This window comes from Saccostrea echinata, unplaced genomic scaffold (genome assembly GCF_033153115.1).
Source record: "Saccostrea echinata isolate AGI-Se365-2 ecotype Australia unplaced genomic scaffold, CSIRO_AGI_Sech_v1 ptg000023l, whole genome shotgun sequence".
In the NCBI taxonomy this organism is placed as follows: Eukaryota; Metazoa; Mollusca; class Bivalvia; order Ostreida; family Ostreidae; genus Saccostrea; species Saccostrea echinata.
The window spans coordinates 4,118,678-4,190,766 of record NW_026889772.1 but is presented as its reverse complement, the minus strand read 5'-3'; the positions used below and the strand labels follow the sequence as shown (position 1 = coordinate 4,190,766).

Below are 72,089 nucleotides of genomic sequence, written 5' to 3'. Positions count from 1 at the left end.
TCAGCAAATACAATTTATCATTTAGTCGAATGCTGACTGACGTTTTTCATACTAACTGTTATGCCATTATTTACACACTGAATTGCCTAGAGATTTTTTTTGGTTTGCATCATGACAATGAGCACACGGCGGGAGATGATTACTCCTCCATAGCACCTGATTCCACCCCTGATGTATTTTAGAGGTCCCTGTTTGCTTTGCTCCCGATTTGTATTGTTTCAATGGAACTTTAGATTGATTACGGTTCGTTATCTCCATATTTCATTCATTCATTTTTATTAAGTCAGACACTTAAAAATTAAAGCAATTATATGTTAAATCTTAATAAAATATTGAGATAACGAACAAATCAAATAATAGAGAAAGACCCTTGAAACACATACCAAAGACGTAATGTGTTATTTCTTATTGTTTGGCAATGGTTGCCGTGGTTTTAATATCGCAAAGGGATTTCAGATTTATTCTTTGTATGTTTTAATCTGATCCTATCTTTCTAAACACACACACACACACACACACACACACCCACACACACATATTTATATAACTTGTGATCAATGTTTAAAGGCATCGGCATGGTCCTATTTTTTCACATTTCAAAATAATGAAATTAAGTTCTTTAAAACACAGCGTTACTATGGATATTAGCAAAAAATATGTATAAAAACGTATTTTATTTGTTTCCTTCGATACGTACCCTTCTACGTAGATTACCAAATTTTTATGATTAAAAATTATAAACAACTATATAATCTGACTTTCAATTTTGACTACCACACAATCTCCAACTAGATGCATGAAATGTTTTTAATGGAATTATTTTAAGGAGAATACATTAGACATGCAGGAAAACTAATGACCCAGATATTCTGAATGCAACGTTCGACGGTTTCTCGATGCACCTGTCAAAGCGAGGTTACTCTATCTCAGAAATTGATCCTACTATAACCGTGTAGAGAATTCTTCTGGAACTGCATCAAGTGTTTTTCAGAACAAATAGGAAGAGGGGGAAAGGGTATACCGGGTAGGTACTACCTATACCGTAGAGGCACTGTAAGGCCATAAGGTAAAATCGAAGTATAGGTGTGCTGTATTCCAGAAGGTCCACCAACATGAAATTCCATGGATAAAAGAAATGATGAGGCCATCTTTGAAATAATGTTTGCCCTCGCCAGACTCAGGGTAAAAAATATGGGTCGGTAGGTAGGCGGGAAAATTTTTTTCTAGAAAATCCAACACAACATATTGAAGGGATGAGAAAATTCAATAATATAAAGGAAAAAATTATCGTTTAACAGAGGTTAAAAAAATTGACCCGGGTCGGTCGGTAGAGGGCAAACAAACATTTCTTTTTTTAAATGGCCCTATCAAACAGCTACATGTAGGCCAATAGTAAAAGTCGACATTCCGACGTACTCTTATAAATTTCTTTGTGGGTGGGAGAGTTTCTTTTTGTAAAACAATTACTTGTTTTTATTTATCGTCTTTCTTATAGTCGCTTGCATCTCGATCTGGTAATTAATGCTTTTAATGGTTAGACAACAACCTCAACTAAAACTGTTACATAAAAAATATTTTATTCAATATGTTACAAATGAAATTAAAACAGCAATTAGATTACAAACAAGACCAAATAAATTTAAAATAAAAACAAGAAAATAATGGATTTTTAAAGCATTTTCAAATGTTTTTACTAGGGATGTCAACGAATAGTCGACTATTCGACTATCAGTCGAATGGACCGACGATCGAATAATGAAACGACATTCGAATATTATTTTAACTAAATAAATGCAATAAATGAGTGATAGATGAGATGGAATTCTCATTACAAAAATGAGAAAGAGTTTTTTTTTTCTCATAGACAGTCGATAATTTTCCTCAACAAAAAACGGTAGATTTTCCATGTTCGTATAGAAAGTACAGCAATTATAAATGCTTCACTATGCGAGAATTAATTGTCAGTAACTGCCTGTGTTGTTTTTGTAATAAATTACCAACCAATATAATGGGCTTTGTTTGTAAAATTATTAATTGGACTTGATCTTATACTATGTACCAATTATCTTTTGTTATTTTAAAATTGCTCAAATGCAAGGAATAAACCTGTTTTGATATATCGATAATTATTAAAACAATGCGCTTACATTTTAAACCGTTTCAGGACATGAAAGCCCCCCCCCCCCCCCCGGCCCCTGCATTTTATTTCATAATAAGCTTTAAAAGATATCGGCTGGCAATTTTTTAATGCTTACTAAATAAAAAATGACGGCATGTACAGGCCGATTTATGAATTCTATTTACGGGGAAATAATAAATTTTGGAGAATTAGGTTTCTAAATTAATTCCATATAATCATGCTATCCACGCGTTACGTTGCATTAATTTTGATGTTACTTTTTAAATAGATTTAAGTAAAAAGGTTTCTGAGTATGTACCAATAAAGTTTGAAATAAAATTTATTTTCAGAAAATGTTCCGAATATTCGACTATCGTTCGAATAATGCAATCGAATAATCGACTAAGGAAAATAAATATTTTGACACTCCTAGTTTTTACGTACATTACTGTTATATTAGTAAATATACGTAACATATAACACACTCTGTACCTCTGCTGTAATCGGCCATGTTGTCATAACGATTTTCATTGGACGACAGTTTCAAAATTTATAAACGATAAATTTACTAATATACATATTGCTGACAAAATGGCTGTCATATAGCAGATGTTTAAAGTGTTAAGATTAAACAAGCGATTATCGGATTGCAACAAATTGAAAAAGTTGTAGTATCAGCTTCATATAATGATTTCTTTAATCCAAATGTAGATTCACTGAGATGTCAAATCCCTTAATCGTTTAAAAGTGTAGTTATATTATCACTTCACAAGGTGGATGACTACGTATGGAATAGCTACTTACATTAGCATAATAAAGCAATGCATAACAGTAAGAAAGCTTAAGCAGTATAGGTATAATGTAAATGGCATTCGTCAGAACGTCTAAAAAGTCCCTGTAAAAACTGACAAATCGTGTTGAAATCATCGCACAACCTTGGTAAATAATAAAATACTAAATTTCAACCCAATACAATCCTTCTAGGTAGGCGTCGTCGTGTTAGTACAGGACTAAACCGGAGGGGTCTCCGTCTGCTGACTACAATACGCCTTCTATGTTTCCTCCTTGTGGGAATAACAACCTTTCTGGCAATGTTTTTAATGTGGAGTCTGTTTCTAAAGAGATGTTGCAGTGTCGGGTTATATGGATAGATCCGCCTCAATCTGCGCACAGATCTCTGCATATTTCTCATTGGCGGTTTCCTATGACCGGGAAAGTTGGTTCCAAACACGTCAATATGATACCCCAACTCGTGACCCCCTCCTAACACTTGATTACAGGTCATCCGGGAATTTCTTTTTAAAGAAAGATTTTGAAAATTATGATTTTTTTATGTAATGTAGTATAATATATAATGTAGTATAATTTATTTAGTTATCTAAAGAGAAAATCTTATTGTGTAGACAATGATTTACATGTATATGAGCCCTGGTCATCTACTAAACAATGTATATAATTATAAAGAAACAAGGTAAACAGGTATTTGACAGGTATGTCCGAATCATAAAACTTACTTCTTGCTGCTGCGGATCATAATATTTGGTTGGATGTCCATAATATGATCTTCCTCCGCTGTGGAACATATAACCTTAGCAAGAGTTACTTTTTTCAACTCTTTCAATTGTTCTGTAAAAAATTACTTTAACTTAGTAAATTAATTAGTGAAAATTAGTAAAACAAAAATATTGTTATCAAGGAATAAATATTAATTTTTATAAATAATAGAAAATAACTGTTTAATAACAATCATGTAATAAATATCAAAATCGTTTGCTGAATGGAAAAAAAGTAACGCCACAATACTCCATTAATACTGCTGAGTTCAATTGTACATGTATAATCGATGAAATGCTTCTATTAACCAAGATATTTCAAACGCCTTTCATCATATTTCGATTTTAAACAACTTAAAAGACTAGAAGATATCTATTTAAACTTTTCTATCAAAATATACTTTTTGTAGAAAAAAAGAACAATGACTGTAAATTTCCCAATAATTCAAAATACTAGTACCTCTGAATCGATATTAAAAGAGAATAGTTCTTTACAAAATTCTCTCAGACACAGCTTCTGCTTTTCTCTAATAAAATAGAGAATGTGTACCTGTTGAAAATCCATAGATTGGGTGGGGATTCTCATACCAGTATCTGTCTCCGACCTTGAGTTGTTGGAACTGGTAAGCCAGGATACATGCAAAGGTAGGACCGATTAACGCACCGCGGAGGCGTCTCTCAGACAAACCGCCAGCAAAAAGATCAATGTCGTCTGGGTGCCTAGAATTACAAAACGGATTCAGTGCATTGTAAGTACTTTTATAAAACGTTTGCAAAAAAGGAAAGGAAAAAGGAAAAACAATGGTACCTGTAAACAGAACGGAGCTTTGCTGCTTCTCTTCCATCATGATCTACAAGTCCTAATTTCCAAGTTCCAAAATGGCGAGCTCGAGGAAGTCCACACCACTCCCTGTACACATTGTATCCAGGCAGTCCGTGATCTCTTCCTCTTTGAATATTCATAGCAGGAAGGTCAAAGCTTAGTGTAGCTCCACCTAGTGAGGACGATTCTGCTTCAAAAAGTTTATTACGAATGGCGTCTACGACATAACCATCTGGCTGTGATGCCCCTGTTCTTGCTTTCCAGTTTGTCAGATACTCATGTCCATAGCCTCTTCCAGTCAAGGTCATTCGAGGTCGGTCAAAGTGTTTATTCAGTTGATCCAGATAAACAAATTCTCCATTGTCTGATCCAACTACCTGCCTAACCAAAGAATGACCGAATCTGAATACAGCAGTGGCAAACGCATTAATGATGCGCGGGTCTGAAGAAGAGTTATACACATGGTCGTGCGCTGTCTTAGATTTCAGATTGTACATTTTCATCAGCCTCTTATTCAACACAATCGGAAGGAACTCGTTGTATGTTATGTGCTGTAACTCAGCAATTACCATACGTTTGGCCTCTTGGAACAAGAGCTCGTCATCTGTAACACCGAAATTCTCCCAGAGTAAGGTCGCTATGAGGTTATGACGGCGGACGAAGGCGGTGTGTATAACAGTGAGTAGAGGATTCTCTGCCTGTCTATGGTCCCCTAAAAAAGCATGAAATCAAAACGGTTTCAGATTTCGAGCCTGGCTTCTTCATTGGATAATTTAAAGAGAGACGTGTCATTGTAAATACCTGAGTCGAAGCAATGCTGTATTTCCGGTGATTGTCTGTCCTCTTCCCGTATGTTACAGCTGTCTTCTTCACTCTTTGGCAGCACTCCATTAGTGTTTGGGAAATCCTCACTCACCTTCAGAAAACCTGATAAGTATGCATTATAACATCGTATGAAATAAAAATAAAAGTTGGGCTCTGTCAAAGTTAATCTTAATATCTTACATAATTATCAATCTATCAATTTTTACCCATTTCACCAATCCGTAACGAATCTTCTTTTGCCCTATTGAATCCGTATATCATGGTACCATCTATAAAGGCCGATCTCTGGTTTTGTTGTTGGCGAATTCCTGTAATCATACTCAAGCATAAAGCTAATGTAAAATATGACTAGAACTTTTTTTTTGTTTTATTTGTTTTCCTTTAGAATTAGTTTAAAGGTCATAATAAGTATCAATGGAGTCTCGTCCTAACTTCAAAAGCTCTGACCCAGGGGACATGTATTTTAGAAAAAAAAAACTCTTTATCATAACATACACTAAGTATTCTGCTATATACCAAGGAGCACCGAAGAAGATTTTCAAAGAATAAATTCATTTTCATTATATGACCAAAGGTGCCCCGCCCTAAATCCAGACCGAGGGGCCATGCATTTCACAATTTTGGAAGAAGCACTCTTGCCCATTATATCTATGCACTTAATTTGACTGCTTAATATACAAGGGGGAGATAAGAAGAACTTATGCTTTCCCCTATATGATCTAAAGAGCCCCATCCTAAAACTAGAACTCTGACTCTGGGACCATTGATTTCAGTTTTACTGTCTATAGATGATAAGGGCCAACTAACAACTAAATTGTATAACAAACGAGATGACTTAAGCTTTTCCATTGTCAACTTTCTTTATTTATATTGTAATATCCCGATATCACCTGCATATGGTGTTTACGTCTCCCAACTTATTCGATACTCAAGAGCATGCTCCGAATGTGATCAATTTTTAAACAAGGCAAGCTACCGACAGATAAGATGATGTTAGAGGGCTTTCAAGAACCTCATTTTTTTTAAGTCGGCATTTCGTAAATTCTATGGTTGTTATAATGACCTTGTTAGCAAATATAAGCTATCAGTGGGTCGAAGTTTGGCTGAAGTGCTTCATACAATTGTTAGGCCTTTGTTTTTTATACTGAATTTGACTAGGGACTACGGACTATTCCGTCTACCAAATCAATACATAGGGCTCACGCCAGGTGTGACCGGTCAACAGGTCCCTCTCGAGAATTTTTCACTCACTATATAATCAATAGAGCCCCACCCTAACATCAGAATCTCAGACCCAGGGGTCATGAATTTTACAATTTCGGTAGAGAGATCACTGCATATTATATTATTATATTCAAGCCAACAGTTTAAGTGCTTGATGCCCAGTAAAGAAGAAGATTCTTGAAGATTATATTAATTTTGGTGGTTCTGTCCCCACTTCTCATTCCCAAGGGGGTGTTGGGTGGGGGTGAGGACATGGAATTCAAAATTTGTCTCCCTTTACCTATAGATGCTATATACCAAAATTGGTTGAGATTGGTTCTGTGGTTCCAGAGAATAAGAAGATAAATTTTAACGGACTACAACGACAGACAAAAACAGGTAGCAATAGATCACCCAAGTGACTTAGGAGATCTACAAAAAAGCACACCTGATGAACAGTCCAGTGGGGGTGCTATGTCAGCTCGCACAACATGAATACACTTTCTGGTAGGGTCGGTAAAGTAGGGGTCATTGGATGACACGGGGATGCTGAAACACTCAAACCTGGAATAAAAATTATAGCATTACCTTTCAACTCAGTTTTCATAAGAAAGACACTTTGTAAATAGAGAACTATCTTTACCTTTCAGGGTTTGAGCAGCAGTCCTCAATCAAATTTCCATTTTCATCTGAAGAAAAGAAATAATGAGAAGATAGAATGATGAAAATGTACTGAGTAAAATTCTCTGTTTACAAAAAGACAATAAACAATTTGTGAAATGTGAATCTTTTTTGCGACGCATTTTATCAAAAGCTATAAAACTACCTTCCATTAAAGGCGTGCTAGTGAAATCATGGTCAAGAAATTGCCCAAAGGAGTAGACAAACGGCGTAATGACGGCGTTAACACTTGTTGCACGCTCCTGGTGGATAGCGTTACTGACGTCACGAGCACTTGGTAAGCTACCTCCTAGTACACTTCCGGTTCTTGGTGCCTCAATACCTGTTTAAAAAATTGCTTAAGTACAATAAAGATTGACAAGAAATTAATTTAACATTTTGTCGTGATTTCTAACAAGCACCAATTTTTCCATTAGGTTTTGAAAGTGACACAGTCAAGGTCATTAATAAACCAATCATTGGTGACCTACCATCTTCATACTTGGACGATACAATTCGACGAAACGGTGTAAAGGATTTTCCATACAGAGGTGCCCTAAGGTTGTTACAGGCACCGCAGGCTGAGCGGTACTTTTGGTTTGGGTCACAACGTGGCAGCTGATAGCAGTATGGAGAAAACTCTTCCCGCATCATCTCTTGATAGGAGGGATCATCTATAATTTCTCGGACATCTTCGGCGCTCCGTGCGTTCATCCTGTGGTGTTTAAGTTACTTAATATTAGTAGCTAAAACAAACAAGAGGCCCATGGGCCACATCGCTCACCTGAGCACATTGGCTAGGCAAAAGCACAAAAGCACAAATCAGTTCAGTATTGAAAAGGTTACGGGGGGGGGGGGGGGGGAGGGGGGGATACCTGATGATGCTTCCATGTCAATATAACAAATGGCTTTGTTGTACTTGAGTAAATTTTGAAAAATTTTTCCCATATAATCCTTTGTAAAAATTTGATCCCCCATTGTGGCTCCTCCCTATCCCAGAGGTCAATATTTGAAAATTTGAATCTACACTACCTGAGGATGCTTCCATTTCAATATGACTAAACATAGCTTTTCTGTTCTTGAGAAGAAATATTTTTTCTGCATGTTCTTATGTAAAACTTTCAATCCCCCATTGGGCCCCACCCTACCCCAGGGGTCATCATTTGAACGAATTTGAATTTACACTATCTGAGGATGCTTCCATATCAAAATGACTAAACATGATTTTCAGTTCTTGAGAAGAGGATATTTTCCTATATGTTCCTATGTAAAATTTTCGACCCCCCATTGTGGCCCATCCCTATCCCCGGGGGGTCATCATTTTAACAAACTTGAATTTACACTACCTGAGGATGCTTCCATATCAAAATGACTAATCATGGCTTTACAGTTCTTCATCAGAAGATATTTACCTATATATTTCTATTTAAGACTTTGATCCTCCATTGTGGCCCCGCCCTACCCCAGGGGGTCATGATTTGAACAATCTTGAATTTACACAACCTGAGGATACTTCCAAATAAATATGATCAATCAGGGCTTTGCTGTTCCTGAGAAGAAGATTTTTAAAATTTTTCCTATATATTTCTATGTAAAACTTTGATCCTCCATTGTGGCCCCGCCCTACACCAAGGGGTCATGATTTGAACAAATTTGAATTTTTACAACCTGAGGATGCTTCCACATAAATATGACCAATCAAGGCTTTGCTGTTCCTGAGAAGAAGATTTTTTAAAGATTTTTCCTATATATTTCTATGTAAAACTTTGATCCTCCATTGTGGCCCCGCCCTACCCTCGGGGGTCATGATTTGAACAAATTTGAATTTTTACTACCTGAGGATGCTTCCATATAAATATGACTAATCATGGCTTTGCTGTTCTTGAGAAGAAGATTTTTTAAAGATTTTTCCTATACATTTCTATGTAAAACTTTGATCCTCCATTGTGGCCCTGCCCTACCCTCGGGGGTCATGATTTGAACAAACTTGAATCTTCACTACTTGAGGATGCTTCCATATAAATATGACTCATCATGGCTTTGCTGTTCTTGAGAAGAAGATTTTTAAAGGTTTTTCCTATTTATTTCTATGTAAAACTTTGATCCTCAATTGTGGCCCCGCCCTACCCCCGGGTGTCATGATTTGAACAAACTTGAATCTACACTACCTGAGGATGCTTTCATATAAATATGACCAATTAGGGCTTTGCTGTTCTTGAGAAGAAGATTTTTAAAGATTTTTCCTATATATTTCTATGTAAAACTTTGATCCTCCATTGTGGCCCCGCCCTACCCCCGGGGGTCATGATTTGAACAAATTTGAATTTTTACTACCTGAGCATGCTTCTATATAAATATGACTCATCATGGCTTTGCTGTTCTTGAGAAGAAGATTTTTAAAGGTTTTTCCTATATATTTCTATGTAAAACTTTGATCCTCCATTGTGGCCCCACCCTACCCCCGGGGGTCATGATTTGAACAAACTTGAATCTACACTACCTGAGAATGCTTCCACATGAGTTTCATCTTCCCTGGCTCTGTTGTTCTTGACAAGAAGATTTTTAAAAGATGCTATTAATTTTTCACTAATTCTTTATTATCTCCCCTTGAAAGAGGGCATGGCCCTTCATTTGAACAAACCTGAATCCCCTTCACCCAAGGATACTTTGTGGCAAGTTTGGTTGAAATCGGCTCAGTGGTTCTTGAGAAGAAGATGAAAATGTGAAAAGTTTACGACAACAACGACGCCGACGACGCCGACGCCGACAGACAACGGACAAATTTTGATCAGAAAAGCTCACTTGAGCCTTTGGCTCAGGTGAGCTAATTAAGTATGAACATGATAGAATTATTGTATACTCTTTCGTGTGACGTGTGGAGTTCAAAAACTCATTGCATACGAACATACCTTACCATGTAATTCTTACTTACATTTCTGCTGATCTTTTACTCATTGATGCCAACACATGAGCGCGGTCACTTAGCAAGTTCACCATTTCGCCATCATTTTGGCGAGAAAAACTATAATGAAATTTCATAGGAGTATCTCTCTCCATAATATACTGGTCATTTCCAGTATTTCGCGTTTCTAAAATAGAAAGAAAATGAGGTTATTGAACAGTACAATAAATACGAAAGAGGCAAAGTAGATAAGGACGAGAGTCTTCTTTTTGATAAATAAGGAAATCATTTCCTTTCAAACAGAAAGCTTGTTAGCAAATACAACCTATTATTGTGCCGTATTTTAACTTATTATTTCATACCAAATGTTAGGCCTTTGTTTTTATACTAAATTTGACTAAGGATTAATCCGTCCACCTGATCAATGTGAAGGGTCGACAGGGGATGCTCACTCCGCCTAGGCACCTGATCTCACATCTGGAATTTCCAGCGGTTTGTGCTTTAGATATGCCCTATTCATAGATTTTTTTAGATCAATCACTGCTCGTTATCTTCACCTATTTTACATATAATTTCTTCTATATTACTTCTGTAATATAAATAGCAACAGAATTATTCTTTAAATCGTATGTAGAGTGAGTATTTCAAAATATGGCTTCAAGCATAGTAGAACTGCATTTTGTCTACCTATAGGAACTTTATCAGGTGTGCCAAGGCCTGACATTTCTTCTTGCATCATGTTCGACATCATTCCTCGCATTGTACGCGAACCCATCTCTCTCATCATTCCAGAGTCCATTGTTCTTGTGCTTGAGCTCATTGTATTGGATTCAGGTATCATACTTCTTCGGTCCATCATAGACATCATTTCGGGTCTTGATTGCATATCAGATGTCATTTCCGTTCTCATGTCATTACCAGACATACCAGCTCTCATTGTATTTTCAATCATTCTGGATTCAGACATCATACTTCTTCTGTCTATTCCAGACACCATCTCCGGTCTTGATTGCATGTCAGATGTCATTTCCGTTCTCATGTCCATGCCAGACATACCAGGTCTCATTGTATTTTCCATCATCCTGGATTCGGACATCATACTTCTTCTGTCCATTCCAGACACCATTTCCGGTCTTGATTGCATATCAGATGTCATTTCCGTTCTCATGTCATTACCAGACATACCAGGTCTCATTGTATTTTCCATCATTCTGGATTCGGACATCATACTTCTTCTGTCCATTCCAGACACCATTTCCGGTCTTGATTGCATATCAGATGTCATTTCCGTTCTCATGTTCATACCAGACATACCAGGTCTCATTGTATTTTCCATCATTCTGGATTCGGACATCATACTTCTTCTGTCCATTCCAGACACCATTTCCGGTCTTGATTGCATATCAGATGTCATTTCCGCCCTCATGTCCATACCAGACATACCAGGTCTCATTGTATTTTCCATCATTCTAGATTCGGACATCATACTTCTTCTGTCCATTCCAGACACCATTTCCGGTCTTGATTGCATATCAGATGTCATTTCCGCCCTCATGTCCATACCAGACATACCAGGTCTCATTGTATTTTCCATCATTCTGGATTCGGACATCATACTTCTTCTGTCCATTCCAGACACCATTTCCGGTCTTGATTGCATATCAGATGTCATTTCCGTTCTCATGTTCGTACCAGACATACCAGGTCTCATTGTATTTTCCATCATTCTGGATTCGGACATCATACTTCTTCTGTCCATTCCAGACACCATTTCCGGTCTTGATTGCATATCAGATGTCATTTCCGTTCTCATGTTCGTACCAGACATACCAGGTCTCATTGTATTTTCCATCATTCTGGATTCGGACATCATACTTCTTCTGTCCATTCCAGACACCATTTCCGGTCTTGATTGCATATCAGATGTCATTTCCGTTCTCATGTCCATACCAGACATACCAGGTCTCATTGTATTTTCCATCATTCTAGATTCGGACATCATACTTCTTCTGCCCATTCCAGGCATCATTTCCCGTATCGACCGGACATCAGATGTCATTTCCGGTCTCATTATCATCCTCGACATCCCTTCATGTCTCAAGTCCGTTCCCATTCTATACAGCACATCAGAAGTCACGACCTGTAAGTCACCACGCCTTGTTCCCACATTACTCTGGCTATCTGAAGAGCTAATTGCTAGGAGAAGGCAGTAGATTATAAAAGGTGCACTCATTCTACAATAAAAATACCTTTTTTATACATATTTTGCCAAGGAATATATTTATATTAATATTTTTTTCTTGTGTAATGCAGAAAATTTCATGAAAATGGTAAATGATGTTTTATTTCATGTTTTAATGTAAGTTAATTTCCAGTACAATGTATTATACAGAATATATGGCAAAGAGCAAGTTTAGAACCAATAATGTCAGAAATGGGTATCGAAGATTATGCAATTGTATGGCACCTTTTATCTTCAGTCTCTTTTAAGCAGGAACTGACAAGTAGTAAATTAATATTTCGTAGTTGTTCGAATTAATCTGGAAAGTAATTATTCGAACATTCATTTTTTAATTTAAAAAGTTGTAAATTAGGGAGGGGTGGTGGTGCAGGATTTGATAGTTGCTTTATTGTAGTTTCACAGAGACAAACAGTAGCTAATAGAAGTAGAGAATTCTTATGTATGGTGTGAAGATGTTTGATAGCAACTTATTTAAAACTTGATCACATGCAATAGCAATAGTATTTTTGATTTGCTGCTTTGAACTCTATTTCGTGCTATTTGGCATTTCATACGAACACAAAATTAAATCCTGCTGAATTGCAATATTTCTTAATTTTCTCTTATAAGCTCTAAAAATCCCTTACCTGTGTGTGTCCAGATGTCAAATCTATGGGGGTTACGTTTGATTGAGAATTTAAACTTGGAAATTCTCCCCGCCCTCTGCAAAAACTGTCCATCAATCTTGCCTCGAAGACTGTGATCAAACCAGATGCCATATAGTCACGTGAACGGTAAATAATGATGTTGTAATCAAAATGTCGATTATATTAACTTTATTTCATATTGAGTAGGATTGAAATCAATTTTCTTTGATAAAAAAAATATTATTTATTTGCATTGGTGAATTTTTCTTTCTTTTCTTACGAACCGACTTTTTAATATTTTTTTTTACATGTAATTATTATTTATATATTTTTGATTGAGGAATTTAATAAAAGTTAAGTTCTTTTTTATCAGACGAACAATTTTATCAGTACTATAGAAAGTATAGAATGATAATTCTTAAGTAAGAGCTTCTAAACAGTTAAGAATAAAAATGAATAAAAAAAGGTTCTTAACATTCATTTTCATGTCAGTGAAATTATTATAAAATATTACAATTTTAAAACAATTTTTTTTACTAGAATTGTAAATAATAAATGTACTTTAAGTCTCAACAAATATTACTTTGATGAACTTTACAACTTTGTGCCACTTCAACATACAATGATAAATATTTTTTTTCTTATCTCTGATTAAGCTGTACATTCCCCTAAATATACAACATTAATTAATTATGCTTCAGCATATAGGGATTCTTAGATATATTTAAAAGAATACCATTCCATCAGTAAAGATTGGACTAAATCCTCTGTGATTTGAAAAACTTCTTCCAAAATATGAGAAGATATAACATATCTTCACAATACATTAGTAATACCAAGCAGTTCAAACATGTATCTAAATCTATAATGACCGCTGTTTCAGAAATGAAGTAAATGACATTTCATTAGAATATTCGACCTCTAACCTACAAAGGTCGTTTGTGATATATGTGCTCTATATATACAAAATAAGTACATGTACATATATAGCGACTATACCAGAAAATAAAGCATGACAGCGGCTCATTTGACTTTGTTTCTCTAACATCTTTTTAATCTGGTTGTAGAGAGTTCTATTTTTAATGAATAGTTTTTTGCCTCGTTGCACCACAGGTGCTTGTGGACAGGAACACCCCCCCCCTTTTTATATACACCCGTATTATACTGCGGGTATGCTTTTTTAATAAAAAGTTAATTCTGCGTTATTTTTTTTTTTTTTGGGGGGGGGGGGTTCATATGAAATACATTGTAAATATGTAATAGAAGATTAATTTGTGAAAGAAGACGAATAAAAATATCCTTGGACCCTGGGTGTATATGGGGGGGGGGGGGGGGTTCTGTCCACAAGCACCTGTGAGTTGCACAGGTGCTTTCGGTTCTATCCTTAATGAATTATTTTTTGCCTAGTTGCACAGGTGCTTTCGGTTAGGACTACCCCACCCCAATATATGTACTCGCACATCCCGGCTCAGAGATATTTTTTTATTTCTTTCATTTGTTTTCTGTCAGTGATTATTTTGTTATCAACTACAGACGATATTGGCCAACTACAGACGATATTGGCCAAATAACAACTAAACTGTTCAACAAGCAAATCCCACAAAATAATGTTAAACCAAAGTTAAATAAGTACAGAGAGAGAGAGAGAGAGAGAGATATTTGCATGTTTCCATTGGTATGAATAAGTTTTCAAAACGTCCATCTAAGAAACGCTTATATTTTATCAAATTAAATTCCGTTAAATAGTGAATTAAATATATTTTCCTAACGTTTGAAATGCACAGAAATGACTGTGTTCCCATGAATGTTCGGATCTAGATATCTTTTTCAGGAAAAAAAAACCCTGGTTCCAGGATCATGAAACAATCAAAGACTTAAGTCAAAATTTCAGTCCATCATTAATATATATATGTATTTTCATAAATGCTTGAAAATTTGAGTTAACAACATGTCAGAGCAATAATTCTGAATAATTTCAAATTTTGTGTGTTTTTTAATAAACGTTTGGACAACTTACAAATTCTGACTTGTCTATCCTGGGGTCTGATTTCTAAAATGTTGGAAAAATTGACCTACCAACTCTGACCATAATCTTATAACGTGAAGATTTGTATTTACAGCATTCCCGTAACAAGCGTTAACACTAATGTGGTTCTGAAAACCCTCGGACATATAGTGTATATACTTATAGGACTAGAAAGTCCCATTCAGAATTCTTTCAATGGACATCCTTTAAGTTTTTTTTCTCCCTACATAAAAAAGATTTGTTAGCCTGTTTTGCCATATTTTATTGCACATGCATGGCACTCATTTGATTATACCTAAAAATCATGATTAATATGTGCGGTGAGAAATTAAATTGTTTTGATATCAAAAGTAATAATCTTCTTTAGGGATAATTATGTGATTACGACAGCTCACACCCAATACAGATTTACATAGTTTGACCTTTCTGTATAAACAAGACGACATGGTATCATTAATGATGAATTACTGGTGTGCAATCACCTTAACTGACATTTACATTTCACATTTAGACATATCATTGCTGAGAATGCTTATAACTGACATCTGAAGGTTCGATAAAATTTTTTAGCTTTTAATTAAATTCCATAAAAGGTTAAAAGTCTTTTTAAATATGCAACCTTCCATAGTAAATGGATTACATGTCTGAAGAGACGATTTTATTTTGTTAAATTATTATTAAAGAGAACAAATCGGTCACCTATATTATATATAAATGCCTGTTGACTCTGAGAGGGAAAATTAGTCTGAATATGCATGGAAATGTAAGATAGCTGCACTACTTTGATAGATAACTGTAAAAGAAGGTTGTAAACATCCATAATCATCATTAAAAAAGGACTATTTTTATACTGTTCTGTACGAAAGCCGGATAGGCTCATTTTTGACAAGACAAAAAAAATATTTAACTCGTTATAACGAGATAATTATCTCGTAATAACGAGTTAGTATCTCGTTATAACGAGTTAGTATCTCGTTATAACAAGTTAATATCTCGTTATAACGAGTTAGTTATCTAGTTATAACGAGTTAGTATCTCGTAATAACGAGTTAGTTATCTCGTTATAACGAGTTAGTTATCTCGTTATAACGAGTAAGTTATCTCGTTATAACGAGAAAATTATCTCGTTATAACGAGTTAGTTATCTCGTTATAACGAGTTAGTATCTCATTATAACAAATTAGTTATCTCGTTATAACGAGTTAGTTATCTCGTTATAACGAGTTAGTTATCTCGTTATAACTAGTAAGTATCTCGTTATAACGAGTTAGTATCTCGTTATAACGAGTTAGTTATCTCGGTATAACGAGATAATTATCTCGTTATAACGAGTTAGTTATCTCGTTATAACGAGATTAAAATTGATCTAGAATTGATATATCTAAATAAAGAATAGACCATTATTTATAGGAAATATACAGAAGCAAGTTGATCAAATTTGTTTGAAGTGTGCGTGATAAAGATTTTATGGAACAGCATACTAGTTTTTTGTGTTATGCCTTTGATTAGTATTGTTTATTGGAAAGACCGAAGACAAATATACGGAAACTTGTGACCGCCTCATGTTGTGTTATACCTTAAAAGTGCAAAATAGAATTAGTGTCATCTTCAAATATAATAATATTTGTTGCAATAAAAAATGCATAGAAATAATCCCATTATTTTAAATATTCCGAATAAATCATGTGGATATGAAACCATTTGTTAGGCTTTAACGATCATATTTTGATAATTTCTTGCCTGCTAACAAGGAATACCAGTTCAATTTTATCGTCTTAAAGGGGCAAGATCAAAATTCAATGTCTGACAAAAAACTAAATTCACATTGTTTTTATCATCAATCCCTCCTTCCCCTCAATAATAAATATGATGAATACCAAGAACTAATACTGTACTTACCACTTAATAATTTATATATTTCTTCTGTTTATTAAAAGAAAGAAACATTTTAATTTACCAATTTGGCATGGAATCTTAAATTACAATATGTAATTTTTGCGTTATTATCAATGTGGTAGAATTTAAAAAAACTTTTGGAGCTCCTTGTTCTACGGAAGCACGATAAAAGGTGAAGGTCGGCATTAGTAAAAACAGTTGACATGTGATCCTTTTTGGGTATAGAATGAAAGTTTAATATCTAAAGTTTACAATATGATAAGCATTACTTAAGGTGTATTTCAAGCATAAATTTTGCCAAGAAATGTGTATTGTATGTTGAGACAGGATTTTTGATATTTTCACTCGTGCTTCGCACTCATGAAAATATAAAAAAAATTCCTGTCCCACTCGTGAAATAAATTCCATATCAACTATAAAACATTGAATATCCTCTATTTATTACCCCCCCCCCCAAAAAAAAAAAATCATCAATCTCTTTTTGAAATAAAAATTATATGCTTGTAAAGTATACATAATAAATATTGTGATGAGGAAAATAATTAACGACATTGCTTCAATGTTGTATTAATAATATAAATGTACATATGTACATGTAGTATTAGGCCTATTCGTTGATCAATCCTAAGTAAAAAGATTATAAAAGTGAACTGGCTTTGTAAACTCTGTAAACTTTTTTTTTTGTTTTGTAAACTCTGGTTTGACGTTCCGACACTATGTGGTAAACATATAGGATCCGCCAAATAGACGTGAATCTCAAATAGGTCTCCGTGAATCTCCACAACTTGGACCCCCCCCCCCCCCGCGCAAAAAATATAAACAGTGAATCATGACAGAATATTAAATAAAATGTCAATATCAGCAGATCAGATTAAACGTCTTATTACTTAAAAGGATGTAATATCATTTTTGCTTCACCATTCCTCATTATCGTGGACAATATGCATAAGCTAAGTCACAAATTTCAAGGGGGGGGGGGGGTTAAACCAAGTAAAATATTTGACAAGTAAAAAGAAAAAAAATAGATTTGATATTCCAACTACGAGTATTTGCCATTATTTTCGGGAGATATTTACTCAGGTAAAAAAAATATGGAGGAAGGGGCACAAAGATACTCTTGACCGCCCCCTTTTCAAAAGTGGTGGTGTGGACATTAGCCCCTCTATTACTACGCCTATGATCTAACTGCTGATGTCTCACCATCACCCGTCTTCAAAACATTTCTGAATCTCAGAAGTAACATATGTATAACACTGTAATCTATATATTATATGTTGCATAAACGATATGTTGCACTTATATTGTCTCTGATATTTTATTTTAGCGGTATAGAAATTGATATATGAAAGTGTATAAGTCGTCCAAAACATATCGAAATAGTGTCATTCATCAGAAATAGTTGTCATAAATAAATTGCCAAAGTTTGAAGCAAGTACGTTTGGCAATATTATTTTAAGAAAAATATCGCGTCCTAATGCAACAATTTGAGGAGGAGTTCAAGAAAAAATGTGTAAATGTGTTCGCCTTAGAGTTGCTATGATTATTGACAGCGAAATAGTTCAAGATTTAATCATAAGTCAACCCCAGAGCAAATTAAATTTTCAACCATTTATCAATTGTTAAATTTGACTGATAATTACTTGCTAAAAATTCAATGGCATTTAAAACTGCAGCCATTTTTATTCCTAATATTGCTATTAAGTCTCAAAATAACAAGAAAACTGTCTCGTTATAACGACATAACTAACTCGTTATAACGAGATAACTATCTCGTTATAACGAGATAACTAACTCGTTATAACGAGATAACTAACTCGTTATAACGAGATACTAACTCGTTATAACGCGATAATTATCTCGTTATAACGAGATACTAACTCGTTATAACGAGATAACTAACTCGTTATAACGAGATAACTAACTCGTTATAACGAGATAACTAACTCGTTATAACGAGATAACTAACTCGTTATAACGGGATACTAACTCGTTATAACGAGATAACTATCTCGTTATAACGAGTTTATTATTTTTTTATCTTGTCAAAAATGAGCCTATCCGGCTTTCGTAGTTCTGTATGATGATGATTTTGTAGAAAAATATAAAGGAATATTACACTTCATATCAAAGGTCATGGTTTAGGTAAATTTTTATCCTTAGCCATTATCAAGGGTCACGGTTTAGGTAAATTTCATCCTTAGCCATAATTTGAAGTCGTAACATTGGATCCTTTACAAATACTTTGTTCTCAGCGAAATGTTATACTATTTAATTTTGTTTTTCTTAAATGCCACAGATCTGTGGATTTCTTTTGCAACATAGGATTAAGACAAATTAAAAAAAATCCAATTGCTACATAATTAAGTAAAGTTAACGGTATAATTTATAACGATTGTCCAGAGATTTTTTTTTGATTAAGTGCTGTTTCTGACATTTTATAGCACAACATACAGGTATCAAAAGAAAACTCAAAAATTCTCCGTAAAGCTTTAAATAGTGCTTTTATTATATTTTTAAGCTTCCCTATTTTCATTTTTTTTTTTAATTTTTCTTAAAGAGAGAGAGAGAGAGATAATGTAAGGAATTTAAAACATGAAGCATGGAAGTCTGCATGGAGGACATGTTTTCTGATGATTTTTTATAACAAACAAAAACAATACATCAATAATCCAGTTTTCCTAATCTAAGTTTCTCATAGAGCGTCAAAATAACAATTTCAAGTGTGCACATGTCAACTGCTTCAGTGATCCGCAACGAACATGCGATCGCAAAGCTAAGAAAATTTATATTTATAATTTTTTTCAGAAGCCAGTAACATTAAAACATGTGACTTTTTCACACATTTTGTAAATGTAATATGGAGATAACGAAGTTTTCAAGCTCAAAGTCCATTAAAACAATACAAAGCGGGAGCAGAGCAAACACGGACCTCCAAAAACATGGGTGGGATCAGGTGCCATGGACGAGTGAGCATCTCCTGCCGACCGGTCACACCCGCCGTGTGTTCCTTGTCATGATCAGGAAATAGCCGTCGACAATGCAGTGTGTAAATAATGACCTAACAATTAGTATGTAAAACGTCAGTCAGCATATGACTTAATGATAGATTGAATTTGCTGACAAGGTCATTGTATCGACCATAGAACTTACAAAATTATTACTTTAAAAGAGACTGTTGATATTTTGCTGCATCAACTTGTTTGTCAATAACTTACCTCGTTTTAGAAATTGTTCATACGTAGAGCATGCTCTTGCATATCGAATCAACTGAGAGATATACACCCCATATGCAGGTGATAAGGGTATATTGCTGCATAAGTAAGGGAAGTTGACAATTGAAAAGTTAAAGTCATCACGTTTATCATAAAGATTTGTTGTTAGATTACCATTAACGTCTTTTCTAGTAAAATTTCCAAATATGAAACAGATGTGTCAGACTCGGTGGTATCTTTATTTCAAGCTTACTGGGATATATCGTGTTGACAAATAAATGGAAATAACTATTGTTAATTGATAATACGTCGTTGATATATCGAAATGTCGACTGAAGGCCGCAGCAAGAGATTTCTTTTTCTCATGTATAAGATTTTGAATTGATTCTGCTTCATATGAATACAAAAATAGGTCTGCTAACAACGAGGCGCAATTGGTACCCATTGAAATTCTAACAGATTGTTGGAAGACCTGGTCACCAAAAACCACATAGATATTGTCAATCAGAAACTCAGGCATCTTTTTAATGTCCATTTCAGAGTACTTGTGTAAATCAGAATGATTTTTAACAAAATAATTTTGCAAATGACCGATGACAAGGTAAGTAAATTTACGAGTTCCACTTTTATTGAAAAAGCAGCTGTCAGTGATGTCAAAAAGCCTGGACTTTAATTTATCGTGGGGAATGGTTGTATACAGAGTTAAAAGTCTAAGTATTTATTAAGTTATTGATTTTGGTGAAATTTTGTGATTTCAAATTTTCCAAAAGTTCCTTGGAATTTTTAAGTATCCACATCTGATTTACACCACTTCTCGAATATATTGTTGCACAGTACTACTGAAGTTTCTCCTTCATTGCTGTTAATATTTTAGTGAGGAGTAAAGAAAGAGGTTTGGTAGGACATTTACTGTAAAATCATCATTCACGACAAATTAAAGACTAGAGTTTTGTTATAATATCAAAGACAACTGCTTCTTCAATAAAAAAAAAATGGAACTCGGAAATTGTCTTACCTTGTGATTGGTTATCTAAAAACATTTTGTTCAAAATCATTCACACTCTATGATTCTATACACAAGCTCTCAGAGATTGATATTAAAAGGATGTTGAAGTCCCTCAGTGACATCATCTATGTAGGCTTTATAGATCAGTTATGTCTTCCAACAATCCATCGGAAAAATTGGTGGTCACCGGGATGCTTAACTCCTCCTAGGCCAGCTGATCCTGCCTTTGGATTTCTGGGAGAATTGATTAAAGTAGAGATAAAGGTAAAAGTTTACAATCAGAGATATATCTTTAGTTTCTTCAAACTAATATACATGAACAAAGCCATTTATTTAAGGCATGTTTTTGGTGTGTAAATCACAAAGATTTGTCACGTATGCATATTTGATGAAGCGCTCTAGTGTTTCATGAAAAATTTGCCTACGTGCAAGGTTGAAAAAAAAAACCCTTGTTACTTGTTGTTAAATGTTGTTTTCTCAAAATATTGTATTAAATTGTTATATTATTTTGCATTTAAAAAAAAGAATACAGAAATAGTTCATTGTTTCTCCGATTTTATATGAACAATTTACATTATAATATAATTATAATGTATAAACTTGTTATATATATAATTAACAAGTTAAAGTATATAACTATAGTTAAGAGAATTGAGGAAAATATCGAGGTGTTTTTCGCTTGAAGATTGACAATCAAATCAATACTTTTTATCAATAAAGAGTGCGACTGCAACGCTTAATGACACATTAGTTTGTATCATTAGCGGTTGATCATGCCGATATTCTTCTTTCAGTAAGCGTTAGGGATGCGCTGCTGCATTTGCAGCGCTTAAAGATATACATCTTCGCTAGCGTGGGGTTTCCAATCCGAAATCTACTCTACAACTTGTAGAGTAGATTTCGGATCGGAAACCCTTGGCTAGCGAAGATGAAAGATAAAATGCTATCAATGAAAGGCGATTTAGCATTAGCGGATGAGCGGTTCTTAATACTCGAAGACTTTATCAATTACTATTCTGTACATACCTACAATTTAATTTGCAAGTAATAGACCGAATATATTATTACAACTTTAAAACGGATTGAGGGAATCGAAGAGGTTTTTCACTTAGATTCTAAAGATTGCCTAGCCTATTGATTGGAAATCAATTCTAGCCTATACTTTTTATTATAAAAGAGTGCGGCTAAAACACTTAATGATACATGTACATTAGCAGTTGATCATTTCGATATTTTCTTGGTGCATTAAACGTTAGGGCTGCTTTGCATTTGCGATGCTTAATGATATTTTACATCTTGAACATTTATGCAATAATTTTTTGCATTAAGCGTTGCATTGCTAAGCGGCGTTCTATCATAAGCGGTTGCTAAACGTGTCTTTTTCTGTGTAGTTTTAAACAAAGGAAAACATAGTAATTTTTTTTTTTTAATTTAAAAAAGATCATGACCTTTTAAAATAAACTCAATTCTCCAAAAAGGTAAAAACAATTGGCAGACTGAAGTTTTATGGAGATGTAAAGGCAACTGATATATTTTAAATGTATGATCTTATTGAAATTATATCTTTTAAAGTTCATTTGATATTTTTCTCTCGATTAAAAAAGTTTTTAAAACACTTGCTATGATTATCTAATTTGCACTTTTCCACACAGGCGGAATTCAAAGATCAAATATGTTATTTTTTGCTTTTGTCAAAAAGATGTCTTTACCAACTCAATAAAACTTGTCTTGCAAGGAGTAAAAAAGGCAGCAAATATCTACTTTCATTAAGGACAGATACATTTTTTTCCAAACATCATGGGAAAAAAGAACAACCCAAATCTCTGCTTATCTAAGTCAAATAAATAAGTATAGCCGCAATATGTTTCATTTTTCATTCAGTTTCTCAATACTGTACTTTAAAGTGATAAAAAAAATGTATACATTTATAAGGTTGATGACAAAAAGGAAATACATTTGAATATCATAGTCAGTCTACGATTTCTTAACTGATAACTTAGAAATTTGATATATGCATTATTTACAACCAAAATAAGTATTATAAAAAAAACCCACAGGAGAGTAGGTAATTAAAAATTGAAAAAAGACTATGAAAATGAGAAACAGGCATAAATCCTATTACTGAACTTCACAATTGTTGCAAGCGAAGCGACAGGTCAGAGAAATGCCTTTTAATTCACCGCTATATGTAACACGGAAGCAGAATATATTTCTGAAATAAAATATCACTCGTCGGAGGATCTCTCAATCCCTCCCTCTCCGCTCTCCGTCATTCATTGTGATTAAAATCAACTGATACATTTCCGATTATGAACAGCTGACTTTAATCAGATTGTGTTGAAATATTGAGAAGAACAAGAGGTCCATGGGCCACATCGCTCAATTGAGCATTGGCTAGGAAAACAAAAAGCAAAAATCTGTTAAAAAGTTTACAGGGGGGGGGGGGGGGAGGGACTTGAATTTTCAACTAACTGATGATGCTTTCATATCAATATAACAAATGGCTTTGCTGTTCTTGAGCAGAAGATTTTTTCCCATATACATGTATTCATTTGTAAAATTTTGATCCCCCATTGTGGCCCCACCCTACCCCGAGGGCCCTCATTTGAACAAATTTGATTCTACAATACCCGATAGTCATATCAATATGACTAATCATGTCTTTTCTCTTCTTGAGAAAAAGGTTTTTTCCTATATATTCCTATGTAAAACTTTGATTTCCCATTGTGGCCACATCCTAATTCCAGGAGACATGATTTGAACAAACATGCATCTACACTACCTGAGGATGCTTCCATTAAAATATGACCAATCATGGCTTTGCTGTTCTTAAGAAGAAGGATTTTAAAGATACTTTCCGATATATTCCTATGAAAAACTTTGATCCACCATTGTGGCCACACCCTACCCCCGGGGGTCATGATTTGAACAAATTTGAATCTACACTACCTGAGGATGCTTCCATATAAATATGTCCAATCATGGCTTTGCTGTTCTTAAGAAGATTTTTAAAGATATTTTCCTATATATTAGTATATAAAACTTTGATCCCCAATTGTGGTCCCATCCTATCCCCGGGGTCATGATTTGAACAAACTTGTACAGTGAAAACTGTCTAATCCGAAACCTGTGCAATCTGTTTCACTGTGAATTCCAACCTTTATTTTCATTCCCATTTTACTTTTTTAAAAATGTTCTTTACACTGTACAATCAGACACCCTGTCTATTCCGACACAAAATTTGTCTCCAAGTGCATGTCGGATTAGACAGGTTTCACTGTATCTACACTACCTGAGGATGCTTCCAAATAAATATGACCAATCAACGCTTTGCTGTTCTGGAGAAGAAGATTTTTAAAGATTTTTCCTTATGTATTCCTATGTAAAACTTTGATCCACCATTTTGGAAACCACCCTTGAGAAGAAGATTTTTAAATGATGCCATTATTTTTTTTACTAATTTCTAATTATCTCCCCTTGAAAGAGGGTGTGGGCCTTCAGTTTAACAAATTTGAATCCCCTTCAATCAAGGATACTTTGTGGCAAGTTTGGTTGAAATTGGCCCAGTGGTTCTTGAGAAGAAGTCGAAAATGTGAAAAGTTTACAAACAGACGGACAGACAGACAGACAAAATGTGATCAGAAAAGCTCACTTGAGCCTTCTGCTCAGGTGAGCTAAAAACACATTTGACTGAAATATGTATCCAATTTAAAACATCATTAATGACTTTTATTTATTAAAGTTTCTGCTGCAAGAAAGTTAAAAACAAATGCAGTTTGCATCCCTAATACATGTAACTATGAATAACACATACGCACAGGCACTTGACATTTTAAACATTTCTTTATAATTAAAAACAAGAGGCCCAAGGGCCTTAATGGTCACCTGAGTAAAATACAACAATTTAGAGGATCCATAGAGTATAAAATGAACTGAAAGCCCAAAAGCAAGAAAAATAGGGTGATCAGGATCAACAAAACAATTCGTCTAGTATTCATAAACAGTTCATAAATTAAGGTCTAATCTGTTCCCCATTCATAACTTTCACCATACAGTATGTTAACAAACTATCAGTGCTTCTGTACTATTTTAATTCCTTGTTCAAATCTCTTACATTGGCCTCTCTTGGTCTTTGATGAACATTTAATAAGACAAGTTATTTTTGTCTCATTTTTATTTAACTATTACTTACAAGTCTACCTGATCATTAAAACTATGAAAGTACTTTTTGTATTAAACAATAAAAATTCTTGTAATATTCTCTTATTCTATAAACCTTTCAAGTACATTATTTACAGTGATTAATTATCAAAAGTAAATGGCAAAGGGGAATAACTCCTCTCAGTATAATACAAATTAATAGAGCCCTGGCCAGGATCAGAACACTTGACCAAATGGTCCAGATGTTCAAAAATCTGGTAAAAATACCCTTCCTTATTAAAACTTTTACTCTTTTTGCCTCTGATATGCCCAGGTGCAGAGAAAATTTTAGAAATAATGCATTTTTATTACAGATTCACTATATTATCAATAGAGCCCCCCCCCCCCCCCCCCCCCCCCCCCCCCGAGAGACACCAGAGCCTCTCACCCTTGGACCATTATAAGTAATCACTTTGTTTATCTGCTTAACACTAAGAGCAGACAGGATTATTTAATAGAATTAATGCATTTTCACTATATTATCAAGAGCCCCACCCTTACACCAGCACATCTGACCCAGGATCATGCAGTTCACTACTCTGGAAGAAGCACTCTTGCTCATCATAACGTACTATACACTTAGCTTCTTTGCTTTTAAACCAGAAGCAGAAAAGAATATTTTCAAAGAAATTTGGCTTTTTCACTATATAATCAATAGAGCCCCCACACTTTCACCATAACCCTTGACCCTGGGGCCATGAAATTTTGGAAGAGGCATCCTTGCCTATCATAACAAAGTACTTGTTTGCTAAAATTGTTTGTTAAATAATACCCTGTTTGTTAAAATAATACCCTGGGGCAGAGAAGAAGATTTTCAAAGAAATAATTCACCTTCACTATAGGATCTATATAGTACACCCTAACACCAGAACCCCTGACCCTGGGGCCATGAATTTCACAATTTTGGAAGAGGCATCCTTGATTATCATAACAATGTACTTAGTTTGTTTAAATAATACCCAGGAGTAGAGAAGAAGATTTTTAAAGCATAAATGCATTTTCACTATATAATAAATAGAGCCCTGCCCTAGCACCAGAACCCCTGACCCTGGGGCTATGAATTTCTCAATTTTGGAAGAGGCATCCTTGCTTATCATAACTATGTGTTTAATTTGTTTAAATAATACCCAGTAATAGAGAAGAAGATTTTCAAAGAAATAATGCACTTTCATTATATGATCTATATAGCCCCATCCTAGCACCAGAACCCTTTACCCTGGGGCTATGAATTTAACAATTTTGGTAGAGTCACTCTTGTTTATCATAACTATGCATTTAATTTGTTTAAATAATACCCAGGAGTAGAGAAGAAGATTTTCAAAGAAATAATGCACTTTCACTATATGATCTATATAGCCCCACCCTAGCACCAGAACTCCTGACCCTGGGGCCATGAATTTCACAATTTGGGTAGAGTCACCCTTGCTTATCATAACTATGTATTCAATTTGTTTCAATAATACCCAGGAGAAGAGAAGATTTTCAAAGAAATAATGCACTTTCACTATATGATCTAAATAGCCCAGCCCTAGCACCAGAACCCCTGACCCTGGGGCCATGAATTTCACAATTTTGGTAGAGGGCTCAATGCTTATTACAATCAAGCCAACAGTTTGACTGCTTGATGTCCAGGAGTAAAGAAGAAGATTTTTAAAGATTGCATTAATTTTGGTGGTTTTAGCCCCACCCCTCAGGCCCCAGGGGGGCAAAGACCCTGAAATTAACAAATTTTGTTCCCCTTCACACATAGATGCCATATGCTAAAATTGGCTGAAAATGGTTCAGCGGTTTCAGAGAAGAAGCTGAAAACATTCAAATGTTAAAACATGAGGCACGATGGACGACAACGGATGAAAACAGATAGCAATAGGTCACCTGAGTGACTCAGGTGACCTAAAAATATTACCATGATAATAACCTAGTAATATTGATTTTTTCTTTAAAATGAAAATGTTTTTTAAACTTTCAGTGCCTATTCACATATACATACAAAATGTAAGGACATAATGACTTCGTCTTAATAAGTTAAGCCCGAATGATTGAAATAAGTATGTCAAAATATATTAGCAATATGCTATACAAATGTTATTCATGTTGACCTTTGACCTTGACCTTTTATACCCAAAATTTAAAGGATTCCTTCATGAGCCATACACCACCTATAGTATAATACAGTAAAACTTGGTTAAAACGAAGTCACTAGGACCTGTGAAATTACTTCGCTATATCCGTAATTCGTTATATCCGTATAAGAAATTCATTAAATTTATATAGCTGGGGATCCAAGAAAAATTTGCTATATCCGTGAATTCGCTATATCCGTGTTCGTACTAAACGAGTTTTACTGTACTATATATGAGATCTGTAGGTAGTAAAGACATATTATAGCAATAATATAAATATGTGCACAATGGTCATTTTGATGGTCTTTATCCTTTGACCTTGACATTTGACTAATTAAATGTCCATAAAATCTGAAGTTGTTCTCTCCTGGCTTTCCTTGACCTGGATCCTAAATGTCATGTCTGTAAGAAACAAATCTGCAATGATCATATTGATAAATCTGATTTCTGACCTTTACCTTTGACCAAATGACCTCAAATTCTTTAAGTTACATGTACCTTCTCTATCCATTGTTCAACTACCTAGTAAATGTAAAGTCTGTGGGTTGAAAAGTACTTTATCATTGCAACATAGAAAGTAGTGACAGATAACAGGAAGACAAAGATAGGTGGATAGACTGTACAGTGCCAGCACTTTATAAAAATATCTTACTGACATCAATAATAAATAGATTACTAATCTGTTCACAAACTAAACCACTCACAAATAGTTCTAATAATTACAAAGCATCTTCATATTACGGCCAACTGACAACACCTAAATATTACCTAGATATCACAACAAGAAGTTATTACAAGACAAATTGTAAACACCACAATTATTTACAAGACACTGCCTTTTACATATTTGCTGCAGAGTTCTTACTATAATCTGAGTATGTATGACTTAAAATAAAACTGGGTGGTCATCTTAAGTAGTTGTGCAGGCAGAAGACCCTGTATAAGGGTGTAACACTTATATAGTAAAATTTCACCAAGCCTATTTGTTAGAGCTAAACTCAAAGAAAAATGGACTGGTGGTCTCATTGCTAGGGTTGATAGTCTCTGAGTCTGGTATACCTATGTGTCTGTGGTATTCTTGGAAACAAACTCGGCCTTGTTTACACAGAGGAACGTCACAAACATCACACTTATAGCTGGCGTAACAGTACCATCCAGACTTGGTTTTCACCCCCTTGATCTGACACCAGGTACAAGGCTTTCTGTTAGGGATATACATCAGTTTGTGCACCGCAGGGGGCTGACTGTCCCCCGATTGTCTACTATCCCCCTTCCTATCCTCTGATAGGTCAATCAGACCCGAGGGAGGTGGTTTTGTGGTGACAAGGTGATGGACAGTTGGAGGCAGTATGAGGGGGGACAATGCAGATATTGGAGGTAGAAACAATGAAGAGGTTACAGGTAATGTGGTGTATGGACTTGTGGAGACTACATGAGACCTGGACTGTTTACCTACAAAATAGGAAGAAATAGGGAAATCATAGTTCTACAGTTATAATACTCTCATTGGGTTTCATATACAATGCAAGAAACAATTCTGAATGTTAACAAGAGGCCCATTGGCCACACTGCTCACCTGAGAAACTTAAGCCCTGCTGTTCTTCAGATTTTTTTAAAAAGATTTTTCTCCTTTATATGTTCCAATGAAGAATTGACCCCATATTATGGCTCAAACATAAGTATAAGGCATCTCTGAATGCACAAAACATGGAGATGCTTCAATATGACTAACATGGCCTTCCAGTTATGGAGAAGAATTCGTTTTCCTGTATTCATGCATTATGCAAGTTTAATCCCAGTTTTAGCCAACCCTATCCCAAGGTGCATAATTTGAAGGAAAATATTTGAATCTCCACAACTTGAAAATGTTCTCAAATGAAGATTTCTAATTTGTTTTCTGAAATAGTCTTGCATAAAACTTTGATCCCCTGTTGCCCCACCCTACCCATATGGGGGGATGCATTGAACAATTTTGAAATCTATATTATATCAAAAAGATTTGAAACATTTTTTACATAAATTTCATCTTTCCTTTACACATTTGTTTTTATATAATCCATTGTAAAATTTTGATCACCCACTCCAATTGTGATATTATGAAATCTATTTCTATATGTATTCATTCATTTTATATTTTTCTCGTCTCATTTTGAAAAATAAAATCTTAAAATTTGATTTATCAAAAGTTTGTTTGCACATCTGGATTGAGTTTGCTGAGTTGACTTATATTCTTATAGTACTAAGCGTTTTAGTAATCTGATAACTGTTACACATTGTACTTTTCATTTTGTATGTAACATGGTTTATGCCATCATGTTTGGTGAATCAATAAATTGAATTATATATTTATTTCATTGGTTCTATGATTTGATTGGTTATTTCTTCTTCTTTTTTCAATAATAGATTTTCATTATAAGTATATATTGACCAATTTTACATATGTAAGTCATGGCAGTAGCGGTTTTCATAAATTAAATCCTGAGTCAATTGTATGCATCCTAAGGTATGTAACTTTTATACTGGATTTTATGTGTTTCATTGCCATTTAAAGATTTGATTAATGTAGTTATCTTAATTGCAAATATTCTACTTCATTGTATTTTGCAGTCAGTTATAACTTAAATAATAATGAGTCTGTAAGATTTCAATTTGAATTGTTTACACATTTTAGAATTTATTTTGCTAAAATGTTTACTGTAAGTAAATTATTTCAATTGTTTTTTTCCCATATCTGTAATATTATTTTTATATTTTTGACTTACTAGATACTTTGTTATTGTACATGTAGGTCAATGCCTTCTTTCTTTGTATAATAAATAAATGGTGAAAACACAATCTGCCTTGCTGCTTGGTTACACAATATACATGTATTCCCTTGAAAAACTTTGATCACGTACTGTGGCCCTACCTTACCCCTAAGAGTAATGACTTAAAAAAATAATCTACATTATATCAGAAAGCTCTCACTTTTCAAATCCAGTTGTTCTTGAGAATTCTTTTTTTAATTTTCCCATTTATTCTCATATATATAAAACTTTGATTCCCTATTGTGGCCCCATCCTATCCTATGGGATCAAAATAGGGTATCAAACAATTTAGAATCTACACTTCTCCAGGAAGTTTTCACCTAAGTTTCACCTTTCCTGGCCCAGTGGTTCTTGCAGACCTGTTTACCAATATTGTTGTCTCTCAGTATTTTTTATTAAATTTGTCTGAGAGATTTGGCATTTGCCCGTAAGATTTCACTTTCAATCGATTTTACATATATTACTAGTGATTAACTACATTTCTGATAACCAAAACATGGTTTAATAACAAAGAAATACATCTACCTGGCTTTCTTTCGATGAGTTTCTGTCAATTTTTTAACCACCGCGTTTTGGCAACCCACATCACTTAAGTGTTTGAAATCTTTCTCTTTTTCTACCGATTAAAAAGCGTCAAACTGAGACAGATCAACACGAAAACTAATCGCTAAAATCCAAACGAACAGATTTCTGATTTCCGTATTTTCATAACAGCCAAACTTGAGACGTATTTTGGACTCAAAATCCGTACAAAATACGGCGAAATCGTAAGAGTAAACAGGTCTGTTCTCGAGAAGATTTTTTAATGATCCCACCCATTTTTGTCTTTTCTTGATTGTCTCCCCTTACAAGGGGGTCTTGTCCTTCACTGGTACAATTATAATCCCTTTTCCCCAAGGATGTTTTGCATTAACTTTAGTTAAAATTGGGTGAAAAATTTACAGATGGACAGACAGATGGATGCCAGACAATGAGCTTAAGCTTTCAGCTCGGGTGAGCTAAAAACCTAAATGCTGTGCATGTAAAATCCTAATTCTCATTTCTCTGAATTGTCATTGCATATCTTTCTTTACTATATGTAGCTGATATAACTAGAAATATGTCCATAGGACATGAATGCCCCACTGAGGGTATATTAGTAATGCAACATGAAAATTTGTATTAATGTATGAAATTTGATGAGAATATCTTGAATAGTTTCTTAAAAATTGAAATCTATAAAGTTGGATATAGATGATAAATTCTCACCAAATTACATATAAGTGCATAAGCTTACATAAATATATCTTAAATGGTTTCTTTAAAATTAAGCAAAATGCAAATTTAAGAAAAGTGAGATCAAGGTCACAGGAAAGTTCAAGGTCAACCATTTTTGATGCAGCTGAATAGTTCTCACAAATACATATCAGCATATTAAGTTTGATAAAAATATTTTGAATGGTTTATTTAAACTGAGCTAAACACTCATTTACAATAATTGAAGTTAAGGTCAAAGGAAAGGTCAAGGTCAAAACATGTTGATGCAGTTGAAAAGGTTACATCAGTACGTATTAGCATATGAAACTTAACACTAATTTAAGAAAAGTGAGGTCAAGGTCAAAGGAAAGGTAAAAAAATATTTATGCAGTTGAATAGATTACACCAGTATGTATCAGCATATGAAGTTTGACACTCATTCAAGAAAAGTGAGGTCATGTCAAAGGAAAGGTCAAGGTCAAAAAATGGTGATGCAGTTGAATAGCTTTCATCAGTATGTATCAGCATATGAAGTTTGATAACACTACATTGAATGGTTTCTTTAAAACTGAGCTAAACAATAATTTAAGAAAAGTCAGGTCAATGTCAAAGGAAGGGTAAAGGTAAAAAAATATTGATGTAGTTGAATAGCTCTCATCAGTATGTATCAGCATATGAAGTTTGATAAAAATATCTTGAATGATTTCATTAAAACTGAGCTAAACACTTATTTAAGAAAAGTGAGGTCAAGGTCAAAGGAAAGATCAAGGTCAAAAATTTTGATGCAGTTGAATAGCTTACATCAGTATGTATCAACATATGAAGTTTGATTACACTATCTTGAATGGTATCTTCAAAACAGAGCTAAACACTAATTTAAGAAAAGTGAGGTCAAGGTCAAAGGAAAGGTCAAGGTAGGTCAAAAATATTGAAGCAGTTGCATAGCTCTCATCAATATCTATCAGCAAATGAAGTTTGATAAAAATATCTTGGATGGTTTCTTTGAAACTGGGCTTTGAACAGAGCTAAATGCAAAGTGTGATGGAAAGACAGACGGAAGGACAGAAGGATGGAAGGACGAAAGACGGACATGACAAACACTATATTCCCCGGCCATATTCATGGTGGGGCATAAAAATGTTTGTATATTTAGTGAAAACTTTATGAATCACGCCAGCTGACCTTGTTGATTTGTTCTTTGTGGATAACTTCTGTGATCCACAGCTAGCTGCTGTTCCTGGAGGTAGTTGTCCTGAGCGACCTGTGTAGAGGGGGGCTGAGTATCTGAATGCCTTTGTATCACACTCCCAGAGTTAAACCTGGAATGATCATTCCGTATAGTCTCACTGTCTAAGTTTCTTTGAGCTGTCCCGTCAGATGACCTTCTAGTATTACGCTGTTGACCTATATCCATGTTTTCTAATGACCTTGACTTCTGTAGCTGACCAGTGTCCCTATACTCTGCAGCGACCTGCTCTTGCTCCAATAGCCGGTGTCTCTCTTGGTCTAGAGTCCCAGATTCTACCTTCACAATGCTCAAATCAGGACTGATTTTATCCTCCAACTCTGTTCTGCAAGATTTAGAATAGGTCTTAAATTCAATGTAAAACATTTAATCTTCATTGTACATATACTTTCTACCTTCTTTATTTGTAAACTCTGTACCTACCTTTGTGACTTAGATCCTGTGTATTTATTTGGATCACAGGAGTCTGACTCCTGATCACTAGCTATCACAAGAGTCCTTTCACTAAGATCCCCAGGAACCTCCTCATTACCATCAAATATTGCTGTGGAGCTAACACTGGGTGACAATCCTCTAGCTTGGCTTTTAGCTGAGGAGGGACCTGGTGTTCTGGACCCTGTGGATGAGGTGGATAGTGAAGGAGGAGTGCACGTATGAGCACTGTCACAACACTCTTCTGTGGGTGTCACGACACTCGTCTCTTTATTATAGTCACTGTGACTGATGACACCCACCCCAACACTAAGACAGGATCCTCCCCTGTCATTTGGCTCAGTCTGTACTAGCTCTAAACTGTCCTGTAGAACATCTCCTTCTTGAGGATTCTTTGACTGATCAGAATTGTTGCCATGCTTAATGGTGGTAGCTGTCATCTGACTGCTGTTATGTCTTCTTTTAGTTTTTTTCAAACAGGTATCATGAGACAGATCGTGTGACCTTTTGACCTGAGTGTCTGGCAGGGTTCTCTGTAATTCTGAGGTGCGGACATGACGGAACTCAATCATATCACAGAAAGTATAGCGGTACTGGTCTCTGCCAGACAATGCACCAACTCTGTCCATCAGACTCTTACAGAAATCAGCACAGCACTTAATAACACTGTCCACTTGTAAGAGACGTCCTATCTTCTCAATATCTCTGTAGTTGTCTTCTGTTACCAACATAAATCCCTCATACAAGTACTGAAGGAATGACAGAATAGACTGCTGCTTAATGTCTGGGGACAGTCGAATCTCTAGCTGGGAGCCTGATGCTGCATGCTCCATGGACTGCAGCATAGGGCATGCTGCCATCATAACAACTCTATGAGCCTGAGAAAAAGGTAAGTTATTTGAAATGATATTTCAGGAATTTGAAAAACATAAAGTTATAAATCTACTTTCCATGCAGATTGCCTAACCTGCTTTTAAACAACATGAAGATGTAAAGCTGGATAAATTTTAAATTATATGAGTTTTTCTTACCTTCGTGTTGACCGTGCCTGCTCGTATGACAGCATCACACATTATATCATTCCTCCACATAGAGGCGAGCTGGCAAAGCAAGGAGCTAGACTGGATAGGATTGGTGTAAAACTTCTGGTAACTCATTTTGTTCTGAACACTCTGATTAAAAAAATATGCATATAACATGTAAAGTACAACTGTCAATTTAAAAAACATTCAAATCATGTAAAAGATTTGATGTAGTTCCTGCATTTTGAGCAATCATTAACATGATTAAAGTGCTCTCTGATTAAATTCAAAAATGATTCTTACTACATAAAAATGCATGTTTGATTTCAAATCAAGTCAATGCATGAATCTCTACACTCAATATGAAGAGTAGCACTGCAGACTAGTAAAGATTTATCAGTAAAAAGTTTGAAAATTCTACTTGTTGTCTCAATCTGTGGCTTTTATAAATTATACTCTCATGAGAAATAAACACAAGATCACAACATACACAAAGAAACATCAGTTTTAAGTGAAAATACATGCATTTAAAATATTTTTAAAGATCAATGTTTTAAAAATTTATTTGATTTATTCATTTATATTTGAACAAGACAACAAGTAGATATTATGCAGACATGCATACACATACACTTATATTTGGAGCTATAGTTTTAAAAAAAAAAATCCATTACCATGATTATTTTCATTTTGTTTAGTATTAAAGAAGAATATTTCAAGCAATCAACCTTATGGACAACACACAAGTCTCTCATTGGTTGGGACCACTCACCTGAATGGAATATTCACCAGGTCATTCACATGTATACAGACGGTGCTTGAACTACAGTGAACAATTGCATAGTATGTGCATAATCTTTCAACATTTCTAAGTTGATTTTTTTAACCACAAGTCATAAGTTTAAGTCTCTAATAATTCTTTCATGTAAAACTATAATAAAGGTCTGCTTGAACAGCTGTACAGACATGTTGTTTACTAATGTAGAGTTAATTACCACTGGATGAAATTTTCCCGGAACGTATTAGATACTTTTTAGAGTTTCAAAAATTGAACAGCAAAAAAATGTTGGTTACTTGGTAAGACCACATCAGATCAAGTTTTGTAGACTAAGTGCTATTATCAAAGAAAATGTTAGAGTCGGTATCAAATAAATTCCAGGAAAAAGTTGTCCCGTCTTTCAATCTTTACAAATAGTGTAAATGATCACAGCCCATGCAAGCTTAAGTTAGAGTAAAGAAAATTAGGTTAATTTTGGAATCAATTTCAGCATATCTTGGGAAGTATATGGAATTTCTAAAGGAACTTTGGTAGTAATGTAGATTGTTTATATCAGATTATTTACATTACCAAATATTTTTCCTTAAGATTCACTGTTCATTTTATCATGAACTACCATGGATGAGCAAGAATATCCCCATTGTGCATGTTGTGAGGTCATTATAAGGTACTTGGTGTCAAAACTATAGTGCAAACTGTTTTGTTCAAAAATGATCGTTGAATGCGAAATTTTTGGCAAGTCATCAGACAAATAATGTAAACATAAGATCTGAATTTATTTTTGAGCATTCATGAGGTACATGAACTACAATGCACTTCATGAAATATACCGGCGTGAAGCATTGTAGTTCAATCATGTCCTCATGAATTCTCAGACAATATCCTACGGACCTGGTTGTGAAAGCTTGTCCCAAGACACAGATTATTCCAACTAGTCAACAAGATAATTGATTAATTAAATAATAATTCAGCAGCACAAATTATGACAATGTTAAGCAATCATGCTTATCCACATCTTAATGCACACAAGGTGGTTTACATTAATATTTTATTCAAACAATGGAAATACATCTTTTGCTGAAAAGTATTCAAAAGCTGTAATGTTAGAACTATCTTTGATTTGGATTGCTTTTTTGATAGTCCATAGTACACAACAGGCCTTAATCCAACTGAGGAACTGGGGTATAAAAAAGAATTAAGGTGTGGAACTTCTCAGATAGGGTACCCAATTTCATCAATGAAATACTTATATCATGTATATCATAAAATAAATGACTTAAAACTAATATATAGTTTCTATTCCTATCTATTTAAGAAATGAATTTAATTTCTGAGACCACACAGTTACTTGAATGAAATTATAAAGGAAGTCAATTCTGGTCAACAAGTAGACAGAACATTCTATCATGAAATTTTCATGATGTGACAGAGATCGGGCTCGGGGTGTCTTTATACATTACGTCAACCAGACTCTATTGTAGTGTGATAAAGTGGCCAAGGGTAATCCGGGTATATATGGGTATATATATGAGTAGGTCGACAAAGGCGCAATTACACTGTGGAGTGTAAAGACCGTTATATTACAGTATATGGTGTCTAGTATACTGGGTTCATAGTATTTGAGGATTAATAAAGTGGTAAATACTTTCCTCAGTATTATTATCATTAAGATCTGTCTGTGTATAGGACAGAAACCTCAGGGACCTGTCCTGGTATATATATATCAAGGACACAGACCTGTCCTGTTGCAGGACACATCCCAGGTTGGGATACGTACCTGCCCTGAAAGATACATCCAGGACAGAGACTTGTCTGGGTGCCAGACCCATATGCATTATATTTGTTAGTTTTATGTTCAGGATAGGAAATCTTAATATTTTCCGTATATATTGACTCGTTCGTTTTTACATGCTTTGTCAACTATCATTTCTAATCATTTGTTTAATTCATTGTCTTAATTAAGGATCTATACCCAAATACACGGACCCAAACACGTTACAATGATATACATTTTCACAGTGAAACGCTTCACATTTCTGCTAGAATTTTAAAATAAAGTAGGAAAATATTTAGATACTTACCACTGAATACTAATCAACGACACACGACTTCATAAAAACAAAAAAGGCGATGCGATCTAACTTTTTAATTTTAGCCTGAATTGTGATTCTGTCATTGTTCTTTCACTTTCTGAAGAATAACGATCCCGACTTTAAATATATAGTTTTTTTTTTTTTTAATTAAAAGGGACTAATACCCATTAACCATCGTCAGACAAATTTATGAAATTATTATTAAGATAATACAGATCTCAAAAATAAGTATATCCATAACAACAAAGGCTTTTTATATAATGCGGATATTGTTGGACTACTGGCAAGAGTTTAAAGTTTTTTTGCACCGGAAGTTTACATTGGTAACCCCGACTGGCCTCAAGTTCTGACAAGACTCGAGCAGAGGTTTGATACATTGCCAGGTACAATTAAACTTCCTTTCATTTTTATCACCAAAAGTTAATTTTTCATTCCAATGTTTCAATCAAGCGATACAAAGAGCAGTCACTGAAATGCAAAGGTCTTAAAATGTGATATATACATCTGGCAGATTTTTGACAGGGTGCCCTGAAGTTTACAAAATGTAAACACAGAGGTACACACTCGTCGCTGTTAAGATGAGATATTTTATGAATTAGGTATACAAGAACAATAGAGAATCCAGCATTCACCTCCTAAATTCTCTAGATATAATCCCTTGCTTCCAATTGTAAGGGAAATGTGATGTTTTGTAACAGTATATTTGATCTGCAAATTAAAATTAAAGACCTAAATACCTCATTTATATAGTAAAATTAGTTGATTACAGTGTCATGTTTCTCTACCATTCATGAAATCAAATCCCCATGAACCAAATTTATTTCTCAAACCACAAAAATTTGACTCCTGGTGATGAATATCAGTGATAATACAATATCTATATATTTCTAGGCTTCTTTTTACAATGAATGATCCTGAGGAGACAGACTCTGAATGGGACAGTACTCTGGATTTTACTTCTCCCAGACAGACTGGGGATAAGCGGTCAGTTCCCCCGGAGATTGAGGATGAAGAAGCCAGTCGACAGGATTCTGTTGTGGAGAGACCCAAACCAAAGGAGAGGACATCACTCCCAGCCAGTTAGTCAATTATTGCATTCTGTTCCTAAGGCTGTTTTAATTTTTAATTGATGCATATTTAATATTTTAAGCAACGCAGCTCTGTTAAGGCTGCATAAAGGGGACTGGGCCTAATTTATACGGGAAATGTTTACTGGGACATCACACAAATATAGCAATTTCTCACAATAACAGAAAATGAAATAATTTGCAATTTTAAACTGCATAAGAGTAATGAACTACATCAAAACTTTTCGCAAGGGCATACACTTAATAGATCTTGACCATTTTTTGAATATACATAATGGAAACATTCTTTAACTTGAAAAGTGCTGCTGCATGCTTTCCTGAAATTGAGGGCATATAACTTAATAGATAGTACATAAAATACTTGGTAAAGGTCAAACATATTTCGACTAGAGCCAAATATCTTGAAATTTAAACTAATAAAATGCAAATTCTATTTAAAGCAGCAGCATTTTCCATAAACTACAAGTAATGCTGAAACAATTTATTACTTAAATTTTTTATTTTAACTAGGGTATGGCCTTGCGATATTGAAATTTGTTTTTGACCTACATACAGTGCACATTACATGCATTTATCACGTGACTGTACAGTACAGAGCGGGGTATACAATGTTATTTCAATTAATATTAAAGTCATGTGATAATATATAACGGAATGGTACATTTTTTCATAACTTGATAAAAGTAACAATTAATGGACATGATGGATCAAAAAGTGCGATATATGTGCATGGAAACACTGAGTTGAATGTGTATTGAATTTTCTGTGGCTGTTTTATTGTTTTAGACCAGACACCCGAGGACTACACCTATGCAGAGGTGGTCAGAAAAGAGTAAGTCATTTCTCAAATGGATGAAAATAAAGTATTTACAAAAGAATGATATGCATTCCTTCTTATTAAGCTCATAACTTTTTGTATTTTTATTTTATTAAAGACAGAAAGTTTAATGTCCTCTACAAAATAATTAAAATTAGGAAGTATTCTTTATATATACTTAGTAAACAACCACAGAAGAAGTCAAAGGAAAGCCCACCTCCGTACAACTTCCGACCAGCTGTTTCTGGTATGTTCAAAGCTATCCCATAGCATTCTACCATTGAGAAAGTTCACAAGATTTATAAAGTTCCCAGTCAAAAAAAATCTATTTTTCTCAGTTTAACTTAAAGATGTAATCACAGGTCTTCCTGGAAGCAAACAAGAATATTGCTCACTAAATGGGAACATGTGATCATTTCATGAACAACAAAATAATTTAAATTTGCAACATATTTCTTTATATACATCAAACAAAACATTTTTTAGAGATTGTAACATTTTGTAATGAAAATTATCAAAACAGTGCAATAAATTTGTGACCACTTATAAAGGATTTCTTTTCCTCATTCTTTTTGTCAGAGCACTATATAACTCAGATGAGTGCTATTGTCCTTGGGACTCCTGTTTACCCTCATTAAGTAGAATTGTTGAATATTTTAGGAAACATTACACCCCAGAAAACAGAGCCTCCTCCTGGGAAAGATAAAAAAGGAACAACTTATGATGTCACAACAAAAGGGAAAACCCCAGCTTCACAACAAGACAGTATAATGAGTAAGACACAAACCAAACTCAGCTCTGTAGCTATATATAATGCTCTGTCACACTTAAACTCTGTCATTCAAATACAGTTCATCAAAATCTGTGAAAGATTTATTTTCTATACTTAACCTGAAGATGTTTTGAGATGTGTTTTTAAGTCACAGCAGTTACTGTAAATGTGGAAATGTTTACTTGGGGGAAATTTATACAAATTTTGAAATGAGTAAAGTTTCACAAAATTTATCACCATCTGAAGGTGAATAAACCAACATATTTTGTAAACTCTTTTCCTTCTGTAAAATTAAACCCCAAGTAAACACTCTGTTAAATGGAAATTGCAAAATTTTACCCCATAAAAATGTCCATGATCATAGTATTGTTTGTCTAGAGGAGGTTTGTTAATGGTATATCATGATTGTATTACAACAAAGAGCTATTTTCCTGCTCATTGGCAGTAGTTCTTGACAAAAGGAAGTTTTGAAATCTTTCTGGAATAGCAGTACAATGTAGATTGGATAGAAATAAGAATATATTTCGGATCCGTAGATTTGTTGATCACTGCATTTATAATATTTGATTATCTCCCCTGATCAGGCACTGGCTCCTGGGATGATACAGATGAAGATGAGAAGACGCTGCGAGAGCTTAGAGAGACATTTAAAACAGAGAAGAAGAAAGAGCAGGAAGCTGAATCACTCAGACTCAGGCTGGAGAGTCAGGCAGAGGGTAGGGGACTAAATTAGGCTATCATTAGGGAACTAGATCAGGCACTTACAGAGCCTATATGATATCATAAGAAGAGAGATGTTTAGAAACAACAGGAAACTGAATCATTCAGACTCAGGCTGGAAAGTCAGACAGAGAGAAGGGATTGATCTATCATTATGGTACTAGATTAGACTCAGGCTGGAGGGTCAGGCAGAGGGTAGGGAAATGAAAAGCTATCATTAGGGAACTAGATTAGGTCCTCATTTAATTGGTGTATATTATGACAATAAGGCACTGGTAGGACATTAGATAAGTGTAACAGGAAAGGAGAAAATGTATGGCAGGACTGGGAATCGAACCCAGGACCCTTGCGTCACCAGTCAGGTGGCATGCTCTAACAACTGAACTACCCAGGCCAATATACACCGCTCAAACCATTACATTCTTACTCCTTAAATTGTCTTCACCCTCAAAGACACAACCCAAGTTCTTTCTTCCCCTGGCAGGACTTTCATCTGCAAGTCCAGGGGTTGACAACGGCACCAAATTATGTATAAACAGGAAAGGAGAAAATGTATGGCTGAACCAATAATCGAATCCAAGACCTCTGCATCGCTAATCAGGTGCTCTACCGACTTAGACCCAGACCGATATACACGGCCCATACCATTACATAAGATTATCAGTGTGATGTAGCACCATTAAGACTATCAGAATATCTTCACAATGAAAATTTCTCAGATATTTTTTTGTTTGAATGAAGCATGTATTTCATCAGTGCTCATATATTATTTCTATAAGTGTTTTTTTCATTGAGCAGATATTAAAGCAGATGAAGGACAAATGACCAACAGGTCTGAGAACACATGGAAAAGCTGGGCCAGTTTTGGGAATAAGCTTGGCAGATCCTCAAATCGTAGCAATAAAGGAAAGAAAACAAAAAAGGTAATAATCAACACATGCAGGAAGAGTTACCTCCCTTAACTCAAAATATCATCTTAACAAGTTATCTGATTTTGCTGATAGTAATGAACAACAAACTATGAAATGATGTGAATTCACAAAATATTTATGATGATTATTATCATTAAATACATTTATGTAAATGATTATCTGTCAAGAGACCAAGAAAGAGACAATATAAGATTAACATTCCCGATATTAATTAATGGCTGTCACAGGGAAAAAAGGATGTCCCACATTCCTACATGTATATATAATAATAATTATTATTAAAATATTATAATTAGTTAATACATGTATAATAATATATAATATTAATACCACTCTGTTTTAACAAAAAATCTAACATGATTACAGGAGGGTAAGTCTGTTCCAACCTATCGGGATGAGGGTCATTATGATGCAGTGGATGTAGCTCAGGTCAGGGCAGCAGTTCAGAGACAGGAACCTCCCTCACATAACATGTTCCAGGCGCATCCCAACAACGAGGTCAAGGAGCAGGGCCATCCACCTGATAAAGACCACGATATAAGCTTCACAGACTTCAAACCAGCCTACATGGCACCCCCCTATATTGTCAAAGAGGAAGCTGGGTAGGTCATGATGTAGTGCAAGTGTTTAATCCACTGCAGTTTAAAATTTCAAGCTTCAATAATCAAAGAATTCAAAATGAGGTAAATATTTTAGGAGGAATTTTTTTTAAAAAACACATATCAGCATGAGATTATTATTTGTGAGTTGTGACATATATGGTCCAGCACATGCAGTGTACACTATATTTGTATTACAAATTGTTACATGTAGCATAGCATCATTATGTATGTTTCGTTGTTGCTAATACATGTATGACTTATTACTTCGGTACATGTTTGTTTTGTTGTTGCCAGTATGACTTAATTATTACATTGGTAGGTTTTGTTGTTGCCAGTATGACTTAATTATTACATTGGTAGGTTTTGTTGTTGCCAGTATGACTTAATTATTACTTTGGTATGTTTTGTTGTTGCCGGTATGACTTATTACTTTGGTATGGTTTGTTGCTAGCAGTATGACTTATTATGCCTCCCTTCGAAGAAGGGAGGGCATATTGCTTTGCTGCTGTCTGTCGGTCGGTCTATCTGTCGGTTCACCAACAGTTTCCATTCATTTTCTTCACAGAGGTTACACATACTGAAATGAAATTTTATATACAGATTTATCATAAGAATATCTAGGTCAAGTTTTGCTTTGGGTAAGATTGAGCACTTTTTGACAGAGTTATACCCCTTGGACTTAGGAAAATTCCAATTATTTGCAGTTTCCGTTCATTTTCTTTGCAGAGGTTGCACATACTGAAATGAATTTGGTATACAGATTTATCATAAGAATGTCTAGGTCAAGTTTTGTTTTGGATATGATCAAGCAATTTTTTTGACAGAGTTATGCTCCTTGGACTTAGAAAAATTCCAATCATTTGCAGTTTCTGTTCATTTTCTTCACAGAGGTTGCACATACTGAAATGAAATTTTATATACAGATTTATCATAAAAATATCTAGATCAAGTTCTGTTTTGGGTACGATCGAGCAATTTTTGACAGAGTTATGCCCCTTTGGTTTAGGAAAATTCCAATTATTTGCAGTTTCTGTTCATTTTCTTCACAGAGTTTGCACATACTGAAACGAAATTTGGTATACAGATTTATCATAAAAATATCTAGATCAAGTTCTGTTTTGGGTACGATCAAGCGATTTTTGACAGAGTTATTTCCCTGTGACTTAGAAAAATTCCAATTATGGGGGGGGGGGGGGGGGGGGATAAGTGTTTCACAAACATCCCTTGTTACTTTGGTATGTTTTGTAGCAGTATGGCTCATTACTTTGGTATGTTTTGTTGTTAGCAGTATGGGTTATTACTTTGGTATGTTTTATTGTTAGCAGCATGACTTATTTGGTATGTTTTATTGTTAGCAGTATGACGTGCTATTTCGGACATGGATCAGTACAATATCTGGAAGTGGACAATGAAGAAGAAGAAGCTATGATGCCCAAACTTGCAGACAGGTAAACTTGAAAACTCGCAGACAGGTGAACTTGAAAACTCGCAGACAGGTGAACTTGAAAACTCGCAGACAGGAAAACTTGAAAATCTAGAACCACAGGAGTACTACTCCAGGGCTGTAAAACATAGATGAGCTCACTTTTAATTTGGTCTCCGTAAATTTGTTTGTTTGTAAAAGTGAGACGAAGATCAAAAGTGTTCCTCTAAGTTGTATGGCCCCGTGTACACAGATCTTAGAATAGCTATATCTTCTTCTATGACCAATGGACCAGTTTGCCTATAATCTTGTGTCCCCATATTTTTGCAAATGTTGAACTATTTTTCTTCAACTATCATAAAGATTTCTTTATTCACTATATTTTTTTTCATAATTCATTTATTTTATAATTTTAATATAATTTATTTTTTAAGCAACGTACATTTCATTGTCTCTCATGCAGAATAACATTTATAAAAGATTTACACCCACTGAATATTTTCTTTTTTATGAAAACTTTGATTATTTTATGCTGTTTCTCTGTAGCATAAAACACAATTTACTTCTACACTAGTATTACGATCTTTTTTTTAAAAGTCATCTGAAACTTACAATATGAAAGAAGTGTTAAAGGTCATTTTTTTCATGGCTCCTCCAGAAATGTAACATACTGATGGATAACACAATATTTTTTTATGAATAATTTAAAGATGGATATAAATTTATTGAATAAACACTTTGTTTTTAGTATGGTTCTTGTTTCTTTGTAGATTGGAGGGAATTTTCCGGAGAATTTGGCAGGAGTTTTTTGGAGCACTACGCATTGTGACAAGTTTCTTTATCCTGTTTGTGGTAGAACTATTCAAGTACATCATTAAATACGTCTTCCAGCCTATATTTATTGGAATTTTCATGACGACTGGTGAATATGTCATGAAACCTGTACTTTCAGTTTTATTCAACGGCTTTATGCAACCAACAGGTGTTTTCTGTTGGAATTGTTGTGTTACATCGAAACTTGTGTGTTCTCCAATCATACAGATATTGCAGAAAATTCTAGAACAGTTTGCCAAGTGCTGTAGACATGTCAGGTGTGTGGAGATTTTCTGGAAAACCGGTAAACCTGGGCCGCGAAATGTGGAGGAGGCAGACATTAGGCATGTATAAAACTGTACAGAGGTTGGACCAAATCAGTTCACATCCCAATCAAACAGGCATATCAAATTCCTCTGTACAACTAAAGTGTACTTAAATTTCATTCTTGTATCAAAAACCCAATATAATTTTAATATTAACAAAAATCTCTGTCAATCATCATATGAGAGCTGATTATTCTATTTGGGTCTTAAACTTGTTAAATAAGACTTGTTTTAGTCGAATATATTTTGGTAGTAACACAGGGGTACAAAGAAACATTTTCTGCATTTATTAACCTTGAAGCAATAATGTACAGGGATATGAGGTTCCGTCCAACACAAAGTATGAATCACCAGTGTTCTTGGTTTTATCATGTGGAATGCTTTTGTTTTAAAATATTATACATGTATATTTTACTCTATTTTTACATAATTTCATGTTTTAAATCCCTCCATTTGATCTTCATCAGAATCCCATAACAAGGACAAGCTATACAACATGATGCCATTAGAATATTAGTAAATATAGTATCATCCCAAGGTAATTGAAATAAATCATATTTTATACTGTATAATTATGAAGATGTAATGAGTGGTTTAAAGAACAAATAATATTAAAATAGAATTGTATATTTCTCTGGAGAAAGTTTTCTCATCTTACAAGTTACTTACTCATGAATATTCAATACATGTAATACCTTCTATATATATAATTTTATATGAACACAAAATCAAGTTGTTTATTGTAATAATATACCTATGTTACTTTGTTACATAAGTAATTCTGTCTACTCTGTAGGTTTCTTACACTAATTAAAGCCATCCGTAGTTAGTGATGTCTGCATTTAAATCCATGTGTATATTATATTGCATTTTCTGTTTTTGAATTAATGCTCAGTAATAATGCAGTGAAATTTAAAATATCCCATTATAAAAACAGTACAATGGATTAAAAATTCTAAAAATAGACACAATTAATGCTCTAATGGGATAGCCTGGTATGACTTGAGAATGATATTTCTTCATAAAAAATACCGGGTATGTAAACTGTGTACATGGGTGAATTAAAAAAAAATGACCACCTAACTGAATTTTTTTGGAAAAATTCAACTACTTCTAACATATTTTTCACTTATAGCATCATATTGCACATGCATTCTAGTTTAAAATCCTGAAGTGGCAATAGAATAGACAATTGGATTAAAAAGTTTCAGAATTTTTATTAGTAAAATTTCTTTTGAAAAAAGAAAATATCATTACACCTTAAAAGACTTTCTAAAATACATAATCACAAGAAATTAGAGTTTTTTATGCTTCAAAATGGTAAAAGGGGTATAAATGATTAAATCTAAACCTTGTTTGAGTATCTTCTCTTGTATATGTGACAAAAAATTGGCTTTTTGATTGTTATTTTACATTATTTTTTCAATTCTGGTTTGAAAAGTTTTAATATGAAAAAAATATGAAGCAATAAAATTCCCCAAATTTCACTTTTGTGTCCGTTCAAGCCAATTCTTTAAATCTATAAGCAAAAAAAGAATTTTTATATAGGAGTTCTCTTACAAAAAATACTAGATTTTGAAGTGACCCTATGTTACATTATTGTGTTGCACTCCTGACATCTGATATGTATTTTATTTAACATTGTTTTAAAAATTGTAACACACAATAACCCATTCTTACTTTGTAAATTAATTTGTCCTTTTGATATTTTTGATCGTTTACGGCAGGTTTTTCATATATAGAAGACCTTGAGACATGATTATTTGCAAAGTGTAATATATATAAATTGTATATAAAACTAAATGTGAAATGATGAAAACTATTCCCTGAATTGACTAGAAAATTTCTGTAATTTGTTGATAGAAATAGTGTTTTGAACATCAAATAGTATCAAACATTTTTTTTAACTCATTTTTTAGTAAAGATACATGTAGTTGAAAAGCATTCATTTGGTAATTATAAAGCAGTTTTGTTGCACTCCTGACTGCAGTAAAATTTAAAACCGTAGAACACAAAAATTCATAAAGTGTTGGCAACATCAAGTGGTAATGAAACTGTGCAATGTTTAAAGTCCAATACTTCATAATTAAAACAGATGAAAGTATTTAAAATTCGCATTTTATCTGGAATTATTCCCAATTTATGCCAAAAAAAACTAGCTTAAATGTATATTTAGAAGATAAAATATATTTTAGAGCACATTTTCCTTTAGAGGACAAACACAGTAACCCACCAGAAAAATTCTACTCATCATTTTTTCTTTATTTTTATTCCTATTGGATGATTTATAATTCTAACATATTTGTTGCACTCCTGACCAAAAGCATTGGGACCTTTAAAGTAGAATTGTGAAGTGAAAATTACATAAGAACTTGTTCTGTTGTTTCAGTGAAGTTGAGGAGGAATTACTTGAATTTTTGTGACAATTTTTTAGTGTGTTTATTTTCAAAGTTCATTAAAAAAAATCACAAAAAAGATAAAAACACATCTGAATTGATAAAATTGAAAAAGGAAGGATTTTAATAATAAAACTGTCAATAATTTAGTATTAAATTATACAAAAAGATCATTATTAATTAATGAATACGTCTAAGCATGAATAGAAGTGTTTTCATCACACAACTTGGATCTTTAAAAAAAATGTATTGCACTCCTGACCACAGAAATATATATCTGAAGTACAGACAGATCCTGTAATTGATAAATCTATTTGTTAAAAATGTTCTTTGTGTCTTTCTTTTCCAAAATAAAAATCAGAAAATCATATAATGATAATAGTTTTTTCATGCTTGGGAGCAAAACATCAAATGTTGCACTCCTGACATTATTGGGTATGCACATATACTTGACTCTAGTTAATGCTGCTTGTGATTTATATAACATTTTTAAGTTTTAAATTGTATATCAGTTATTGTTTTACACTTCCAAAATTCTTTTTTGTCTTAATTTTCTTTCAGAATTTTATAATTGATGTTTTTTCACAACACTACATTTTTTCTGTTGCACTCCTGACATGGTATAACATTTTTTTAAACATCAGCCATGACCACAACTTGATTAAACAAAAGTTACTACAGGGCACATTTAAAGCTCCATACTCTGAATATTATCAGGAAAGTCTTTATTTTCAGCATAAAGCATTATTATTTATTTCACAGATCTCCAAAAAATATTGAAATTTCAAAATGTCACAAAAAGGTGTTGCACTCCTGACAATTTTAGCATCATTTTTGGGCATAACTTTTTTGTTAATTGAGATATCAACGAGATATTTGGCAGGTATTTAGACACTATCTAAAGACATATGCTGAGACATAGAAATCTATTTTCATTGTCTGTATTTTTATTGTGGGTTGATAAATATGCATTTGGTCATTTTTTTTTAATTCACCCACATATTCTGTGTGTACCAGGCATTTAGCCCCTATGACTGTGAATTATGAAACTTGTGTACCTTCTGAATGTATTTGCTGTGTAATATACATTGGTGATACTGTACATATATTGTGCTGTAGCTCAAAATCAAAAAAATCACAATTGCCTAGATTTAACGATGTGTGCACCTATAATTGTTAATGTTTATTGACATAATATGACTTATTATATACTTGTATCACATATTCATAGATTATAGAGTTCGTTTGTTACATTTATGGTTAACATTGTTTATTGCTTGAACATGTTGAATGATATATCTATATAAAACATATCCCACAGTTTTATCTTAACTGGTTGTTTACAGGTTTTATTTTTTTTTTTAATTTAAGATTTTTTTCAATTTTTTATTTACTATTATTTATTAACAATGAATGCATGTATATTATATTGTTACACTGAGTTGTTAAATTTCATATATAGCAGTACAATAAATAGCTTGCAGAACTAAGTGTCTTGTTAATAGGGGTGTAATCAATACATCGATGTATTAAGATGCGGGGGGGGGGGGGGGGGGGGGGATCTGATACATTGATAATTGAAACACATGTAAAATGAAGTATTAATTTTTTGGATATTTTCTGGAAGTATATACACTGTAATAGACATGTTTTAGTCTTCAAATTAGAGTAACTGCATAATCAAAATGACAAAACTCTTTAAAACTCCAAAAGAAAATTTAAATTCCCTTTCTATCAATTAAGAAAAATAAAAGCTGAAATCTAACTTCCTTAAAATCAATAGACAATATGAAAAAAAACAACAGTAAATGCAAAGCTTGATAGAGAGTGAAACCTTGTTATCTGGAACTCCATGGGACTGAGAAAATAATTCGAGATATCCAAGTATTCAAGATATCGGGGTAAAATACTGAAAGAATAAGTGATTGGGACTATCAAATCACTTCGACAAATCGATGGTATTCGAGACATCAGTGTTCAAATTACCTTAGCTCAGCTGTATATTGATATATTAAATTTTTTTCTGAAATACAGTGATTATTTTTCCCTCACGATACACCATGAATAAGGAATTTTTTGAGAAATTTCTTGTTATTTAACATGTTTAAAGTCAAGATCTAATAAATGACTTTAGACTTTCTTTTTTGTGCTAGATCAATCAAAACTTTCTTTTTCACGTACTTTACCTTTCTAACAGAAATACATGTATGTTGAAAATAAAGTATTTTCAAGGAATTCAAATTGAAATCATGTGAAAATTGATCCTGATACCTACATTGTATATTCAATTCAATATTATTTTAAAGAAGAGGCTAAGAACATACATGTTACCATTTTCTGAGAGACTGTAGGCAATCTGGATACATTTCTTTTGTCTGATATTAAAAGAAAACGCCCATATTGAAAACTGGTTTGCTTATTTTTCACTGAAAATGACATTTTAAAATACAAATGTATGATTTTTTTTGTCTTGTTTACCTATAAATTACGCCCCAATACACCTTAATTGACCAAAGTTATGAAGCATCATTAAAGGAATTTATTTCTCAAATTTAAGAAATCTGTACACTCCTTTTATTTACTAGACCTTAAGATACTTAATAGAATAATTTTTTTTCCAAAAAAATCATGAACATATATATATATTAAAATCTGTTTATAAACCAGTAGGTAAAATGAATAAGTCTAACCATATATAGTTTAGATTTTCATTCAATACTATCATAAAAGTGATGGAAAATTGTATAGATTTATGAAGGGTATTGCAAAATGAGAATTTAGTACATCAGAGAAAATCTACAAATTCTTAATATTTTAGGATTTAATATTTGCATCATTTACAACCAAAAGAAGTTTAAAAAAACATACCACTCCATGTACTCACTGCTTGTAGCAAATAAAGAGTCCTTAAGAGTTGTTTTAATTTTCACGGAGGGAGAGGAATACATACTTTTTCATGTCAGTTCTTGAAGAGGTTTTTAAATAAATATATAAAGTATATACTCATGGGTGTGCAAAACTCTGACCCCTTTTCCTGGCCCTATCCTAGCTTAAGGAGTCATTTGCATGATTTGAATAAACATGAATTTACACTCATCTAGAAAGTTTCAGGTTTTCTTTTCTAGTCCAGTGGTTCTAGAGAAGTTTTTAAATGGCACCACCCTATTTTCTTATAAATTTCCTGTTTATCTCCTTTAAACAAAGGTTTTGGCTCTCCAGAACAAACTTAAATCCACATCAACCAAGCATGCTTGGTGGTATTAAATGGTTGAAATTGGCCCAGTGGTTCTTGAGAAGTTTAAACGTAAGAAAATAACAACAGACTACTGACAAACTTTCATCTGAAAAGCTCACAAGCTTTCAGCTCAGGCAAGCTAAAAAGTTTACTTCTAGCTGCCATCAAATTCTTTCTTAAGGAAAAAAGAAATTAAACAAAAAAATTTTTAAAGGGACAATTCTTTATTTTTTTAAAGATATAAAGATACGAAGTTCTGATACAGTTGTAAATTGAAGTTGACTTATATGCTTGCATAAACTATCATAGAATATGCATTGTAAACACATCATAGAATACTCACTGTAAACATAAAATATTCACTGTAAACATACATGTATCATAGAATACTCACTGTAAACACATCACAGAAGATTTAGAAGAGATGGAAACCTAATACATATAGAAGTTATATGATTATCTCTGTTTCCAACCCATTTGCTTATATCTAAATCTGAGTCAGTGTCTATACAATGTCACATAACATCAATTACAGTATTCATCAAGTTTGTTTGTGACTGGATGACTGGAATTATCACAGTCTATAAAAAACTTCTTGTTAAAACCTTGGGTTTTTTTTTTTACAGAACCTGTGATTTGATTGGTCAACAATAGGTGACTAAATTTTGGAATTTCATCCAATCAAAGTTCATCATTGTCTTGACAGTTTGTTTGTCAGATCCTCCATTGGTTGAGGGGAATGACTTCTCTTTAGATCTTTAGTCTTCTCACTCAGTGGCTTGACTCTTTCTGGTCCTAGAGGAGAATCTTCCTTTCTTAAGTCTGTGGACTTTGTAGCCTGTAATGATGAAAAGAGAAATTTCAGGATTCACAGATAAAAATCACATTCAGAATATTTATTACTGCACTTCACACAAAATGTCATCAAAGTATAATGCAAAATATGTTTTCTAAATTTTGTAACAATGCTATTCTACAAACTTTATAATAAAAACTAGAGGCCCATGGGGCCACACCACTCCCCTGAATCACCTTGGTGCTGCTTTTCCTTATGCTTTTGCTATTCTTTTTCATCAGATTTTTACGATTTTTTCCTATACATACATGTATTACTATATATATTATCTTTGATCTCCTATTGTGGCCTTACCCTGCCCTCGGGGATCATGATTTGTACAAACTTGAATCTAAACTATCTGAACACACCTCCACATTAATATGACTGATTATGCCTTTGTTGTTCTTAAGAAAATTTTAAAAGATTTTTTCCCTAATTTTTCCTACATGTATGTAAAACTTTGATCCCGCAGGGGCCATGATTTAAACAAACTTAAAATTTACACTACTTGAGGATGCTTCCTATAAATAATGATAAATATAATAATTGCTTGAAAAGATTTTTTAAAAGATTTTTTTATCTCTTATTGTGACCCATGGGGAGTCACAACTTGAACAAACTTCTATCTTCACTACCTGAGGTTTGCTTCCATGTTAATACGACTAAACATGGCTTTGCTGTTCCTGAGAAGATTTTTAAACATTTTTTACAATCTATTCTGACCAGTCACAGTAGCCTAGTGGTACATGTAAGATGTTCACTTCATGATCAGGAGGCCCTGGTTTGATTCTCATTCACCACATCAAACCTAACATGTAAACATGGGTAGTAAATATTCCTTCACTAGAATTGAAAGACACAGGTCTTCTGGATGAGACCTTAAAAACCGAGGCCCAGAGTTATGGTATACGTTGGCATGATAAAGAACCCTCACTGCTCAATGGCCCTGAGTGCTGAGTATAGGTTTAAATTTGAAGCCCTTCAACAGCATACAGTAATGTCTCTATATGAGTGAAAATTTCTCCAATGGGACAACATACAATCAATCAATCCAATATATTCTAATGTAAAACTTTGATCTCCGACTGTGGCCCCACACTTCCTATGGGGGCCATGATTTGAACGTTACTTGAATGACACTACCTGAGGATGCTTCCATCTTAATATGACCAAGCAAGGCTTTACTTTTCTTGAGAAGATTTTTCCTATATATTCCTATCTTAAACTCTGAATGACTATTGTGGCCCCAACCTACCATTAGGGGCTATGATTTGAACTTAATCTACACTATGTATTGAAGCTATTATACAAATTTCATCTTTTTCTGGCCCTGTGTGGTTCTTAAGATTTTCATACACCATTAAATTTTCATTACCTCCCATTGGTAGAGGGTGTGGCCCTTTAATTGAACGAACTTGAATCCCTTTCATTTTAGGATGCTTTATGGCAAATTTGGTTGAAATTGGTGCAATGATTCTTGAGAAGAAGATGAAAATGTGAAAAGTTTACAGACAGACAGACGGACAAAATGTGATCAGAAAAGCTCAGGTTACCTTGAAATGGTGGTAGAGGGTGTAGCCCTTTAATTGAACAAACTTGAATCCCTTTCACTTTAGGATGCTTTATGGCAAGTTTGGTTGAAATTGGTGCAATGATTCTTGAGAAGAAGATGAAAATGTGAAAAGTTTACAGAAAGACAGACGGACATAATATGATCGGAAAAGCTAAGGTTACCTTGAACTCTTCATAGTACAAGTATCATCCTACAAGATATGCATAACATACTCTGCCACATTATTTTGTAATGTCTAATTGATTTAGGTTGGAGTATCCATTATGCCCTGGACTGGTGATGGAAATGTCTTTTATGTATTCTTTAAAGAAATGGCTTGTAAATAATCCTTACTTGTATGACTTCCTCCATGGCGTATTTCCTCGTCCAATCTTTGGCTGTCTGGATATACGTTGCCCTGTTGTACTGGTATTCATTGGACTGAAAATTTCAAATATCTGAGACTGAGCTGTGCCCCAATAAAATCTTACAAGTGTTCAGATTTTTACATATCCTTGCTGTCATAGCTATGTATACAGAATGCTCATAAAAAGTAACTCTGGATTGGGATACAATTGTAGACACTTTTTTTGAATCATTTTGTAATTGTACTGTTGTGCAGTAATTCTCAGTGAAACATTTATATAGCCCCATGTTTCACATCTCCTGTTACCATATGAGGTTTTTAACACACATCTTAATACCCTCTGCTAAACAAGATGTTAACCTACTATATCTGTCATGAGTGGATCTTCCGGATTTGGTTCAGCCATTAACAGCTGGACACTGGTCAACACAGTGGATACATTCAGACATGGTTTCCAGGCACCCTATAGAGAAAAAAAAACAAGACAGATGTGATCATTACCCTGTAGATATGTAAAATATGAGTATAGTCAAACCTCTAATCTCGAACTCAATGGGACCAAGAAAAAACTTCCAGATATCCATGGGTTCAAGATATCAAGGGTAAAATACTTAATACGTGGTAAGGACTTTACGATCACTTTGACATATCCATGGTATTTGAGATATCCATGTTCAAGATACCGAAGTTCAACTGTATTTAATGTCCATTTATTTTATTACATATTTTAACTTCATTTGATATTCTTAAACTATTCTTTTAATATTCATAAGTTGTTAAAAAATATTATAAAATTACACATTTAAACCAGAAGTCTCTAATGAGACTGTAGCTCTACTGGTTTGTATGTATAACAAAGGAAAAGTAGCACTTGGATTTGAAACTTTGCAACATGCAATAATAAATTAAATAATTATTATGTATCTTAATGTAGTCTTCTTCTGTACCAAGTTATATTGAAATCAAACGAAAACTGTAGAAAATTCTATTTTTAGTAACCATTACAATACCATTCACCAAAATCAAAAACCAAAATACATATTATGTATCGTATTGTATTTTAATTGTGTGCCAAATTAGATTGAAGTTAGACCAAAAGTAAACTGTAGGAGGAGTAGCGTTTTAAAGGAATTTCACAGAAATTTCTATTTTTAGTAACCATGGCAACACCGTTCATCCAAATCAAAAATCGATGCACTAAATTATGTATCTTGTTGTAATCTACTTGTGTGCCAAGTTATACAGAAATCAGACCAAAACTGTAGGAGGAGTAGCGTTTTAAAGGAATTTTACAGAAATTTCTATTTTTAGTTACCATGGCAACACCATTCAGGGATTTTTTTAGGGTCTCTCCGGGGCCGAAATTCGGCCCCATTCCCAATGCTGAAAAGTGCATGTTTTTCCCAAAATCATACCTAAAAAATCCCAATATGAAAAAAAGTATTAAGTTGTAAATTATTAAAATAAAATAATGACAAAAAGGTGTTAATGTTCTCTATGTGCGATGTACGAACCATCCGAGGACTTCCGAGAAGTTATTCGGAATACTATGGATGTTTGCATGCATAATTTTTAAAGCGGGATCGATGTTTAAATATTAAAGTCGGGATCGTTATCTAAAAAATAAACGTGCATCATGTCAGTCTCTCCAGTTTGCCTAGGACGGTAATTTTCAGGCTGGGTTGAATCGCTCTTATTCTTATAAATTGGTCAAACAATACCAATTAACCACTCATCTGGAACAAACCCACTATCAAATGTTATTTTAAAGAACTTCTTACATAAAGGTAAAAAAGATGACAACGTATAAATATGTTCATTTACAATGTTATCATACCCTGCGGCTTTGCCATTTTTAAGCTTCTGAACTTCAACAGCCGCTATTATTTCATATCACTAAAGCTGGTTTAAGCCAGCTTCATACTATAAAAAATAAGAAAAATTATTAAATATTTGACTTTTGCTTGTTTTTTTTTATTTATTTGTATGAAGATATTTTTCCCAATTTCAACCAAATATCGCTATTTTTCCCAATCTTGACGGCCCCGGCCCCTGGAATCAAGGGGTAAAAAAATCCCTGCCATTCATCCAAATCAAAAACTGATGCACTATATTATGTATCTTAGTGTAGTCTACTTGTGTGCCAAGTTATATTGAAATCAGACCAAAACTGTAGGAGAAGTAGCATTTTGAAAAATTGTTTACAGACAGACAGCTAGACAGACGGACGGACGACGGACACCTTACTATTGCATAAGCTCTTCTGGTCTCTGACCAGTAGAGCTAAAAAGAAAGACTGGTATATGATTTCAAATTGTCCAATTGGCAAAGTACAAATATTCTACTAATTTTTCACAAATTCAACAGGAACAATACTGGGATTGTCAATCAATTCTGGTATCAATTTTGAGGCAAGTAGAATTCAAAATCAAAGATTTGATGAAAGAGATGGGTATATCCCTGATATTATAGAAAGAATGGCATTGTCCATGTATTGCTAAGGAAAACCAAATGTGTCCAATCAAAACATACATCGTCATCAACGTGTCCAATCAAAACATATATCGTCATCAACATCAATACTTTTCAAGTGGGGATGGGGTGGGGAGTTATAATAAAAGAAAGCATGTTACCATTTTCACACCTTAATATTCTAACCTTTGGAGGCATCTTCAGTGTGTCTAGACATATCCTCCCCCCGCTGTCAATGTTTGGGTGGTATATGGGGGTCAGAAACTTTACTTTGGGAGGCTCAAACGGATATCTGTAAAGGCAATATGAAAACATTTGACATAGATTTTCTGAGCTACCTTATGGTTACATAACTGGAAAAAAGCATAGTTTTATTAAATAAATGGGGGAATCATCAAAATAAGGGGGAAATTAAACAAAACTAGGGGGAATCAGTCTGTATGCCCTTATGGTTAGATGTGAACAGGTGAAAAACATTTGAATATAACCATGCAAGTCCATTATTGACTGTGACAGCAAATTACTTGTATGTCACTAGACACACTCTACTTGTATGTAATTTATTATATTAAAAAATGAATTTACTGCTAGGAAAAAATGTTCTTTTTTTAATATTTACTCATCAATGATTGCTTGTTTCTAAGATTCATACCTGTCAGGTATTTGAACTTCCAGCTTAAAAATACCTCCTTCATATGGAGTTCCTTCTCCTCCTAAAACCTCTGAAAAAAATTACAAAATAATTATAATGCCATATGTTTTCTGACTCACTGGTTCACTTTCTGCAGAGTCTGATCTTCTGAACCTGGAACAATTGTTTCAGTTTGAACTGTAGCACTCTGGTCTGGTGTTCATAAAGATAAGGTTATTTTTGTTTTGAGATGACTTTCTGAATAAGACCTCTACATTAAATTATACCTTGAAAGTATTTGCAAATTAAAATGAACTGGAAATGACAATAAGAATAACAAGACTTTAGAAAGAATAGAGGCATACAAGGCAAGGACAATCCCAAACTCTGAGAAAAGACATTTCTCAATTCTAAAAGTTGATGAAAGTTATATTTTTCAACTAGAAATATGTCCATAGGACATGAATGCCCCGCCAAGGGTATATTAGTAATGCAACATTTTAACACAAATTGAGAAAAGTGAGGTCAAGGTCAAAGGAAAGGTCAAGGTGAAAAAATATTAATGCAGTTGAATCGCTTACTTTAGAATGTATCAGCATATGAAGTTTGACACTAATTTAAGAAAAGTGAGGTCAAGGTCAAAGGAAAGGTCAAGGTCGAAAATTGTTGATGCAGTTGAAAAGGTTACATCAGTATGTATAAGCAAATGAAGTTTGATAAAAATATTATGAATGGTTTCTTTAAAACTGAGCTAAACACTAATTTAAGAAAAGTGAGGTCAAGGTCAAAGGAAAGGTCAAGGTCAGAAAATGTTGATGCAGTTGAATAGCTCTCATCAGTATGTATCAGCATATCAAGTTTGATAACACTATCTTGAATGGTATCTTTAAAACTGAGCTAAAAACTTATTTAAGAAAAGTGAGGTCAAGGTCAAAGGAAAGGTCAAGGTAAAAAATATTGATGCTGTAGAATAGCTCTCATCAGCATGTATCAGCATATGAAGTTTGTTAAAAATATCTTGAATGGTTTCATTAAAACTGAACTAAACACTAATTTAAGAAAAGTGAGGTCAAGGTCAAACGAAAGGTCAAGGTCAAAAAATGTTGAGGCAATTGCATAGCTCTCCTCAATATCTATCAGCATATGAAGTTTGATAAAAATATCTTGGATAGTTTCTTTGAAACTGAGCTTTGAACAGAGCTAAACGCGAAGTATGACGGAAGGACAGATGGAAAGACGGAAGACGGACATGACAAACACTATATGCCCCGGCCATATTCATGGCGGGGCATAAAAATTGTACTGTCAATATTATCTTTTGCACTTTTGATTCCTTTATTTTATTGAGTAACTTATTGATAAATAATTTTTTTTTTGTTAACTTAAATGTTTTTAAGGTATGTAGAAAGAAAAAAGGGGGTCTGTCACATACGATTCAAACTCTCTCCAAAGTTCAGGGTTAGATATACGACTAAACGCGTTATCCACTACATTACGAAGTCTTCTTGTTATTGAAGTGTTCAGTGTGCTTTAAAACGAATTTTTTGAAGCACAATTTTTTTCAGAAATGTTTGAATTTCTTATAGAATGGGCTCAGTCTCCATTTTATTGAAACATAAAATTGATTTTACATTTTTTCCCCTCATTTAAACATTAATGTAGAATGGAGACTTCACTCTTTTATATTCAAAAATCATTTTTATATCTCCAATAAACCCATTCTCCACCTAAATATGCTTAGCTGTCAACTTTAAAAAACAAATTATTAATCAATAAATCAGCCAATTCATTCAAACTTTATTTCCCCCTTTCGGAGATTTCATGATACATACAAATTAAATATTACAATACATATAGAACATCAATAGAAAATAGTTATAGCAGGTGAAAATAACATATCAGTGAATAAAATGTGTTGAAGATGACATTACTTACAACATATGCACAACATAATTTTTGAAAATATAGCTTTTGTATGAACTTTGAAAATTGAGAAATATATTGTCTCCAAGAAGGCAGTCTATGCGAAAGTCACCGGACCGTCGGTTTTTACCGGTAAAATTTGGTTCGGGTCGGTAAAAAAATTCAGGATACAGGACCAATTGTCCGATGAAAAATTAAGGCCTAAAAATCTGAATCTACATGTACATATGATCTTATTGTCCACACATATCCTTTATTTGATCCATTTAGCAGTAATACATGTTTGATTTTAACCTAGAAGAATCCTGTCATGATCGTTTATTTCTAACTCGAATTTCCTCTGTCTTGGAATATAGATGCATAGATAGTTCATACGTAGATTCAGTTGAGCAAAATTATTTTCATTACAAGTAATAGCTTTTCAAAAAGCTTGCCTGACTAATCAGTCATTATCTATGGAACGTATAGGCGAGAGAGGTGCTAAATGTTTCCGTCATCAAGGAGCGACATAGTTGCAATACTTCATTACACAAGATGTACAATTGCATTGCCGTAGGAACCGGGGGAGGGGGCACCGGGGGGCCGCCCCCCCCTCCAATAATTTTGCCGATATATAGAATACTATAGAAAGCATAGCTGCTATGTGCTTGTGCCCCCTCAATAATAATGTCTGATGACTTTTTTTTTTGCTTGTCAAGGAATTTTGGTAGTTCATAGGTTCATAGTGTCCCCCCCCCCAAAAAAACTGAAAATGTATGGTAGTGTCCCCTCAAAGTGAAATTGCTTCCTACGGGCCTGAATTGACTTTCTCTCAAATGTCATAACCAAATACTACAGATTAACGAATATCTAAGACATGCCTCTATTTGGTCCTTTATCAGTTAGCCCACGGGCTGTCTAGTTACGTTGGAATGAAACTGCAAGTGCACTAGCGTAGATTATAATTCGGGGAAAAATAGATGATTCGTTTTAAAGAAATTCATATTACCTGTACTCTCTTACCAGAGGGCGCGGTTCTTTATGCACACTCTCGTCAGTGATAGATTGATGAGATGGCCTCTATTTATAGACTGGTCTGTTTTCCGTCGTTCTCGATCGACGACGAAGTAAAATTATGAACACTTTTATCTGGGAAAGTTGTCTTGAAGTGTTTGAGACAAAAATGCTTCAATGCTGCTCTAGAACTCAAAGTAAATGGCCTGTACAGTTTATAGCTAGAGCAAAACAAGATACTAATCCCCCCCCCCCCTTCCGGAAAAAAAACTCACTTTATGATGGTCTGACCATGCTTACCATATGCATGTATTATAAATGAGTTTAAAATACATCTTTATGTACAGTTTTAAAAATTGTTTAGTTTTTCTTTTCAATCGATTTCAGGACCTTTCTCATAATTTATAATAACGTGTTTTTTTTATGAAACGAAAACCAGTACAGATCATGATGTCTTCTTCATTTTGCCGATTCTTTACTTAGAATCTTACGGGAGTGAAACCCATTCCTTTACGGGTACCGACCTACTCTCTTATTAAAAGGAAACCCTTGTTCATCACAAAGCATGAAATAATATAATACTGGCTGAATTTCTAAGCTTTTTTTAAAAGCCTAACCTTGATACACATTATTAATAAATGTAATATTGAAAGAAAAGGTGGAAACAGACTGAATCAAGAAGGGATGTCCCATTTACTAGGTGGAGGGAGTTTGTTTATGATTGGACTAGTCCATTTATAGGATAAATAGTAAGAATAATCAGCAAATCCATTGCTTCTGTGTTGCCTGCCCATATACAATGTGTGCTTTTAAAAAATGAGATAAAATTTACTGTTAATAAAAAATCTGAAGCTTAAGAATCGGATTAAAAGAACAAATGTTATTTATTTCCATAGAAGTTATCACACCCATTCAATAGAACAATCCAAGAAAAAGGCGCGAAGATAATTCACATGTGACATTTGGCGCGAAATGATTGTGTCACCCCTTTCGTAGAAGGCAAATGGACTGATCCAGTAGTTTAGAAACGCAGAAAAAATGTTGCACGGACATGTCCATACAAAGAATTGCAAAGAATAAACATGTGCATGCAAAAAAACTGAAGGAATTAAACACATCATTAATTTGCATCAGTAATATGATTCCTTCTTCTGCAAACTGTTTTTCTTTAAATGCAGGTAAGAAATTCCGTTGTAAATCAGCTTGCAAAAAATCTAATTCATTAAGAATGATCGCTTAGTTTCGGATCTTGGAAATATTAATCCTTATACTGCCTGACGCACGTGGCGTCAGGCAATTAAACAAGAGTAACCGCAATGAGTTACTTCAGGAAAGAAATAGATATATTTTAAAGTGCATTTTAAGTTTAAAAAAATCTTTGACAATGTGTATTTCGTTTGTATGTGTCAAGTAACCAGAAAAAGGGAAAATTGTTTTGAATTGTATATTACCTTTTATAAGGGAAAATTATTAATAGTAAGCTGGTACACTTCACTAAAATAATTTTTTTATAATCTCAAATCTGGATTTATTTGAGTTTCAATTTAACAGTGAGAACCCCCCCCCCCCCCCCTCCTTTTAACAATCTCTATCAGAATGATGTATGATTAAATTTAAAGAAAAAAGGTCCGTCTGGTAAGTAAATGCTTGGTCTGGTAAAATATATATTTTTACCAGACATTATGTCCTGTAAAAATTTTAGACTTTCGCATAGACTGAGAAGGGGATTGTCCTTGCCTTATATGCCCTATTTCTTTACTATTAATTATCAAACAACAACCGAAATCAAAGATAGTTGTAACATTGCAGCATTTGAACACTTTTAAACAAAAGATGAATTTCCATTGTTTGAACCTAACTGTACACTACCTTGTGTGCATTGAGGCATGGATAAGTATGACTGTTTCTCATTGTACTGAATTATTACCAATCAATTATCTTGTTGACCATAATTGGCATCCTTTATATTTTCACTGAAGAAGTAACTGTATCAATTGCTTTATATAGCCCCAAAACTTTTAGAACTTTGAGTAGAAAGTCTCTTAAGGAGATGCAATTTGATGAGTGATTTTTATATGCATTATTTTCAGAAGAGTTCAAGGTTAAATATTGTCACTGCACCAAGGTGCGACTTTTTGTGCATGCTGAGAAAATAACACATTTAAGAAAAAAGTGTGATAAAACAGCTAAATCAAGTTATTCTGAATAGCTTAATAAAGCTATATAGCTAACAGGGTTAGAAACTCCCTAAAATTACAACTCGCAAATAATTGCGAGTACTAAGAAAGTGAACTTGCAATTTTATAAGACTACTCGCAATTTTCATATAAAGTTAAATTTATATAAATTAAATACATGTAACTTAAGGAAAAAGTAACTACTGTACACAATACACAAAATACAACCACAGTGTGACTTTAATTTAAATTACTGATTTAAATCAAAAGCATTGTGTTCCGACATATTATATAATTTTGCTACTGTAACAGTTTCAATGCAAAAAAATCAACTCGCAAGTTTTTGTGAGTTACCTAATTTTTAACTCGCAATTTGGGAATTCTATGTCGTGTTTTGAGAGTTGTATATAGTGAATTTCGAACCCTGGCTAAATCAAGAGATTGTGCCAGACCTGTGTAAATGACTGCGATTCTGGGGAAGGGGTACTTCATGTAATTCATACTATAGTTAGATACCTTGTGTTATTATTATACTATGAGTTAAAAAAGAATGAGTGCACTTTAGAGTGTCATTTGGAGCCTTTTCGGCCACCCATTTTAAGCCTTGAATTAGACTAGATTGCTAAATTAATCTATGATTATTGTGCATACATATGCTTTTGATATTTATACTTCGATTTTTTTATTAAACATATTGCTATAATTCCACACAACGTCATTGAAAAGAACATGTATAAGCCTTAAATTCCGGAAATTTGAACTGGACCACTTTCGAATTTAAGGTACCCGCAAATGGGCGGAGATATTTAAATCGCATGGAAGTGGAATGTAAACATTTGCACATTATTTCCAGATTGATTCTACAGTATGAATTTAAAAGGAGGAGAGAAAGATTGTGTAGTTTCATGATTCACACAAATAATAAATGATTCATGGTCATACATATTGATCATTTTCATGATTCGTAACCATATGTTTGATTCCTAGCACCGAATTAGATCAATCTTAAGTTTTCGTATATGATAAAACATAGGTAATCAAAGATTACGAAGCTCACCTCGACGAATGTTATCTACATGTAAGGCAAATTTCACATCATATTTTTTTTCTAGTCAGGGTACATCCCAAGATCAATATCCATGCAAGTTTGATTTAATTATAGACCTGCTCAAAAAACTTTTGACCTGTTTAGTAATCAAGAAAATTTTGGTCAGTTCCAACATCCAAAGCAAGTCTGGAAGTTTTCATCCTTAGATGCACCATCTATGCAAGTCTAATCATAACAGGCCATAATATTATATAGCTACTCCAAAAAAATTACCCTGGTCATTCATCTGGAAAATGTACGTCAGATTCAGAATCCAAGACAAGTCTGGAAGTGTCCATCCCTAGATATATCATCCATGCTAATTTGGTTAAAATATGGCTAAAATTCACTCATGTGGAAAATCTAGGTCAGATCCAGCATTCAAAGCAGGTTGGTTAGTGTACATCCCTAGATGCATCATCCATGAAAGTTTGGTCCAGGTAGGGCTTATAGTTACTTGGGAACGAGACTACTCCTAAATCTAAACCTGGTCACTCATCTGGAAAATCTAGGTCAGATCCAGCATCCGAAGCAAGTGTGGTAGTGTCCATCCCTAGATGCATCATCCATGCAAGTTTGGTCCAGGTAGGCTTATAGTTACTTGGGAATGGGACCTGCTCCTAAAACTTTAACCTGGTCACTCATCCAGAAAATCTAGGTCAGATCCAGCATCCGAAGCAAGTGTGGCCATGTCCATCCCTAGATGCATCATCCATGCAAGTTTTGTCAAGGTAGGGCTTATAGTTACTTGGGAATGGACCTGCTCCTAAAACTTTAATCTGGTCACTCATCCAGAAAATCTAGGTCAGATCCAGCATCCGTAGCAAGTGTGGTAGTGTCCATCCCTAGATGCATCATCCATGCAAGTTTGGACAAGGTAAGGCTTATAGTTACTTGGGAATGGGACCTGCTCCTAAAACTTTAACCTGGTCACTCATCCAGAAAATCTAGGTCAGATCCAGCATCCGAAGCAAGTGTGGTAGTGTCCATCCCTAGATGCATCATCCATGCAAGTTTGGTCCAGGTAGGGCTTATAGTTACTTGGGAATGGGACCTGCTCCTAAAACTTTAACCTGGTCACTCATCTGGAAAATCTAGGTCAGATCCAGCATCCGAAGCAAGTGTGGTAGTGTCCATCCCTAGATGCATCATCCATGCAAGTTTGATCCAGGTAGGGCTTATAGTTACTTGGGAATGGGACCTGCTCCTAAAACTTTAACCTGGTCACTCATCCGGAAATCTAGGTCAGATCCAGCATCCGAAGCAAGTGTGGTAGTGTCCATCCCTAGATGCATCATCCATGCAAGTTTGGTCCAGGTAGGGCTTATAGTTACTTGGGAATGGACCTGCTCCTAAAACTTTAACCTGGTCACTCATCTGGAAAATCTAGGTCAGATCCAGCATCCGAAGCAAGTTTGGTAGTGTCCATCCCTAGATGCATCATCCATGCAAGTTTGGTCCAGGTAGGGCTTATAGTTACTTGGGAATGGGACTTGCTCCTAAAACTTTAACCTGGGACGCCGACGCTAACGCCGACACCGACGCCGACGCCGGGGGTATAGCATAAGCTCATCTCGACTTCGTCGAGGTGAGCTAAAAATGCCCACTCTTTTTTCTTTAGCTTTATCATTTTTCGTTTTATATGCTGAATGCTTTTCAATTCAAAGAATGAATGTATGTTTTAAGAAAGATTCACATGTACATGACTTCGATGTCACACTATATTTAATCGTAATTCACTATACATGTAGTACACAGTCGCTTGACGTTTTTAACCTTTCTTTTCATAAATAAAAAATTCCCCATACTATAATAATTATAATAGACTTTAGGGATTTCTACGTGTTTCCCTCGCAATCTCTCTCTCTCTCAATAATGGAAAACGAGGTTCTGTTAGCAGTATCTGTTATCGTATTATGCATTGCATTAAAACTGAAAAAAAAACCCATCGTAATGGAAAGAGCGGCGGAACACTCGTATATGTACTTGGTGCACACAATGCATCGCTAGATGAGGTGCAAAGAGAAGACCCCAGTAGTAATAAAAACTTCTTTAGAATAGATAACGCTGCATTTGAGCAACTTTTACAATCACATGTAGTTACTCCTTTTGATCTTCTTCCCGTAAAACATATGTTTACTGCTAAAGTAGACCATTATTTACCACGTGCTTTTTTTTGTTATGATAAAAATAGGATGACCATAATGTGAGTACTTTTGATTGGTTTAAAAATGAAAGGTAAGTTAAGACTTGTATTAAGAAATAGAGCATTGCCCTATTCTTAATACAGTTTTATAAGATTCGAAAAATCTTAGGATTCACCGTATTAAAAGTCTATACATAGATTTTGTACTTAAATACATATCCGTGTGTATAGCCCTGAAGTCCATTGATAGACACAATGAAAGCATATCGAACAGTGGAATGTCACGTGAGTAAAGTGATTATAATATCAAACAGGTCAAAATAGGCTGACACTCGGTGACCTGTTAATTTAGTAGCTAACCCGAGCGTAGTTTGGAGAATTTTTTAAAAAATTACATATGAGCCGCAAATTGTCCAGCATTGCCCTTTGGATATGTATAAGTTTAAATCAAAATACACATTCTGTGCAAATGAGAAGAATGGACAAGTTGCGGCTCGATGTAAACAATGTCGTTGAAAACTGGTATGCATATGAATAACAATAGAAATGTGAAAAAAGTGCTAGACCCCTGTCGCAAAAACCGGTGTCGCTCGGCATTATTTAATATTGTTATGTGATATAATATATCAAACCCTGCTCTTAAGATATTGTTTAATAATTCTGATTCAAAAAGTTTATAAATTTCAGAAATTTATTATTGGCAAAGCACCGGGATCCAACTCGCATAGCTTAAGTGCACTGATCCTTTATTACAGAAACAAGTCCTGTGAGAAACAAGGACAAAAGAACTTAGTACTGGCTGAAAGATAAAAGTGCAGTGGGCGTTCCAAATATAACACAGAATTTACATCGGGATCAAAATGAAATAATTTGGAAAACTTAAACAAACTTGATCCAGGGATTTTTTTACCCCTTGATTCCAGGGGCCGGGGTCGTCAAGATTGGGAAAAATAGCGATATTTGGTTGAAATTGGGAAAAATATCTTCATACAAATAAATAAAAAAAAAACAAGCAAAAGTCAAATATTTAATAATTTTTCTTATTTTTTATAGTATGAAGCTGGCTTAAACCAGCTTTAGTGATATGAAATAATAGCGGCTGTTGAAGTTCAGAAGCTTAAAAATGGCAAAGCCGCAGGGTATGATAACATTGTAAATGAACATATTTATACGTTGTCATCTTTTTTACCTTTATGTAAGAAGTTCTTTAAAATAACATTTGATAGTGGGTTTGTTCCAGATGAGTGGTTAATTGGTATTGTTTGACCAATTTATAAGAATAAGAGCGATTCAACCCAGCCTGAAAATTACCGTCCTAGGCAAACTGGAGAGACTGACATGATGCACGTTTATTTTTTAATATATTCGATCAGTGCATATTATCTATTCAAGATATATTACTAAAGTCAGGTACTCTTCACACAATTGCTCCGAAGAAAATAGTTCCATTCATGATCAGTAGATAAAACATTACAACAAATATTAAGAATAATCATGTATATTTAATACGTTAAAGAAAACAAAATTATCGTTAAAAGATTTTAAGAAAATCACTTTTTCCCCAGAAAAGCAAATAAAAAGTTTTCATATTCCTACGCTCGCTGCCTCCTCAGTCTTTTTCACGAAAATATATAGGTCACACTTCGATTGATAATGATAAATCTTTTCACCAGTTATATTACTGTCATGATTATTGTTCGTTAATTGCCGTATATTTTCTTTTGAGTTAGAATGTTAATCATTAACTGTGTGTGTGTTTTTTCTCTCTTTTTTTAAATAACGGAATGGTTATTATGGCTAAACACAACGTGATTTTCCGAGCTCGGAAAGATCTTCGCACGTGTGTAGACCTAGGCTATTTGGTCTTGCAAGAACAGGTGTGCGCACCGTTCCCTAGTGACGCTTAGATCAGTAGACTGGGTATCAGTACTTGCTACGGACATAAAGAAGTTTAGAACTTAATACACCAGTTTCATAACAAGTGCAGGTTTTTTACTCAAGTCAAGGTGAAGCCCTAGACTGGGCAAGAGGGGCTGAGTTACGGTCATCGATCTAACACGAAAATGTACTATTTTTGTAAATAAAAAACATTTCTAGAAACAAAAATGAAGTTTATCTTCAAAACGTCTGTATAATCAAAATCAGTATATGGTGGAGGAATATTCAGTGATGCTCCATAGCCGCAACCGATCTCGCGCTTTCCTTTGCGTTTAACAACGGCCGTCAATGCATCACTGGACGAGTTCATTGATTACTCTAAAAGGTGACAGGTTGGACCATCTTTAACATCTGCCTATACTTTGAGTGATAGTACTTTTTAATAATAGCACAAAATTAAAAAATAAATTAAAATCTATCCTTGATAGATCTAAAGTTTTGCTATTTGTGAAAATGGGCTATCTTTGATAATCCCTAACGGCTTGGACTTGTTTTGAATTTTTTTTACAGAAGATTCTATCATTGGAAAGTTAGATGGTACACATGTAGCACAGGCCCATAGTAAGCGGGATTTTTTGGGAGTCCCCCCCCCCTTTCACTTTGAAAACGTTGCTATAGGCCTGTAACATGCTATTTGGATTAAATATTCCTGAAAATGAGTGAGGCGTTAAATACATTTTTAAAATTATACGATTAATTATATTTAGTTTATGTTCAATGTGAAATTAAAACTATTTTTATGCATGTGCAACTTTGTGATAAAGTTACTACATGCATGTAACGTTATATATGTACATGCAGTTTGTTTCCTACTATATGCATATTTTATTCAACAAAAGATGTTGAAACTCAGTAGCCTAAATATTATGTCATTTTAGGATATTTATGTATATGGCACTTTTATAGTTGACTTTCTACAGCTTGAGTATCTCTGACGTTTTGTCAGTAAATACTTGTTTTTTTATTAGAAATCATCTGAACACAATGAAAATTCGAATAAATTAAAAGTCGAATATCTTGGATATGGGGTAACCCATATGTATTCTTGTTAGATAACCATCCCGACTTTATTATTTAAACATCGATCCCGCTTTAAAAAGTATGCATGCAAACATCCATAGTATTCCGAATAACTTCTCGGAAGTCCTCGGATGGCTCGTACATCGCACATAGAGAACATAAACACCTTTTTGTCATTATTTTATTTTAATAATTTACAACTTAATACTTTTTTTCATATTGGGAATTTTTAGGTATGATTTTGGGAAAAACATGCACTTTTCAGCATTGGGAATGGGGCCGAATTTCGGCCCCGGAGAGACCCTAAAAAAATCCCTGTGATCTGCCATATTATAAACTTCATTGTATGGGCTAGCATAGTTCTAACCATGCTAACTGCTCGTTGCTGTTTTGATGACTTAACATGGAATACAATAGTCCTTCCTAACTCTGTTAGAAACCAGTCAACAAGAGATTAGGACTTACTGATAAATCTACTACTCATGACGTGATGGGATGCAATCAAAACGAAGTGTTAGCTATAATACAGGGATTGACATTAACTGTTGTCCGATTGCCCGGGGCAAGTAAAATCTCAGTTCGGGCAATTGAAACTGTCAACATACTCGTCTGATCAGGCAAGTGAATTTTTCTGACTGAAATTTATGTAGATCACATTAGTTTATAATAAAACAATTAATTAAAAATTGATTTCCACCGATACGTGCCTGACATTGTTTTTGCATTCAGAATCCCTCGGTAGCACTCTATATTATAATTTCATTTAAAAGTCGGGTTCGTTATTGTTTTCTTTCATAGTAATTACGCTCTATGTCTAACAACTTTGTTGCCTACTTATTAGGAAATATTAAGATTATTTATTCACTCAAAGAATATAAGTAACACAAGGTATCCTGATCAAGACATGTACGTTTCGTAGCAAGTGTCTACCTTTAGTTATCTCGAAAATAAAAATTCAGAAAAGGATCTTCCCAAAAATAATTTTTAGAAGTATGAATTTTATTAGTAAAGAAAACAAGAGGGGGTTGGCTTTTTGCTGGATGGCAGTGTGTGTTTCCAGGTTAAATTGACAAGGACAGTGGTAAATATTGAATTTCATGTACAAACATAGCATTGAATTGTTTTTTCATGAAGCTCAACCTGCAAAATAGACAGTGTATCTGGTCATACTGTTTTCTTATCATATAGCAGGTCCGGCACAATCTCTTGATTAAGCTATATAGCTTGATTTAGCTATATAGCTTTATTAAGCTATTCAGAATAGCTTGATTTAGCTATTTTATCACACTTTTTTCTCAAATATGTTATTTTCCAAGTATGCATAAAAAGTCGCACTTTGGTGCAGTGATGATATTCAACCTTGAACTCTTATGAAAATAATGCATGTAAAAATCACTCATCAAATTGCGTCTCCTTAAGAGCCTTCGTACTCAAAGTTCTAAAAGTTTTGGGGCTATATAAAGCAATTGATACAGTTACTTCTTCAATGAAATTATAAAGGAGGCCAATTATGGTCAACAAGATAATTGATTGGTAATAATTCAGTACAATGTGAGGCAATCATACTTATCTATGCCTCAACGCACACAAGGTAGTGTACAGTTACCCAAACAATGGAAATTCATCTTTTTCTTAAAAGTATTCAAATGCTGCAATGTTAGAACTATCTTTGATTTGGGTTGTTGATTTGATAATCCATATTACATATATGAATAGTCAAATACTTGCGACTTTTTGTGTATTTTGTACAAATAACATTTTTGTGAAAATCTGCATATAAATAGCTTTATCAAGCTATTTTGAATAGCTTAATAAAGCTATATAGCTATTTCAAGCTATATAGCTTTATCAAGAGATTGTGCTGGACCTGTAGACATTTCCAGCAATGATTTAAGTTATTTTCTTCCTTCTTAAATTTGGGCAACCAAGTTTTGCAGTCGGGCAAGTCAAAGTTTGAGATTTCTTGCCCTTCGGGCATGTGAATCTAAAAGTTAATGTCTATCCCTGTAATAAATAATAGCGAGCGCAACTGTAGTCTCGTTCAACCAGACGTTCGACTGTCTCTGTAAATTCCGACGTCATGTGATGTCACAGTATACACTTATTTCATGACTACGAGGGGAACAGTCAAACTGTTGTCCCGAGGTAATGGGGAAGACCTGGGAAACTGTTGCCCGAGGCCGAAGGCCGAGGGCAACAGTTTCCCAGGTCTTCCCCATTATCGAGGGACAACAGTTTGACTGTTTCCCGAGTTGTCATGAAATAAGTGTTTTATTACCTAACCTACTATATAATTTCTTAAAGTAATGATATCGACATAATAATCAATGGCTTTTAAAATACATTGACAAAAGTTTGTATTATTTTTTAAAACCAAACTAAACAAGATGAATATTAATCAAATATTCACACTGATTGGTGAAAAATTAATGGGTGTGATATTATCATGCACTAATAAATTGGGGAAAAAAAGCATGTAGTAAACAACATAATGATGTCTTAAAGATTTGAATATTGCACGTTTATGGCAAAGATCTATACTGAATGAAAGGGGCCTACATTTTTCCCAAACTACCCTCAGAAAAGGTGTTCATGGCCTCTTCTTTGAAATGATATTAAATTGAATATATATTTAAATTGGTATCAGGTTTACTTTTCAGATGATAATTTCAAATTGAATAAAAATGCTTCAATTTATATATAATTCAATATTATAGCTGTAAAGTACGGGAAATTAACTATGACGTCATAATGAAACAGTTCAGCCATGCAACAGTTCATTCTGTGACCGGGTAAACAGTTTTGACTGTTTCATGATTTGCAAAAACATTAAAAAGAATCAGGAAACAGTTCAAAATGCCTAATTACAATTTATATAGTAGGTTAGGTAATAATCTAGACTGTGTCTCGTGCAGTTTGAAGTTCAACGTTACAAGTGTAAGCTGTGTATATAGGTTTTTAATGGTACAACTGTGCTCGTCCCAAAGGTCACACCGTAAAACGTATTAATTACTATTGTTCTCTTACGTGCTGATAGTTGTGTGATATCCTCATCGTTTGACCAACAAGACACACCATGTGGTGGGGACTGAGAAAACATCTCAAGTTCTTTCTTCATTCGTAAAATTCTCTGCATACTGGTAACTAGATATCTATCATAAAATTTATGCTTGATTCAACTTTCGCGGTTTATTTTTGGATTGTTATTTTTGGTATCACAAACCCGATTTAAAATATTCCTGAGAACCTTTGAAAAGTGATGATGCTGCAGATCTAACTCAAGACGAGTATCCAAAATAGTGCGATATTTCGGGGGGTATTTAGAGGGGGGTGCAAATTGTGCTCACATTTACTTATTTGTTTGTAATCATTATAAATAGAACAGTTTCCCAAAATCTAAAAATAGCTCGCTGCTCTGAAACTGAAACCTGCCATCTGTATTGGTGTACCATGGTGCCAGACTCTGGTAAGCAATCAAAACTTCGTTTTTTATTGTGTATTTCTATGCCTGTTGATGAATCACGTTCTTATGATATAGAAAAAGAAATATTTTTCTAATATTGTGTAACAAGAAAGAAAAAAATGTATGATTGGACCGAGAATCGAACCCGGGACCCCTGCATTACTAGTCCCGCTCTACCGACTGGTATCCATGGCCCAAACCATTACATTCCTCTCTCCTTAAATTGTATTCGCCCTCGAAGACACAACCCAAGTTCTTACATGCCCCTGGCAGGACTTTCACCTGCAAGACCAGGGGTGGTCAACGGCACCAAATCTGTAACAGGAAAGGAGAAAATATATGGCTCGGGAATCGAACCCGGGACCCCAGCATCACAAGTCAGGTGCTCTACCAACTAAGCTACCCAGGCTGATATCCACGGCCCAAACCATATTACATTCCTCCATCCATAAATTTTGTTCACCCTCGAAGACACAACCCAAGTTCTTATTTGCCCCTGGCAGGACTTTGACCTGCAAGTCCAGGGGTGCTCAACGGCACCAAATTTGTAATCTGTAACAGGAAAGGAGAAAATGTATGGCTGGACCGGGAATCGAACCCAGGACCCCTGTATCACTAGTCAGAGGTGCTCTACCGACTGAGCTACCCAGGCTGATATCCAAGGCCCAAACCATTACTGTAACAATTGCATTTTGATTTGCTTAAAACACAGCCACCAAAAGCGTGGATAATGTACATGTACATGCTTCTCTTTCAGAACTGGGTAGATATCCTGTACATAATACATTACAGTGCTAGAAATAATTATTTTTTTTCACTGGTCATTCGGGCTATCCCCTTAAATATTTACTGATCATCTGAATACTTTCACTGTCCCTTTGGGCCAGTAGATTTTAAAAGGACTGGCCCTAAGCCATAAGAATAAAAGAATATTTTGTTTATATTGTGTTACTTAATAGTACAACTTAACAAAACAAGAAATGGCAGAACTTGGACCCACAACCCTATCAAATTCACTAGCCCCACCGTGAATGGAAAAAATACACTGACCCAAAGGGCACATACCCTCTACAATGTACTAGCCCAGATTAAAAATTCACTGCCCCCAGACCAGCGGGCCATCAATTATTTTGAGCCCTGCATTATAATATTGTCAACAGATAACTTAATTAATAATGTGCTACAGATAAGAAAATTTAACATCAGATTTCCTTTTATTAAAAGATGCAGTCATATATAGTAAGGAACTTCATATTGCCCAAAGAACAACTTGGTATTCCTCCATAGAAAAATTGATTTTCCAAACATTATGTCGTATCACTGTTTGT

General features: G+C 34.1%; 4 protein-coding genes across 6 annotated transcripts; 1 reads left to right on the top strand and 3 right to left on the bottom strand.

Moving 5' to 3' along the window:
* Positions 1-2,531: 2,531 nt before the first annotated feature.
* Positions 2,532-10,881, bottom strand: LOC133191095 (peroxidase-like protein). Its single transcript, XM_061326783.1, has 12 exons — positions 10,773-10,881; positions 10,116-10,272; positions 7,675-7,898; positions 7,350-7,526; positions 7,167-7,212; positions 6,972-7,087; positions 5,527-5,628; positions 5,297-5,422; positions 4,481-5,207; positions 4,223-4,392; positions 3,634-3,745; positions 2,532-3,414 (listed from the first exon to the last, which is right to left on the bottom strand). Exons 1-12 carry the CDS (start codon positions 10,870-10,872, stop codon positions 3,081-3,083), a joined length of 2,391 nt encoding a protein of 796 aa, XP_061182767.1. The 5' UTR covers positions 10,873-10,881; the 3' UTR covers positions 2,532-3,080.
* A 17,048-nt stretch (positions 10,882-27,929) lies between these two features.
* On the bottom strand, positions 27,930-37,106 carry LOC133191358 (uncharacterized). The gene is made up of 5 exons (XM_061327108.1): positions 37,019-37,106; positions 34,169-34,309; positions 33,129-34,015; positions 32,642-33,030; positions 27,930-28,868 (listed from the first exon to the last, which is right to left on the bottom strand). The coding sequence occupies exons 2-5, from the start codon at positions 34,292-34,294 to the stop codon at positions 28,396-28,398; spliced, it is 1,875 nt and encodes a 624-aa protein (XP_061183092.1). The 5' UTR covers positions 34,295-34,309; positions 37,019-37,106; the 3' UTR covers positions 27,930-28,395.
* Positions 37,107-37,930: 824 nt separating this feature from the next.
* On the top strand, positions 37,931-44,677 carry LOC133191357 (uncharacterized). Of its 3 annotated transcripts, none has more exons than XM_061327105.1 (9): positions 37,931-38,109; positions 38,905-38,950; positions 39,118-39,182; positions 39,596-39,709; positions 40,292-40,423; positions 41,226-41,350; positions 41,729-41,961; positions 43,317-43,409; positions 44,155-44,677. In XM_061327105.1, exons 1-9 carry the CDS (start codon positions 37,935-37,937, stop codon positions 44,549-44,551), a joined length of 1,380 nt encoding a protein of 459 aa, XP_061183089.1. In that variant the 5' UTR covers positions 37,931-37,934; the 3' UTR covers positions 44,552-44,677. The 3 variants fall into 3 exon arrangements, with proteins under 3 accessions (XP_061183089.1, XP_061183088.1, XP_061183090.1); XM_061327104.1 differs by having other exon boundaries at positions 41,726-41,961; XM_061327106.1 differs by lacking the exon at positions 39,596-39,709 and having other exon boundaries at positions 41,726-41,961.
* Positions 44,678-50,374: 5,697 nt separating this feature from the next.
* Positions 50,375-70,463, bottom strand: LOC133191356 (ubiquitin-conjugating enzyme E2 T-like). Its single transcript, XM_061327103.1, has 6 exons — positions 70,326-70,463; positions 56,036-56,105; positions 55,570-55,675; positions 53,276-53,374; positions 52,899-52,985; positions 50,375-50,992 (listed from the first exon to the last, which is right to left on the bottom strand). Exons 1-6 carry the CDS (start codon positions 70,432-70,434, stop codon positions 50,846-50,848), a joined length of 618 nt encoding a protein of 205 aa, XP_061183087.1. The 5' UTR covers positions 70,435-70,463; the 3' UTR covers positions 50,375-50,845.
* Positions 70,464-72,089: the final 1,626 nt, after the last annotated feature.

Excerpts from the sequence above, each read along its gene's own strand:
- LOC133191095 (XM_061326783.1), bottom strand. The coding sequence starts at position 10,872 with ATGATGAGAGAGATGGGTTCGCGTACAATGCGAGGAATGATGTCGAAC. Across the intron at positions 10,273-10,772 it reads ACCTGATAAAGTTCCTATAG|AAACGCGAAATACTGGAAAT; the intron begins GTAGACAAAATG and ends TTTCTATTTTAG. Across the intron at positions 5,629-6,971 it reads CCCACTGGACTGTTCATCAG|GAATTCGCCAACAACAAAAC; the intron begins GTGTGCTTTTTT and ends GTATGATTACAG.
- LOC133191358 (XM_061327108.1), bottom strand. The coding sequence starts at position 34,294 with ATGAGTTACCAGAAGTTTTACACCAATCCTATCCAGTCTAGCTCCTTG. Across the intron at positions 33,031-33,128 it reads ACAGGATCTAAGTCACAAAG|AACAGAGTTGGAGGATAAAA; the intron begins GTAGGTACAGAG and ends TAAATCTTGCAG. Across the intron at positions 28,869-32,641 it reads ACAAAGAACAAATCAACAAG|GTAAACAGTCCAGGTCTCAT; the intron begins GTCAGCTGGCGT and ends CCTATTTTGTAG.
- LOC133191357 (XM_061327104.1), top strand. The coding sequence starts at position 37,935 with ATGAATGATCCTGAGGAGACAGACTCTGAATGGGACAGTACTCTGGAT. Across the intron at positions 38,110-38,904 it reads GAGGACATCACTCCCAGCCA|ACCAGACACCCGAGGACTAC; the intron begins GTTAGTCAATTA and ends TTATTGTTTTAG. Across the intron at positions 41,351-41,725 it reads AAGGAAAGAAAACAAAAAAG|GAGGGTAAGTCTGTTCCAAC; the intron begins GTAATAATCAAC and ends ACATGATTACAG.
- LOC133191356 (XM_061327103.1), bottom strand. The coding sequence starts at position 70,434 with ATGCAGAGAATTTTACGAATGAAGAAAGAACTTGAGATGTTTTCTCAG. Across the intron at positions 55,676-56,035 it reads GAAGTTCAAATACCTGACAG|ATATCCGTTTGAGCCTCCCA; the intron begins GTATGAATCTTA and ends TTGCCTTTACAG. Across the intron at positions 53,375-55,569 it reads CACTGAAGATGCCTCCAAAG|GGTGCCTGGAAACCATGTCT; the intron begins GTTAGAATATTA and ends TTTTCTCTATAG.